The sequence below is a fragment of the Castanea sativa genome, chromosome 9, assembly GCF_040712315.1.
Source record: "Castanea sativa cultivar Marrone di Chiusa Pesio chromosome 9, ASM4071231v1".
Taxonomy (NCBI): domain Eukaryota; kingdom Viridiplantae; phylum Streptophyta; class Magnoliopsida; order Fagales; family Fagaceae; genus Castanea; species Castanea sativa.
The window spans coordinates 24,346,055-24,418,143 of record NC_134021.1 but is presented as its reverse complement, the minus strand read 5'-3'; the positions used below and the strand labels follow the sequence as shown (position 1 = coordinate 24,418,143).

The 72,089-nt window shown below is 33.9% G+C and overlaps 2 protein-coding genes across 3 annotated transcripts; both read right to left on the bottom strand.

The window, feature by feature from the left end:
• Nucleotides 1-18,618: 18,618 nt before the first annotated feature.
• LOC142610197 (kinesin-like protein KIN-7K, chloroplastic) lies at nucleotides 18,619-48,412 on the bottom strand. Of its 2 annotated transcripts, none has more exons than XM_075781945.1 (24): nucleotides 48,095-48,412; nucleotides 47,027-47,291; nucleotides 46,843-46,940; nucleotides 45,997-46,086; nucleotides 42,804-42,856; nucleotides 40,027-40,092; nucleotides 39,880-39,933; nucleotides 39,650-39,709; nucleotides 35,254-35,332; nucleotides 34,585-34,652; nucleotides 32,955-33,017; nucleotides 32,693-32,797; nucleotides 31,426-31,530; nucleotides 31,176-31,283; nucleotides 30,954-31,100; nucleotides 30,381-30,563; nucleotides 29,971-30,129; nucleotides 22,190-22,420; nucleotides 21,023-21,163; nucleotides 20,813-20,938; nucleotides 20,684-20,734; nucleotides 20,365-20,412; nucleotides 20,059-20,262; nucleotides 18,619-19,378 (listed from the first exon to the last, which is right to left on the bottom strand). In XM_075781945.1, the coding sequence occupies exons 2-24, from the start codon at nucleotides 47,272-47,274 to the stop codon at nucleotides 18,815-18,817; spliced, it is 3,051 nt and encodes a 1,016-aa protein (XP_075638060.1). In that variant the 5' UTR covers nucleotides 47,275-47,291; nucleotides 48,095-48,412; the 3' UTR covers nucleotides 18,619-18,814. The 2 variants fall into 2 exon arrangements, with proteins under 2 accessions (XP_075638060.1, XP_075638061.1); XM_075781946.1 differs by having other exon boundaries at nucleotides 47,027-47,303; nucleotides 48,095-48,409.
• A 17,397-nt stretch (nucleotides 48,413-65,809) lies between these two features.
• On the bottom strand, nucleotides 65,810-66,184 carry LOC142608947 (uncharacterized). The gene has a single exon (XM_075780598.1). It carries the CDS (start codon nucleotides 66,182-66,184, stop codon nucleotides 65,810-65,812), a length of 375 nt encoding a protein of 124 aa, XP_075636713.1.
• Between the last annotated feature and the right edge of the window lie 5,905 nt (nucleotides 66,185-72,089).

Below are 72,089 nucleotides of genomic sequence, written 5' to 3'. Positions count from 1 at the left end.
AAAAGTACCGCTCTATTTGTTTTGACATTAATGTTTTCTTTTAATGGTTGCTTTTCTAAAATTATTTTTTGAAATATTATCTCATTTTCTCATGTTTGATAGTGACCTTAAAATGAGATAAATTTGTTTTTAATAATTTCCACATAGCTTCTTAATTATCTTTATTTAATGCATCATGAAATATAGTTTTTTTTTTTTTTTTTTTGCGAAACTACACTATTAGTTTTTGAAGTTTACCTGTATGCGCAATTGATCCCTCAAGTTTGAAGCGAGCACAATTAGTCCCTCAAGTTTTAATACTAAGTTGTATTGATCTTTTTACTAACTGCTGATAACGGTGTTACTTATGTGGCTAATGGAACAATGACTTGACACTTTTTTAATTAAAAAAATTACAAACTAAATTTACATGGGGTAAATTAAAAAAATTACTTTCTAACTAAGAACCCACAACGAGAGAGAAGGTGAGAGAGGGAAGAAGCTAAATCTAGCCACCGCCTGAAATCCCAAGCCCTTGCTGCCGCCGGCAATAGCCCAAGCCGTAGCTGCCGCCGGCGATAGCATAGTCGTACCCATGTTTTAAAAAAAAATTAGTACAGCAAAAATGAAGCCAAACTAAAAAAAGAAAGAAAAAAAAAAAAGAACAAAAATAGTAATATTAGAAATACCCAGAAAGCTAAATCCAAAGAATTTCACCGGAGAATTTGTTGTTCGAGATGTCGATCCATTTTAACAGCGATTTCGCGCCGAGATTTCTTGGTAACTCGCCGGTAAGCCCTTTTCTGAAAATTCTAAGCTCGTACAAATTCGGCGAGTTGGCAATGCTCTCAGGTAAGCTTCCCTCGAATCAGTTCTTGTAAAGGTTGAGACTTTCGAGTTGTAACCCGCACAACTCGTCCGGAATAGTCCCAGTCAACTGGTTCATCGGCGCGTCGAGCAGTCGCAATGCCGTCGAGTTAGACATTCCGGCGGGCAACTTGCTGGACAACGAGTTGTTATAGAGCTCAATCTGGACCACGCTGGTTAACCTGGTGAGCGAGCTCGGAATCAGCCCATGTAAGTCGTTAAGAGCTAGGTCCAAATCAGTGAGCTTCTTGAGCCGACCCAGCGAGTCAGGAATCTCACCCACCAAGTTACAATCCGAAAGCCACAAAATCTGGAGATCCGTCATATTTTTAAAAAACATGGGCAGCTGGCAGCAGCTACGGCTTGGGCTGTTGCCGGCGGCAGCAACAGATAGAAAGTAATTTTTTTAATTTACCAGTGAATATTTTTTCCCACATGTAAATTTAGTTTGTAATTTTTTTAATTAAAAACATGTCACATCATTAAAAAAATGTCAAGTCATTATTCCGTTAGACACATAAGTAACACCGTTATCAGCAGTTAGTAAAAGAACCAATACAACCCAGTATTAAAACTTAAGGGACTAATTGTGCTCGCTTCAAACTTGAGGGACCAATTGCGCACACAGGGTAAACTTCATGGATCAATAGTGTAGTTTCGCCTTTTTTTTTTAGAAAAAATTTAATGGAAAAAAATTTCTAAAAATATGTAATATTTTTAATAGAGTTTTTCATTGATTAAAGATAGTTTTATTTTTTATTTTTATTTTTTCAGATATTACCAAATATTTGAGAAAAAAAAAAATCTTCACAGTAGGCCTCTATCGAATCAAACAAAGCATAATCTTTAATTTATTTATGCAAATGGTAATTATTGATGTGAAAAACGTTTTTTTGTCTAACATACTCCTATATTGTCGATATGATACGTACATTAAGTCACATACCAGTGAGACTGTGATGCACTTCAAGCAGGACCGACTTGATATAGTTTAGGGCCTATATGGCACGAAAAATTTAAGTTAGACATTTTATATTTAAATATTAATTAAATAAATCTATTTAATACTAATTACATCAAAATTAATTTGATGAATTAAATCCATAATGATGAATTAATAGTAACTAAAAAAATATTGATTTCATATATGAACTAAATATCATAACTCAAGTATAAAATTTAACATCTTCTCAAAATAAAAGTATAAAATTTAACAAAAGAGATGAAAATTTATTATTATTTTTTAAAACATGTTTACTTTATCTTGGATATGACGAGAAGCATGGTTAAGTAAAGTTGTAATTTTTTTTTTGAAACATAGATAAAGATTATTTGATGTGTTGGCTATATGCGATATTTTATGGCTAATAGATGATAATTTACAGGGTAGGATATTGGTTTACAAAAATTATAGTCTCAAATGAGGGGAAATTAATCATCATTAATATTAATGATTTAGCACATTTACAAAAGTATTTTTCCCAGAAATTTAGTGTTTTAATTGGATTAGGTTTCTATTAGTGTAGTATTTTAGAGGTCCTGTTAGATACGCGAGGAAGAAAAAAAAAACTAAAATCACAACAATTTTTATTATAAAATATTTATAAACTAATGTGGTTGGTAGAAGATCAATTTGTAAACTTAGTGTAAAATTTGTAGTATTTCTAGTGTCATTGGTGAGAAAAATTGTGCACAACCATTGAAAAAAAATTAAAATCATAAAATTTTGGTTATTTTTAAAATAGGGACAAGGCCTTTTTTTTTTTTTTTTTTTTTTAATGAAGGGTTGTGACCTATTTGTAGTGGGAGCCTTACGCTAAGCCTTGGACCAACTTTGATGTCAGGGTGTATAATGTATTTTATTTATTTAACCAATCATTTTTATTGTTGCACTTTAACCAATCATTTCAAAACTAACAAGAAACTACATCATTTTTACTGTTCCACTTTACACCCAACCAATCACAAATTACTATGTATTTATTTATTTATTTTTACTTTCCTTAAAAGTAACTAAAATTTTAGAACAGAAAAATAATAGACATGTGATATAAATCAATTACTAGAGCATAAAATAGAACACAAAAAGTGAAAAAGCGATTTTTGTATTCTTGTATTGAAAAACAATGAGAATAATAATGAAGCAATATTCTATGGCTTAAATCAATGTACAATGAAATCATTTTCTTTAAGATAATATTTTCTTCCACATAAAGTGAGCGTTATAACAAATTTGTCTCCATGATACAACGAATGTAAGAATTTTACAAGTAGTAACATTAAAGAATTCTTGTGAATTTATGTAACTGTGGAATAATTATATTTATATATAAAAAGAATTTGAATATGGAAGCATTTTTTATAGACAATGGGGTGTGGTTCTTTCATAGATACCTTTAGAGAGTTACCTCAGTTGATTCAAGTTATAAAATTCGTTTCATAATTACTACTAGCTGTTTGAGACAAGTTTTCTTTGAAATTATGCAAATTCATGTAGAAACTAATTCTACCAATGCTCTCTGAAGTAGGCTCTAATGGGCCCCTAGAGCTGATTCCCAAATGCTTCTGCTTGATCTTACTTGTCAAGCTGGTTGAATCAAGTTCCAAAAGACAACTTTCTGTTTACTGAGTGGCACTTCCCAAAGTGCGGTTAGAATGAACCAACACAAGGCTCTCTCAATTTCTTTTACTTATCAAAGTAAATTTACTTCCACATGTTACAATTTATATTATGCATATATCTATATATACAATATTTTCTCACTATGTTAGAATGACCGCGTTTTATAATTTTACTATATAATGGAAGTTGATTGGCTTTTAGTTAACCTCGTAATATTATGTTAAGTAAACTTTTAAATCCTCACAATTTTACATGTCATATGTATTTTTAATTTCCTGGGTAAAACCAATTTCATAATCACAAATATTTAATAATTTAAACATTTTCATGCATAATAAATGGCCTATTAATGACTACCATCTATAGATATAATCATAATAAATGTTTATTAATAACTACATATATAATTATCAAAAATTATATTTTGACAAAAAAATAAAAGAGAGAAAGAGCATATATATTATCTTAAAATTTCTTTTTTATTGTACAAATTATTGACTAGTTTACAAGTCAAAGATGAGTATACTTTACAAATAATATTTAAAAATTGTTGGCCCGAAAAAAAAAAACACAGAAATGGTGCTGATATTTCTTAAATTTCATCAATTAAGGAAATTAATTTCGATATGAACCAAAAATACTTACATAGCAGGCCAATAAGATGTGTTGCATGTAAGTAAAATTCACATCATTGATAAAAAAGAAAAAAGAATATTGTGATTGGTGAAACTTTCTAAAATGGCATATTGGTAATATAGTGGGTGAATGTGATAAGAATCCATGTACAGGAGAAAAAACTCAGTATCATGAAGTTACCAATTAAAGTTATCTTGCAAAGCGTTACACTCATGCAAGTAATAATTTCATAGGAAGGATATAAAGAGACATTAATATAAGTCTCATCAAGAGTCATTATATCTGTACTTACCAAACAAAAAGGGAAGAGGAAAGTGGAAAATTAATCCTCTCTATTTGAGTCACTTTCATAGTTTAGATATTATTTCATGATCACCGCGCACCCTTAATATAATTGATGGTCACTTTACAAGTACAAGGTCCTTGTAGGGTGGGAAAGGGAGCAAGGACCGAGATCCAAGTTCTTATGAGAGAATTTTTCACACATATATATTTAAATATGTTAGAATATCTTGTATAAAATATATATATATATATATATTAATATTATTTCATGAAAAAAGTAATGAATTGGCAATATATACCTCCATAAATCTGTAATATTTAATCTAAATTATGAAATGCATTATATTCATTTTCAATGAAAGATAGAGGATCATGTTACACAAAGAAAAGCTATTACATTTGAATTGTTTGGCAGTACACTCGAACAATATTTGTTCTCTTTCATCAAATTTTTGGGATTAAAAATAGTTGAGGCAGTGTACACAAGGTGTTCTTGGTTCCATACCCCAATCCAAAAAATAAGTAAAAGACCTATGCACACAAATATTCATCCAATCTTTCAAATTAAAGACTTTAAATATACTAGTTAATTAATGTTTCACTGGGGCTAAACTTGATGAATTACCTTTGCAACAAAGGAGCTACCTAGTTCATATTATGAAACTCTAAACATGCACGAGCATTTTTAGTACCCTTCCATTAATTTTTCCTTTGTTTAGACTAAAATCCCGTTTAAAGCATTATTTAATTCACTCATAAGAGGTACTTAAAAGCAAAATCTAGGACCCCACTTTTCAAATTACTGTGTTATTACAATTTAGCTCACTTTCGAGTCCAAATCCTCTTCTAATATTAAAAAATAAAAAAAAGTGAGTCCAAATGCTCTTTAAATAGTACCCTACTAAGACTCCTCTAACCCATTCCCTCAGACTCTTTGAGCACCTTGGTTTTATCATCCTGTCTTATTCATCAACATTCCTTTCCTCTATTCTCATTATTCCTTTCATTCCCTCCCCTCACCATGGATGGCTACTCCAGCTCTGATGAAAGCAGTACTGCTGTCTCGGGCATTACCTATACCTGCCCACACTGTTTCAGAAAATTTGAGTCTGGTCAGGCTTTGGGTGGCCACCAAAATGCTCACAGAGAAACTAATGCCAGAAGGCTCAAACAGTGTGTGCTTGAAAATAACCGAAACCACCCCATTGTACTACCTGCCCCAATGTACTTTCCTGCATGTGCTAATGTACCAGGGCTTAACCAACAAGCACCACTTTTGCCCACTGTTGTGATAGGTGATGGGGTTCACTACCAACTCCAGATAATGGATGGTAATGAATCTCATGTGAAGCCTATTGCCCCTGAGAATCCTCCTCAGGGCGTCATCAGTGACCCTTTTGTGGAATGGTTGCCATATGTGCTGCCTAGAGGACCTCAGGAGGAGGATCCTGAGGAGCATGTCATCAAGGACTATTTTAGGGAATGGGTGCCATTATTTTCTGTTGGGAAAGGTGAAGGTGGAGAAAGCTCAAACATTCATGGAATTGTGTCTGACGCTGGTGGTAGGGTTTCAGGAGGAGGTGAGCATGCTGATGAGGCTAATTCAGAGAAAAGGGAGGATTTGAACTTGGATCTGAAGCTAGGGTTTTAAGTTTTTGGGAAAGTCTCTTGTTATTTGAGTCTTAATTAATCCAACAGAATTCCATATCTAGCAATTATCCATGTATGAATAAGTTGAATGTAGGGTTATCTAAATTTGGTCTAGACTATTGTTGTTTTCATGGAAAATGTTTGTTTGGTAATTTTATATCATTGGCTTAAAAATGTGTGTGTGATGGCTTAATTTTCAACAGAATTAAAAATATATATATATGAAATGGTGATGAGTTTCAATAATAATAGTATTTATACTTTCTTCTTATTCCTTTTTTTTGTTTTTTCATTTTCTTAAAAGGTGGACTAGTTGAGCCCTCTTGAATTTCTTCTTTTGAAAGTTTTTTAAATTTTTTTTTAATAAATGCCATAAAATTTGAACAGCCTATAATGTTTGTTTCATGATGATTATCTTCTATCATTTTATCATTAGATCAAAACGCCAATTGATTTTGGCATAGATGTTATTTGAATCTATATCTCTTATTTGTCAATAAAATACTTTATTAATTGAGTTAAATGAAACCTATTATTTCTATAATAAGTTGATGACTTGATGTTCATGCCACTCAACCCACCAAGACTAGTATAATATTAGAAGTAAGAAAATTATGATGCTAGATTTTATTTAATTCCTAAAACATTACACATGCAATTTCAATATTTCTTACTGATCCAACAAAGAGAAAGGATTATTATGAAAAAATTTAATTTGCAGCAAATTTACCAACTAATGTCATAGGACATTGTAGTAACTTAAAGCTATATATGCATAGACACACTTACTCATAACTTTTATGCTAGTTGTATAATGTTTAGAAGTACATTAATATTGTTATTAGTTGATTACCATGGTAATATTTATAATATGTTTCGCACACATGATTAATGCAGAGCAGAAACAACAATTGGCATAAGAACCAATAGCTGATTGGCATACATGATTAAAGTTGTATTTTGAATAATTTGATTAGCTCCAACGATAGAATAGATTAGACATGAGGATGATAAACTCATTACAAATAATTAAAACCATAAGTTAACACAAGGGATTGGCCAATTGAATACGTCACTTAAAAATAAGGCTACTTAAACATGCCTTTAAAACATTCAAGAAAAATTATTAAATGCATTTATTGACATTGAAAAATAAACATAAAAAATGTTATTGACTATATGTACTCATGTAATTGTATTTAACTTCAAAATATAATTCAAGATGAATTTTAATTTGAGTTAACTCATAATAACAAGTTTTTTAACTGATAATTAGAAAGTTATACTATTGTTGGTGTTGAAAGTTGAATGGGCTTACCCTCATCAAACAAACATTTTATGCAATTCAACAATATTTTTCAACTTATAAAAAAAATTCAATGGTTGGGAGAGGAAGTTTTGTATGTAATATCTTGACACAATATTTAATACATTTGTAGATAATTGAACTCTTTACAATTTATAACAGTCAAATTCATCTTAAGAAATCTGAGAGAACTCATAGGAACAAATTTTGAGGGGAACAAAAACGCACATGATATCTACTAAACCATTTTGCTACACTCATAAAAGTATCAATATATTTGAGGCATCGTTAATGATTAATGGTTAATGGTATAGAGTCAATAATTTTGAGAGCAAATGCTTTTTATATTGAATTTAAGGATAACTGTAAAATACGTGTCATTATGATTGAGACAAAAAGAGTATAAATCACAACAAATTTAGATATACAAAATGATATTTGACAGTTAAATTACTAAAACATCGACCATATATATAAACAAAGTTTAGAGAAAATTCAATTAGATTTTATAATTAAAATCCAATTTTACGACATGTGTCCTAAATTATTTATTTTTAGAAAATTTTACTTCTTAAATTTAGAGTTAAAAATATTCATCCAAGTGAGTTATTGAGTACAAAAACCAAAGAGTTTAGAATTAATGAACCGTAAAAAAAAAATTGCTTCACAATATCAAAAATTAAGAATAAATAATAATAAAAATATGAACAATTTACCTTTTGTACCCAATAATATTCTTACAAGAATGTTTAAAAAGTTAACGCAATATAAGAATGATTATCAATAGTATTTAAATTATATATGTAGGAATTATACTATGCGTCTTAATGTATATATCTTTTAAGTATATCCATATATATACATAGGATTACAAGCTAGTTAAATTTATTTCTAAAAAAAAAAAAGTTAAATTTAATATACATGGGAACTATATATATCTTTTACAAGAAATAATCATAAAGCACACTTCATTATGGTCAGGATAAAGAGAATACAAGTCACGGCAAATTTTGATATACAAAATGATATTTGACAGTTAAATAACTAATGCAATGACCTAAACTTAATTATAAATTTGTGATTTCTAACTAGCCTTTGTTGGCTTTAATTCCGTGCTAAATTTGATTGTAGTTTCTTCAATTATTTTCCTGTATTTATGTGGGTTTATTTGTAAGGGATGAGTGTGAAAGATTGGTGAATAATCAAGCGTTAAAGAAGAATCAGTGCAGTTTGCGATTAGCTTGTGAGAAGCTCGCGAGAAGAGTAACTCGTGAAAGGCCATGTGTAAAGTACATGACTAAAAGCTGAAGAGTCATGCCAAGCTGTCAAATTTGTGAGTACTTCACGAAAAAGACCATCTCACGAGGTAACCGTGAAACTCTCAGTTTGACCCCAAAAAAAAAAAAAAAAGTGATTTACCAAATTCTTTACCCACACTATATATACCCTCATTACCCACGAAATGTAAGTGGTGCTTTTCAGAGAGAAAACCCTAGCAAAAACACTTTAGAGTTAGAGATTGTTATACCCACAATCATCTACACATTTTCTCTATTGGTTTTCCTCTACTCCTACCTCTCAATCTCTGCATTCTTGAGAGGTTTTTAACTCAAACACTTACCTCACCCAATCTGAGTGTTGAGTCAAATTGTGGTGCCTTTGGAAAGAGTTGGAAGGAGCCATTAAGTGGTGGGTGCAATCGGGCTGAATTGCAAGATCAGGAAAGCTAGTGAAGATAAAACTCCAAGAAGTCCATTGGTAGCAGGAGTTTGGAGGGCTCAAGTACATGGGGTAGACTAGGCTTGGAGTGTTTTTTGTTATTCATGTACTCCAACTTATTCACTAGTAAATCAATTTCGATTTGGAGAGTTGTGGAGATGTTTTTTACTGAGTTCTTTGGTTCCCTCTTCGATAACACGTCTTGGTGTTATCTTATATTTGAATCTCCCTTCCCTACTCTTTAAGCTTTTCTTTTATTGTTCATTGTGGTTGAATATGGCTAAGAGTAATGTTACTGGTTTATTGCGCTTATTTACTCTTATTCCGCACTTTAATAAGTTAAAGTAAAAACAATCTAACCGTAATTTTAAAATTGGGATATGAACAAGCGTTAGTGTTTTCACACTAATTGAGCTTTTATTAATAAATGTGGCAACTATACATACTTTTTACACAAGATAATCGTAAAGCACATGTCATTATGGTTGGAACAAAGAGAATACAAGTCACGATAAATTTAGGCATCTGAAATGATATCTGACAATTAAATGAATAATAAATTGACCGTTAAATTAAACGTAGGTGGAACTATACATACTTTCATAGACTCCCAAAATATCTAACCACAATCTATAAATCATTATCTATTATTGCCTATAAAAGAAAATATCTATTATGAGTGATTGGTGTCTTAATCTGATGATAAAAAGCTATCATTAAGAGCAAATACCATAGGTTGAAACTCTCTTAAAAAAAAAGAATATATTAATAGACAAAAATTATAACTAACGACAAATTCAAAGATTCTTCAAAATATCTATTAATTAAAGATTCAGTTAATTGTAAGTTGAGCAAAGAAAAAAATTTAGGCCAAATGCATAAACATGCGTTGGGGCAAGATCAGTTGCAAACTAACCCTAAGCTTTCAATTTTTTTTTTATAAGTCCCTAAGACTTCTATATTTGTAAAATTGATCTTTAGGACTAACTTCTGTTTGTTCTCAGCGACGGAAAAGAATTATGCAGCCATCAATGACATTAATACCAAATGAAACACAAATAATAATAAAATAGAATAAATTTTCTTTACCGAATTTGATATATATACATATATATATATATATATAATAAAATAAAAAAACCGCAATTTTCTTTTATTTTTTTGTTATACGTGTTTTATTTGTCGCCAATTATGGTTGCGGCATATCATTTGATGGTCATGTGATTCTTCTCTATCAAGAAGATCAATCAGAAGGTAATCCTAAAGGTCAAATTCATGAATATGGAAGCCACATGAAGTTATAAGAAAAAGTTGAAAATGTTACAATTGTTTGAGTTGCCAAATTCTAGATGGATGTTATATTTAATATAATACAGGTTAAAATGGGTTGTGTCACATTCGTGTCAACCCAACACTCCCCATTTATTAAGCATGTTAAGTGAGCTGGGTCAAGTCAACTCACTTATTAACAGGTCGGGTTAGGGTTGAAGGATCATAACACGATTATTAAATGGGTCAGTTGAATCGGGCTCGGGTTGAGTCATTTAGTCGAATACCCTACCTCGACACGACTCGAACCTGACATGCTAACCCAAATTGACACCCCTTTTACTACCCTAGCTGACAAATATATTTATAACCGCTAACAATACAATCTCAATTATTTGTGAGATCATGCAAAAACCCCCCAAATAATAGACACGACTGATAGCAAAGAAGAAATTACGCAACGTAAAAGACTAATAACAAAGCAGGCTGATAACAGAGAAAGTGCTAAACAACCAAGCTATTACACTATTGCCATATTTCGCTTGACTTTTAGTGTTGCAATATTGTTGCTGAGCTAATGTGCTATCGGCCACATTAAAGATGCCTTATGCTTTGTGGACCATATAGCGAAGTAGAGGCTTGAAAAAATGATGGATAACTAAAGAGATATAATTAATGCTATATTTTTCTTTATTCTTAAGATATGTTGCATTTAAGTAAAATTCATATCATTGGGTTTTTTTTTTTTTTTTTTTTTAGAGAAATAATTGCACACAAAGGAGAAAGAATGAAATTTTAACACAAAGGCACACTACATGCTCCACTTAAAATTCATATCATTATTTAAAATAAAAATATCGTGATTTATGAATCGATGAAACTTTTTTTTTTTTTAACAGGATAAAAATTCTACTCTAACCTAATTCTACCCTGCACAAAAGAATATATTTAATAGAAATATAATTAAGTTACCGAATAATAATCTTGTATAACGTTACACTCATGCAAGTAATAATTTCATAGTAATTAAAGGATATAAAGAGCCATTAATATAAGTCATCATGGTCATTATAGCTATACTTACCAAATAAAAAGTGAAAAATGAAAAAAAAAAAAAATCCTATTGATTTGTAGATAGTACATTTTATGATTCAAATTAAATATTATAAATTTATGCATGTACAAAGTATCATGTCGTTTAAAATTTTAAATGACATGACACTATATATGTATACTATTAGATCCATGAAATAAAATTTTGGATCATGACATTTATTCTCTCAAGTTTTATTAAAACCAATAGCATCATGTTCCACAAAAGAAGATTATTACATTTGAATTCTTTGTCAGTATACTCAAAAAATATTTGTTCTCTATTATCGAATTTGGGGATTAAAACAATTGACGCATTCCACACAAGGTGTTCTTGGTTCATTCTCCGATCCAAAAATCGGTAAGTAAAATACCAGAGGACAAAAATGTTCATCCAATTTGTCACCTTAAAGTCTTTAAATATATATAGTAGCTAATTAATGTCTCACGTTTCAATGGGTCTAAAGTGGCTGAATTTATTTTTTTTATTTTTTATTTTTTTATGGGAAAAAGTGGCTGAATTGGTAAGACAACAAAGGAGCTAGCTAGTCCATGTTTATGAAACCCTGACTATGAACTCTTTTACTACACTTTAATTAAAATTTTCCTTTGTTTAAATTGAAGTCCCATTTAAGGAGTTTTAATTCACTCAAATGAGGTACTTAAAAACAATATATGTGACCCACTTTTTTCAAATATCAGTGTATAGCTCACTTTCCAGTCCATAAATAGCTCTCTTCTAAGACTCCTCTAACGCATTCCCTATAGACTTTTTGTGCATTTTCCTTGTTTTTATCAACTTGTCTTAGTCATCAATATCCCTTTCCTCTATTCTTGATCCTTTTCCCCCTCTCCATGTATCCATCTACGATCTGAGATTCAATACCATGGATAGCTATACCAGCTCTAATGACCGTACAACTGCCTCTGGCCATTGCCAGCTTCCCTATACGTGCCAATACTGTTTCAAATCATTTGAGTCTGGTCAGGCTTTCGGTGGCCACCAAACTGCTCACAGAGAAGAAATAAGGTTCAACAATGGTATAGTTGAAAGTCGAAACCTCCCCATTGCACCTGTCCCAGAGGAACTTACTATTGAACCAGGACTTTACCAACAAGGACCAGTTGTGTCCACTGATGTGATAGGAGATGGGGTTCTCCCGAGTGCCACCAAGGACCCTTTTGTGGAAGGGATGCCATATGAGAATCCTATAGGGTCTAAGGAGATTGTCACCAAAGACCTTTTTAGGGAATGGGTGCTGCCAATATATGCTATTGGGAAAGGTGAAGGTGGAGAAGGTTCAAATGTTCATGGAATTGTGCTTGACCCTGTCGGTAGGGTTTCAGAGGGAGATGAGGAAGCTGATGAGACTAATTCAGAGAAAAAGGAAGATTTGGACTTGGACTTGAAGCTAGGGAAGTAAAGCTTTTGGGAAGGCCTCTTGTTGTTTGAGCCTTAAGTCTAAGAGATTCCATATCTTTTAGATATCCATATATGAATAAGGTTGGATGCAGGTTCTATCTGTTTGGTCTAGACTAGAGTCGTTTTTCTGAGAATTAATGTTTGTCTAGTAGTTTTATATCATTACTTTAAGAATATATGTGTGGTTGCTTAATTTTCAAAGAAATATAAAATATATGTAATGGTGATTAGTTGAACCAATTAAAACCTCTTGAAATCCTTTTGTTTTAAGTTTTTATTTTTTAAAATAAGTATCATAGAATTTGCATCTATAATGTATGTTGCATCTATAATGTCTGTTGCATAACAATTGTATTTTATTATTAAGTCAAGACATCAATTGGTTTTAGTATAGATGAGATTCAAACTCAGATCTTTTATTTGACTATAATAGACTTTATAAATTAATTCAATTGAAACCTACTTCTATTGTATTAAGTTGATGACTTGATATTCATGTAACTCAACTTGCCAAGACTAGTATCACATTTGAAGCAAAAAAATCATGATGCCAAATTTTATTTAAATCCTAAAACAATAAATATACAGCTTCAATATTTCTTTCAAATCCAACAAAGAAAAAGGACTTCAAATGAAACAACTTAAATTTGCAGCAAATTTACCAACTGATGTCATAGGACATTGTAGTAACCCAAAGCCTTATATGCACAACACACTCGCTCATAACTTTTTATGCTTGCTGTATAATCATTTGTAGCATTCTAAAACTATTATTAGTTGATTCCCATGGTAACAGTACATTTAGTATTTGTTTGGCAGGAATACAATTGGTATAACCAACATTTGCTCGTAAAAAATTAAATGTATTTTGAATAATTTGATTAGTTGCAGGAGTGAAATAGATTTGAAATAGAGGATGACAAACCCATTACAACCAATTAAAACCATAAGTAAACACAAGGATTTGCCAATTAAACACGTCACTTATTAAAGGCCACTTGTTCTCCTCCTTTTTTTTTAAAGCCACTTAAAACATGCCTTTAAAAATATCCAAAAAAATTATATAAAGCATTTACGACATATAAAAAAAAACATGAAGCTAAATTTTTTATTGAGTATGTGCTCATGTGGTTTGTGTTTTATTTTATAATATAATTCTCGGATTAACTCATAATAACATATTCGATCTAATGATAGTTTAGAAATTTATAGTATTTGTCAATGTTTAATGTTTTTTTTTTTTTTTTTTTGAGGTCAATGTTTAATGTTGAATGGAGTGTAAACCCATCACACAAACCTTTAATACAATTCAAAATATATATATATATATATATCTACTATTAAATATATAAAAAGCTTCAATGGTAGGGAGAGGAATTTTGTATGCAATATCTTGACACTAATAATTTGAAGATAATCATAGAGCACATGTCAATTGATGTATTCCTTGCTGTTTAAATCGGTCAAAATCACCTTAAGAGATATCAGAAAACTCATAGGAAAAAACTTTGGAAAAGAAAAAAGTGCATGATATCTACATAAACATTTTGAAACACTGAAAAAAAATCCATATACAATTTGAGGCTTCTTTAATGATTAATGAGAGAAACAATGATTTAGAAAGCACATAATTTTTATAATATTATTTTTAGTGTATAATGAATTTGAAAAATATTTGTAAAGCACATGTCATTATGGTTGGGACAAAGGAAGTGCAAGTCACGACAAATACATATATAAAATGATATCTTATAGTTAAAAATCTAAAATATCAACCGTTAAATTTCATGTGCGTGGCAACTATTAATACTTTTATATGACATAAACGTAAAGCACATGTCATTATGGTTAGAATAGAAAATAAAAGTCACGGCATATTTAGTTATACCATATACAAAATGATATTGGATAGTTAAAACACTCATAAATAGACCATTAAATTTAATGTACATTGTAACTATACATATCTTTTACACCATTTTACAAAATATCTAGCCACGACCTATGACATCATTATTAGTAAAATAAAAAATAAATAAATATAAAAACCTTGAAGGAGCATGTGTTAATGGACAAAGAAATTATAACCAACAACAAATTTAAAAATAACTTGAAAGATTTGTTAATAAAGAACCAGTTAAATTGTAAGTTGAGCAAAGGAAAAATATTAATGGTAAATATACTATTGACAAAAATATCTATACAGAATTTGAGGCTTCTTTAATGATTAGTGATAGAGTCAATGACTGAGAGCACGTGATTTAAAAAGATAAAACATCGTTTGTTAAATGAGGCAAAAATGGGCTTTTGCCCATTTCGTGCAAAAAAATTAGCATTTTGCCCCCTTTTTAAAACTAATTAGAGAAATGCCTCTCTTTTGAAATTCGATTTTCTCAAAATCGAGTTCAAAAAAAAAATTTTAGGAGCCCTATAGTGGCGTTTTAAGGAGCTTATAGTAACGTTTTAAGGACCTATAGTAGCGTTTTGGAACTCCAGCTCCATGAACTCGAGTTTCATGCAAGTTTTTCTCTTTTTTTTTACCTATAACTCAAGTTCATGAAGCTCGAGTACCAAAACGCCACTATAGACTTCTTAAAACGTCACTATAGGCTCCTTAAAACGTCACTATAAGGCTTAACTCGATTTTGAAAAAATCGAGTTTCAAAAGAAGGGGATTTCCCTATTTAGTTTGGAAAATAGGGCAACATGCTAATTTTTTTACACGAAATGGGCTAAAGCCCATATTCGCCTTAAATTTGATGTACATGGCAACTATACATTCCTTTTACACGACAAAATCATAAAATACAATCGGACCAGACAAGTTTAGGTAGCTTGACTGCCTTACTTGTCATTGAAATACAAGCTAGACTTTGCAAACGAATGTACCACAAGATCAAACTACACTCATGCCTCTCACATCAAGTTGACCAACCCGGCCACTAGTTACAAAGCTCGGCCAAAATGGGCTTTTACCCCTTTCACACAAAAATATCTAGTATTTTGCCTTATTTTTCAAACTAATTAGAGAAATGCCCCTATTTTGAAACTTGATTTTCTAAAAATCGAGTTCCAAATGTAAAACTTGATTTTTGGAACATCAAGTTATAGTGAACTTGGACTTAGGGAAAAAAAAATTTGGAACTCAAGTTCCAAATTTTTTTTTTTTTTTTAATTTTCAGTTTACTATAACTCAATTGTCCAAAAATTGAGTTTTAAATTGAAACTCGATTTTTATAAAATCAAGTTTCAAAACAGGGACATTTCCCTAATTAGTTTGAAAAATGAGGCAAAATGCTGGATGTTTTGTGTGAAATGGGCATTTGCCCATTTTGGCCTACAAAACTCCAATAAAATATTGAGAGGGCTCAAGCTTGTGCTTCAATGATGGGTAAGGCGATCAAGATCAAGCTACCTGCACCTTTGCTCTATCTTTTTTTTTTTTTTTTTTCACAAATTCCGATCTTGTTTGCTAATGATCCATCTAGATTCATATAAGGATCCGGAGGTATAAAGTCTAATTTAGTCAGTTCATAACAATCTTTGTAAAGCAAGGGGCAAAGTTTCTACCACAACTTCCCCCTCATGTAGCCATTGGCCTTCCCCAACCCCCCTTTGTCACCTCTAGCTAATAAGCATCTTTTGACGAAGGAAAGGAGGTGATTAGCCGCTATCTAGCGAAGCTGCGAGCCTCTTTGGATTGGATATATATCTTCGAGTTTGTATCCTATTTACAATAGGAACCGTTGACAATTGAATCTCATTTCTTGAGTCTGGAGCCAAAGCTTGACTTTTAAGATAAGGCTGGCTAGGCTTGATTCAAAGACCCTGCAACTCTCTCTCCCGGGTAGAAAGAAGGGATTGAAGTACAGTGCGTTTGTATCTTTTCCTTCAACCCCACAAAATTGTATTGTCATTCCGGTTGGGACAAAGATCTAGAGTACAAGTGAAAACAAATTTAGTTATTTGAAATGATATTTGACAGTTAAAAAAAATAATAAATCGGCTATCAAATTTAATATATGTGGCAACTATGCATCACCCTTAGATAATCTTACAAAATATCCAACCACGATTTATGACATCATTATCAGTTATGGCCAATAAAAGAAAACCAAAACAACACATTATAATAGACAAAGAGATTACACAACTGACGACAAATTTAGAGATAACTCGAAATATTTTTTCATTACAGACCTAGTTAAATTGTAGGTTGAGCAAAGGGAAAAATCTTAACGATAAATATACTTTCTATAACATTTGAAAATTTTCTTTGATCAACGTAGACATCTCCTATCATCTTGAGTTTACTATTTATTATAACATTTAATGTATTGTTAGTGTTTTTTTTCTAATCATAATGTATTATTAGTGTTGAATGTTAAACATTGGACATACACCTACCACACATACCTCATTATAAAGCACATATCATCATACAAATAGGACAATAAACTACATGTCAAACTAAATTTAGAGATAAGAAATGAGAAATAATAGTTAAAAAATAACAAACTTTAACATTCAACGTTATATATGCTACAATTCTATATTTGTTTTTGAGCATCCTACAAAATATCCAGTTGCAACTTGTGACATCTTTACCATTTATGAGTTAGAAGACAAGATACGTTAGTAGTCAGTAGATATATTAATTATGTAATCAAATTGTCAATTGAACACAAGACAAACCCTAACTCCTAATGCACTTACATAATTTGACAATTTTTTCCAGTCAACAGGGCAAATGTGTCATTATCATAACTTTAATTGAAGAATATATTAATTTGTATATAATTTAAAAATGATAAAGTATAGCTACAAAATTGATTGTAACTTAAAACTACAACCTTACTTAATATCATTAAAATTACTGTATATTTTAAAAATCTAACCGTTAAATTGCATATTCTTTATGATTTTAATACACATCAAATTTTGTGCCAATCAAATACTATTTATGATCTATGACCTTATATTTTATGAATAATTTTAAACTACAAAAACTTGCAATTTAAACAATTGATTGATGACATGACTATTGGTCTCTAATTTTTTAGAAATTTTGCAACCATAAAGGATATAAGAAGAAAATGTAATCTAACAGTAGATTTATCAAAATTCACTCAAGTAAAAAGATATAAAGTAAAATTGTAACCTTAAACTACAACCAATTTTATAGCCAAGCTTCGTCCATTTAAAAATATATCAATTTGACATGCCTAATGAGTTGGTGGCGGGTTCCATTCTTCCTCACCCGAAATTTGTCGAGTTAAGTCCTAGTTGAGCACAAACCAAACTCGAACTGAATCATGGACACTCCCAATATTTAGTAAGTTTTTTTCTATTGAGAAATATTTAATAAATTTGAAATTAGCATCATTCATCAATCAATATCTAATAATTATGAAAAATATAAGTGGAAAATTGAAAATGCCTGTCAATATTTTTTTATGTTATGATAATTGGCACCTACTGGCCTACATAATATTTTGTTTCTCGTATGGGTATAGGATTCAATTTTCCTTTCTCTCATTGTTATAACTATCAAATTTCAAAATAAAATAAAAAGTAGGTAAGGCTGCGAGCTCTTTCAATGCAAACTGCCTCTTGTTCCAATTGGGGGATCTGACTACTAAAGATGGATAGGTAAGCTGGGAATAAAGAGGTTGTTTTGGTGTTAATAAAAGTCACTTTTTAAGCTATAGGTTTATAAACCAAACTCGCTCTATAGCATTGGAGCATAGTGTAATTTTATCCTGGGAAAAAAAAAAAACCACATTAGATACAATATAAATGGGGGAAATGGGGAAACCAACGAGGAAAAAGCTCTCATTTGTTATATACACAATCAGAAATTTCCTAACCATGCACAAGCACAACACAATCTCTCTCTCTCTCACTCTCTCTCTCTCTCTCAACACCAATCCCATTGAAAGCCCAAATTTACTATGGGATCATTTTAAATCCCAAAACTGTTACCATCAACTCGCTGAGTCTCTCTTGTGGACAAAGAAACATCAGTTTCAGCACCATTGGATTTTTTCAACTTTGCCACGAGAACCCACATGTTGGCAAGTTCGTTCTCCAGATAAGCTTCTCTTTGCTTTGATTCCTCAACCTTTCTTTGAAGCTCAGCCTCTCTTTGATCTTTTTCTAAAAGAACTGTTTCATATGAATGCTCTCTCTCCCGGCTTATGGCTAGTTCTCTCTTGATATCTGAAACTGACCCACCTTGATCATTGCGCTTAATGTGACTATCTCTACGGCCATTTCTGACTGGAGTACTGGTTCTACGCTGAGTGGGCGAGTTCTTAGATGTGGCTAGCTCTGCAGCTAGTCTCTCATTATGGTTCATTAGCTTGGCAACCTCTTCTGATAATGCCTTGAGCTCAACAGCAGCTGCTGAAGCTAACCCTTTGGCATATGTACTCTCCTCTGCTAGTTTCTGGTTTCGGAGTTCGAGCTGTTCTTTTGATTCTGTTAGTTCTGACACTTTCTGCTTCAGTTCTTCAATCTCAGCTGCCTAATTAATGATTAAAAGCAACGATTCAGTTGAAATTTTGATCTACTTGACAAATGAAACTAATAACAGCCATTAAATGATGATGAACTATTGCTATATAATTTTTCATCAGTGAGAAGAAAATGGTAAAAAAAACAAAAACAAAAACAAAAGAAGAGTCATTGCTAAATAGAAATTTCTAGCTCTAGAAACAAGCTAATTTTGAGTAAATAAGCTTTTCAGCTTGCACCTTTTATGAGTTTCTCTGGATAAACTGTATCTAGTAAAAACAATTTTAATATTAACAGAAGGAAAATAAATATATAATCATTGGAGTTGCAGGTTGCAACTTCAAGGTAAAGCCACATTACATGAAAATATGACCAGGCACAATTTTTCATCCTTTCTTTTTTCTTTTTCTTTTTTGTGGGTGGAGAGGGGAAGAGTGCTGGGAGTTGAGGGGTACATGTTAAGAGAATGGGTGCCTTCCATTTTACTTAGAACCAAATGTGCATTGGAAACCAGTTTGCTGCACAATTAAAAGGAGTTGTGGTAGGTTCAGTTACATATCACAGTAAAATAATTTTGTGGAACGTGGAGTGGGAATAATATTTTAGTAGATGGATATGGTAGAAAGTGGCCAGTTTTCTACATGGCTTTAAGAACTAAGGAAACACTACACAAGTAGAGGACAAAGAAACCTGTGCTTGTCGAAGCAACCCTTCACATGGGTCATTCAATATCGCATTCCCTTTTTCTGAGCCAAGTTCTCCATGGGAGCTCTTTGTTTCACTAAATCGCTGGGAATAACTTACTACAGGACTAAAAGTTCTCAACTCTAGTGCATTGGAGAGCTGCTGCTTTAAGGAGGCAACTGCTTCCTGCAATTCTTCGCATTCGCATATCTGAAAGAAGCTAACATGAAATCAGAACAGGACTTGAGCAATAACATGACTAATGAAACAAATAAAATTTCATATATAATTTGGATCAAGTGGTTTTCATACCTTTTGGTTGAGCTGCTCTTGAATTATACGATTATCTGCAGTTTTAACCTGAAAATAAAAATAACGATACAATGCTTTCATAATTTCAGAAAATGACATCATTGCATAAATCTCATCATTTCAGTTCATGACTTAATTTATTGGCAAGCACTACAATTAGTTTTGCTAATAACCCTGAAACTAAAATATGAGAAAAAAAAGTCATAAAAATCGGAAATCAAGTGACCTATTTGCAAATGGTAGCAAACATGCTCCTAGGATATACTTTAACAAATGATAAAAATATTTTCTTGGATAAAGAACTACAAAATTTCATCACCTCAAGTTCAAAGGACTTCTCATTCAATTGCGCCATCAATTCAGTAACAGACTGCAGCATAAAACAACATACAGCATAAGCTCGGACTTCTGACACAAGGAAAGCAGCCACAAGTAGAGGTATACTTACTTGTGATAATTCCAAATTATCCATCCTATTGTGTACAACATTAAAGGAATCAGCAATTTGCTTTTCCAGCAAAGTTATTTGTTCATTCTTCGCATTGATTTCATCTTTCAACTTTCTCATCTCCAGCTACATTGAAAAGGAACTATAAGATTCAAGTTCTCAGGCACAATAACAGCATTTGAAGACAGATGCAAGGTAAATAGATATTACATGAATCTGATCCTTCTGGGGGTTTCTTGCAGCCTCCTCAGACAGCCGCTTCAAAGCACTTGAATGAAGTGCCACCTCTCCAGACAAAATTTTTTGCTGCTCCCTTAAAAGCTCAATCTGATCAATTGATTTTGTGCTAGTCTGACAAAATATAAAGAAAAATAAAAATTTTAAATTAAAAAAATATATCAAGTACATGCAAGTTTATACCTGTGCAAAGTATCCTTGAAAAAATTGGCAACATCTTAAAAAGCCCCTATATTTAGAACGTACATGCTTCAAATCATAAACTTTGAGGAAAACACAAGCGCAAACACACCCCAAAGCTATCCAAAAAGAGGCTAAAATGGTGTTTACAGGATCTTCATAGGAAAGAATAATCACAAACTCAGAGCAGCATGGAACTTAAGGCTTGACTGGGGACAACGAAAAAAGTTGGAATGGAAATGGAGCATGAAACTTGATTGAGAGACTAACGACAAATCACAAACAATAATTACTGATTGTATATACAAGCAGGATTGAAGGATAAAAAAACAAAAATCCATAATTTCCAATTTTGTACTACCTATTAATTTCAAAACGCAAGCATAGTCTCTTAATTGACTACAATATTTGTCCACTGCCTGTGATGAATGCTTGGGCTAAAGGCCTAGAGCTGGCAACAACACTAGCATGCACTTAAAGGAATATATAAAGAAATTAGAAGTTTCATATAGGCAATAGATTGGCAATGCAGTTATGCAGAATGCTAGAGGCCTATAGCCGGAACAACAAATATTTGGTGAGGAACAGAAAAGAATGGAAAGGGAAGGCAGTTTTGCTAATTATCCAACAGTGAGTATGAAAAGAGAATTTTAGTAGCATTAAGTGTTCTGTTCATTTGACCATCAGAAATGTTTCAGCAACAAAGCCCTCTCTTTCGCCTGGTTTGCAAGTGACCTTTTTTTTTGGAGGGGGAAGGGGGGGGTGTGGGGGTGGGTGAAAGTATCAACCCATATTTAATACTTTATAATAATGAAAGTGCCATGTTCATATTTTTCAAGCCAATATATTGCGGTTAACTATTTTAAAGATAATACAAAATTGAGCACACAGCATGGAGAAAGGTAAGATGTGGCATATGTACAAAATATTTTACATGATGATAATCAATCAATTGCATACCAGAGGTGTCTCTTGTCCCAAGAAATTATCCTCATGAATTTCTCTGTCATCTCTGACCTCAGATAACGGATCCACTGATGGAGAGCTTTCTGTAAGTAGAGAATGGGAAAGTCTGCATTCTGCATGAAAATGATTACTTTCTGCTTGAGGTGTTGAAGGTGTACTCATAGACTTTATTCCACTTGATTTTTCACTTGAGCTTGTCAAAGCCCCCAAGCCACTATCTCGTTTCTGAAAAAAATAAATATGGTAAATTGCAGAAGCTCCAAATTTTGAAAATAAGTAATAAAGCACGAAAAGGAGAGGGGGTTAGAAAGAAAAATCTTATACTATTTGAACATGACCAGCCTAGAAGTTTCATCTGTATTTGATAGTATTAAATTAATGATTATCCAAAAAGCTTAAACTATTAAAAGATGGTGGATTTAATCATTTAACCACATAATTTTAAGACTCTCCCTCATGTATGGACTCAAACTCCCTTTTAATAGGTAGAGTGGAGGAGACAAATATTGAACTTAGGATTTCTTGCTCTGATACTATGCTAAAAGCTTTTGGGAGAATCAGCAATTCAATAGATAGCATGGACCTTAAAGCTTTGCCTTCACATAGATGATTATTAAGCTTCCAGATAATAAGAACATCAAATGAAGTCGAAAATAGATCATCAAAAACTGGCAAAGAGTAAGTTTTATAGCATTTATTGATACAATGTCTTCAACTTATCATAGGAAAAAATTTTGAAGCTCTGCTGTTTTGCTGGAATTAATGTAAACAATATTTAAAATGACACTTTCAAAGCGATACGTAAATTTTCCCGAAATTTTTATGGTTCTTGCTGTCAAGGAGTTCAACAGAGGATTCAAATGAGCTGCATTAACGGACGTGGAAAAACAACTTTCAAAAACAAAACTTATTTAGAGAGAGAGAGAGAGAGTAAATTCCACTTATTCAGAATGATAAATCCAAGGGGACTTGAATACGTAAGAGAAAAGGTAGAAAAACATTCACCACATCATGATCAACTGCGGTGTAAATCATAATCAATTTTTTTCTTTAGAAGCAAATCATTATCAATTTAAAGCATGCATATTATTGTGTAATGTATGACTACATCAATATAACAATTTTTTTTTTCCTAATGAGTAGTTACGCACACCTAGTGGGTCTTGAACCCACAATCTAACCCTCAAACTTGTTCTTAAAAAGAGAAATGATGTCATTTGAGCTAATGATAATTAGTATCAATATATAATAAATAATCTATTGAAGCAGACAATAAAGAGTTCAAGGAAAAACAAGATTAAATTCCAAAATATTCAAGAATTGTAGGATCCGTTTAGGATCCACTTATTTTGCTGAAACTGAAAGTAGTGTAGATAAAGGTAAAAATTAACTGAAATAGTACATTGGAACCCATGAATAATATCAAAAAGTGCAGTGGAACTCATGAATAGTAGCAAAAATAAGCTGAATAGTAAATAAGTTGGCAAAAATAATCTTTGCCAAACGGACACGTAGTTTAGTTCTGCGGTGGGGCCTTCTTGCCACCTTTCATAAGCTGATTTAGTTATTATTAAGTCTAAGTATTGCATTTCTATAGTTAGAAAGTTTTTAGTCCATTTATAATAAAGTTTTACTAAAATAGGGGTAATTTGGAGATTTCATATTTTCTGGAATGGGCTGTAATGGGCTCTACCAAAGGCCCATGAGTTTTATTTTATATTTTAAGTCCTTTGCTATATTTGGTTTAGAAGTTCTTAAGTACTTTTCTTTGTTATTAGTCTTTCTAGGAATAAATATTCTGAAGTTCTAATCCTTCTAGGAAATGATTTATCAATAGCCTATATAAAGGCCTTGTTGTAGTCATTTATTGTGACCGTTGGTGCTTAGGTAGTTATTTAATAATTGGCTTCTCAATCTTGTATATTAGCTTAAGGGTATTATTATAATTATGATATATCCTTCTAATATAAATATATGCTACAGTGAAGAGACTAAATAATTAAGCCCTAAACCAACTTTCAAAATTTTTTTTTTTTTCTCTTTCAATCTTCTCTCTCCTCATCTAACCAGACTAACCTCTACTTTCCAAAGTTTACCACTCAACTGGTATCAGGGCAACCAATACCCTAGAAGTCTAAAAACATTTTAGGGCTCTTTTTTGGATGACAAAGGCATGCTAACATACGCACCAATACAGTCACCCAGGTCCAGCAATTACACGGATCGGCTCATCTCTCTCTCTCTCTCTCTCTCTTAATTATTGTGGTAATTTTTTCAAAAACTTTTGAAGCCTAGAATGTGAGTTTTTTTTTTTTGATAGGTAAGAAAAATTTGTATTAAAAAGAAGCTACTCCATCAAAGAAATGAAGGAAATGAAGGAAATATTTACAAGCAACAAAGGAAAACAAAACAACTTATGTACAAGAAAAAAAGTGAATTTAAAAACAGCGGAATGAATTTCTAAGCTGGGATGCACGGACGCGGCACCGGAGGTGCCGCACCCGCGTCCGACGCGGCGGGACTCGCCGACGCGCGAGGGACGCCGCTGCTCGCGCGTCGGTGCGGCGTCCGGCCGAGTCGGCCACGTGGCATCTTTTTTTCCCCGCCGACTCGCGCCGACGCGGCTTGAATCGCGCCGACGCGGCGCCGATTCAAGCAGATTCGGGCCGATTCGGCCAGAATCGGCCAGAATCGGTCTGTTTCGGCCGTATCGGTCCGTATCGGCCGGCGACCGAAACGGCCGAAACAGACCCGAAACGGCCGAAACAGGCCGAAACAGGCCTCTAATCATGCTGCAACCTCCGAAATCAGCTCTAAATGAGACCCAAAAACCCTAAATCTATCCTTCCTTAATTTTATTTTGAATATTTGTTGCTTCTTTTGTGTTTTCTTTTTGGTTTTGTGTTGTGTTTTGTGTTTCTTGCTTTTTTCTTTCTTTGTTTTGTGAATCAAGGCATAGTAAATTAGTAATATGTTTTTTAAGAATATTTTAATAGTAAAAATATATAGAAAATATAAATAAAAATATTTTTAATAATTTTTTAATTGCCGAGTCCCGCCGCACCCGCACCCACTTTTTTCAAAAATTGCCGAGTCCCGCACCCGCACCCGCACCCGTACCCGTACCCGCACCCGCACCCGTGCTTCATAGTTTCTAAGAAGTAAAACCCCATGCACAAGACCAATCAAACATAGTGGTCGCAAACAAATCTAAAAGCTTATCCCCAGAAAGCACCGAATATTCAAATATGCGATTATTTCTCTCCCTCCAAATAATCCACATCACACAATGTGGTACCAAATTCCAAACATACGAGGAATGCTTCCCCTACCAATTCCTCCAACCGGCTAGCAAGTCAATAACCCTTTTAGGTAGAACCCAAGAAACATCAAAAGATCTAAGGGCAAAGTTCCATAACCCAAAAACCTCACCACAAAATGTGAGTTTTTTTTTTTTTTTTTCAAATATCAACCCCTATTTTTCGATCTGCAATTTTGGGGATCTTTTGCCTATAAAAACACTTACCTCTTACTTGTTGGTTGCCTTAACGTGGGTTTTTGCTATGTTTTATGAATTTTGGGTTCTTGGCCTACTGCAGGAGTCTGTTTTCTGACGAAACATTGCTGGTTTTCACTCTATGAATTAAGCATTGGCTGATTGGTGCACCTAGTAAGTATTCTGGCTTGGGTTTGTGCTTGTGTCACAGCTTTTTGGATTTTTCTCTTCCATGGGATTCAGTCTAGCTGGTTTATCTTCTTGATTTGTTGGATTGTACTCTTGTTTGATTGTATATGATATGGCTCTAGAAGAGTCTATTATGATGCTTGAGGAAAAACAATGCTTGCCTAAGGATGATAGCATGCCTAAATCAATCACCTCATTGAAGTTTTTCTACGTGAAAAATGAAAATTGAAATATTTAACAGATGATCCTCCTAATACAGGGGATCCAACTTATGAGGATTGAACAAGTGAGGATTATGTTGTTATAAGATGATTATGGCATGGTATAGAACCCAATATTGCTTGAAAATCGAAATTTTGTGAATCTTCAAAGAAAATTTGGGATTCTATTGCAAAATCTTTTCACATCAGTGTAATATTTCTCAAGTTTATAAGACACGAGTAAATTTTTCTATTTAGCAGTTTGGAAAATCATTGTCTGCTACAGTAGTCTTAAGAATTTATGGAATCAATTACTACAGTATTGACCCTTTACTACTAATTTTATAATTACAATGGAGGGACAATTTGAACCTCGGACATCTTCGTTTGATACACCAAGGAGTGTCAACCTTGTAGCAACCATCTACTACTAATATGGAGATACATAAACAACATCAGGAGGAATTTATGATTGCTATGTTACTATTTGGTTTAGAAACCTACATGATTTCAAAGATCTTATTCTTGCTAGTGAAACCCTACCTTCAGCTACCAATGTTTATTCTCGTTTATTACACTCATCCTTAGGCCAAGGCTCTATTGACACAACTTTAGAGTCTTCTACTTTAGTTTCTAGTGGTGGGGTCATGGTGGTAGTCGTGGTGGCTTTCATGGAGGTCATGGAGGCTGTAGTTCCCACGGTGGTTCTCATGGTAATGGTTGTAATGGTAGACAACGTGACAGGAAGTATTATCATTGTAGTAGTACCAATCGTTCTGAACCTTATTGTTGGGTCAAATATGGCAAGCTAGATTACATGCATCAGGTGATGTATCGTACGACATTATCGCATTTTATTTCTATTCCAGCTGGACATATGACTCCTAATATTGGTTCTAGCTCACTTCCCAACGTAGCAAGCTCATTCAGAAATTAAGTAATGCTCCCCCTTCTTCCTCCACTATTACATTAACCGAATCAGGTAATGTTACCAATACAGCCCAATCATCTAACAAACACTGTGAACAGTACCATGAAAACTACCTGAGAAATAAAAGAAAAAAAGAAAGAAAGAAGAGAAAGGGAGGAAAAAGAACCCTAAGGCCAACGAGTCTCACTACTCAAAACACTCATTAATTTTATTAATCGACTCTAACATGTTTGAGTACAATAAGACATTTATATAGACCCTACTCTTAACTTCTCCTAGTAGAACTAGGGCTTCTACTTTACTCAAAACTAAAACCCACACTCATAAACTTTTTTTTTTTTTTTTGAGAAACTAAAAACTCATAAACTAAATAAGACTTACTTATTAATAAAAGAAAACCCATGGCTTATAGCTATGGCCCATACCCAACAATTGTAGAATTACAAAATGCTCTTAGACTCTATAAAAAGGTTCGTACCCAATGCACAAAGGTGCCACTTTTGCAAGGTATGGAAGAGCCCATGGTAGGCAGCCTTAACAACACCCACCCCCCCCCCCCCCCCGCCCTTTTCAAAATAAAAAATTAAGCTTCCAAAGAGGATTTCTTTCTCTAACCATGCCGTGGGTGCGCCACCAAGCATAGACAACTCAACACTATGTTAAGTGTGATTATTTCTCTCTCTCACACCATTAACGTGAGGCAAAGCAGGCCTGCATTCAAATTACACTACTCCTTTGCCTTCAAAATAATCCTTTCCAACAAAAATACACATTAATCACTTCTGAAGTATCACCCATTAAACCCCAAAAAAATGTAAAAAGAAAAGATTAAATGTCCGTTTGTTAAGTCCATATCAAATCACACTTTTTCAAAGTACAGCTTTTTTTATATCACTTTTTTTAGGAACAGTTTTTTCAAATAACACCATTTCCAAAAGGCTGAAAAATAAGTTGTACCAAACAAGCACAAAGGCTCACTCACTATAGAACAATTAAGTAACAAGCAATCAATAGACTCACCATTACACTTGCAAATGTGACACCAATCCACGAAGCTGGTATTTCTTGTAATTAGGTTATCCCTAGTTGGAATCCTCCCCAAATCAGTTGTCCAAATGAAGAAAGAAACTTTCTTGGGGACTTCACTGCCCTAATTTACCTCTACAATGGAAATTGTATACAACAAAAGGAATTTAGATTCTAATGATACTTTTGTAAACCTAATTGTACCAACAAATGCCTTAATGACCAATACTGATGACACCTCCATAATAAAAATATTAGATATCATATCTTAAATTTAAGAGATATCTTTTTTTTTGATAAGTAACGATAAAAATATATTAGAGAAGAACACAGCCCCGTACATAGGAAATGTACTAAAGAGGCAAAAACATTAAGAACCCAAATTACAATGATCAAGCAAAATAGGAAGGGAAAGACAAGAAAAAGATGGTAAAACTAAACACCATTCCAGAAGAGTAAAAAAGAAAAAAGACTTAATCTCAAGAATGGACCGATCGCGACCCTCAAAACTTCTAGAATTCCGTTCCCGCCAGATACACCACATCAAACAGTGCGGCACCATCCTCCAAATCACTATATTGTGATGATGCCTGAAATTGCAAGCCCAACAATCCAATAGATCCACTACCCTTTGCGGCATCACCCAACAAATACCAAACAAGCAAAAGACCATACTCCACATCTCAAAAGCTATAGGACAGTGAAGGAGGAGATGATCAACAGATTCCCCACACCTTTTACACATATAACACCACTCAAGGACAACAAAGTGCCTTTTTCCGAAGATTATCAATAGTAAGAATCTTGCCTAGAGCAGCAGTCCAAGAAAAAAAAGCAACTCGGGGGGGAACCTTCGATTGCCATATCATTTTCCAAGGGAAGGGAGTGGCAGTGGGGGGAGGGGAAAGGGAGTGATAATACCCACTCACCACAAAACCACGGCTGCTGGCTAGCTTCCAACAAGGTTTGACATCCAGTCTTTCTACCATAAGATTTGGGTTGCTCAGAGTTCTTTGTTCCCTTGGAAGGGTATTTGAAAATCTAAGGTTCCTAAGTGAGTGGCTTTCTTTTTGTGGACGGCTGCTCATGGTAGGATTCTTACTCTGGATAATCTCATGCTTAGGGGACGTTCTTTGGCAAATCGGTGTTGTTTGTTTCATTGTGATGGGGAATCAATGGACCACTTACTTCTACATTGTCCTGTTACATATACATTTAAGGATTTATATGCTTCAGGTCTTCGGCATGTTTTGGGTCATGCCAGACTCCGTGGCAGGTTTACTTTTGTGCTAGCATCAATAGCTTGGGAATCATACTTCAAATGTTTGGAATTTGATCCCGGGTTGTTTGATGTGGATTTTATGGTTGGAACGGAACCGCCACTCTTTTGAGGACACTGTAAAGACATTGGAAGAGTTATTTGTGCTCTGCTAGCATAGTCTTTTTGATTGGTCTTGTTGCTGGGGGATTGTTCCTCTCTACCTGAGTTTATGCTTTCACTTAGAATTATTTCCTGATTTCTTTCTTGTTGTTATTGATTTTTTTTTTCCCGTTTCCTGTTGTTCATCATCATGAACCTGTATTTTTCCTACTTTTTTCATTAATAATACTTCTTCTGATTACCTATCAAAAATTAAATTAAATTAAGATTCTTTCTACAGATTTTGAGTTACATAATTACAATTATTCTCGCAGCGGGAAGAATGAAAAGAGTGAATGATGAAAAACTCTCACTTCTAATATACATTAGTGGTACAAGAAAGGGGTGAAATTTCGATCAATTCCAAAGTGACTATATCAATCCTCCTCACATGTTTGATTAACAAACATAACTCTAAGCTTATAAGCATTTTTTTTTGGTATGAAAAAACTGAAATGAACCAACCTTGAAAAAAGAAAAAGAAAAATAAACATAGACTTATACAGTACATACCCGTAGCTTTAACCAGTTTAGAAGTCCATGCTTCCGGGTCTTTTTCTCCTCCTTAAGTGAATCATCAGTGGTTTCAGAATTTCCCTCAACAGAAACATACAAGTCAATGTTTTCATCATCTAAAATCAAGTCCCGCCTTTTGTGTGGTAGATATGCAAGCTGTGCAATTTATATAAGTAACCACCATCAGAGCAAATAAAGTTGGGTTTTAAAAAAAAAAAAAATTACTATCAGATCAAATAGAATTGAAAATACAAAATAAATGAACAAGATAGAAAGAATGGCAACTATCAAGCTGAATGCCAAATTGTGAGACGTATTAAGGTTATCAAAGACAGAGGCCTGATACCTATCAGAAAAAGAAGAAAAAATAGGGGGGTTTAAAAACGTTTGGGAGAAGTCAGTCATACCTCCTCTTCCCCAAAAGAATGTCTTCTTCTAGGACCAGGTCGATGAGGAAATCTTGATGATTGCGACGATTTTGTGGAGACCAAAATTAATTTTGTCAACCGTTGAATTCTGCTCAATAAAGCAGCTTTTGCTTCTTCTTCTTGTTCCAATCTTGATTGCAGCTTGACTTGACCATCTTCTAGCTTTATACACCACATCACACCAAAAAGAAATGGTTCAGGTCATTTAAAATGTCCTGTTTAGTGATGGTAAATTTGCCAGTAGAACTAAACAAAACTGTCCACTATCATATTTTTATTTATTCTTGTTCAGGTACATGAATGATGGTGCTTTCTTCAATCATAGAACGTCTACAAAGCGAGACAAATAATGCACGAATGCACGCATCCGTGCACACACATGGACTAACCTCAATTAACATTAAACTACAGATAATGGAGTCAGCAATGTATGCAAATCAAAACTAGCAGTGAGATCAAACATCAAAGTAAAAGATTCAAGTATATAAGGGACAAAGAAAAGGCTCAAGCCCTAGAATTACCCCCCAAATAAACTCCATGGTACAACTCTACCTTTTGTTTTAAGAGAACAAGGTCATCTTGTCCAATATCTTTCAGTTGAGGAACTGTAACAATCCCCCTCTTCAAATGCTCCAATTCTTCCTTTAAAGAACGAATCTCATTTTGGTATTTTTTGATAAGCGATTTCTCATCAATAATCTGCAGGTTAAGATATTAGGTCTTATACTTGCCAAAGAAGAGACACTGAAAAACACATGAATTTATAAAACAAACCTTATTTTGTGCTGCTTGGATTTCAATGTGTTTCGCACGGTGTGCAAACTTCAATGTATTATGTGTCTCTTCTGAACTGCTTGACGAAGGAGTGACAGTACAAATAAGCTGCAATTTCCAGACAACAAATATTAAAATTCTAATTTGCAAGTAGTATTTGTATATTGAGGAAATAAGCGGTCAAATTTATATATTAAACGTATACCCAGATGTATGGATTGTCTATATATATATATATGAGAAGCCTTACAGATACACGTCCATGACCACTTAGTGAAGACTGAAGAAGTCTAGTCAATTTAGAGTCTCTGTATGGTACATGAGTAGCCCTTCCATCTGTTAACTTGGATATAACCTATGACAACCACAAATCATCGAATTTCCAGATAAGGATACACTACATAATTCGGAGGGAAAGTACAAAAAGGACCAATAAAAAAAACTACAAAATTGAACAAAAAAGAAGGAAGTAAAAATAGATATTACAGCAAGAAAAGATATTTCAGACATTATCAGATAAGAATTTACTAAAATAATTTGGTAAGAAAAACAGAAACACGACAAGAATCAAATAAGAAAAGAGAGATTGCATCTTTTGTGTCAATGTGTGTAAATGAGAAAGAGAGGACAAGGGATCAGTTCCATTCTCTATATATCTTTTTAAACAGCATTTGACCCAGGTAAAACTCACCAATCAAGATTATTGTCTGGGTTTGTGGGAGCAAATAAAAAGAGAAATAGACTTGTTTTGTGCAATGGGTTTGCAATCCAAAGCATTAAAATTTGGCATCCAAGATGTATTGCTAAGCTCTTCCTTAAGTGATTCCAATATAAGACTGGAACTGAAGACCTATTTCTTGGTTAATTGTAAAACAAAACAACTTTTAAACGTCTGAAGGAATTAGCTCAATAGCATCTTTGAATAACATTTACTAACATTTATACAGTTTTAAAGGACAACAGAAGCTAAAAAATATTATAATTTTTCCTTATTAATTTCAATACTATTGCAAAATTTAAAAAGTAGGCTGATTGTAAAGGATTTTGCAATTTCACACAGCAGAGTAATTGACATTCTCAAGCGAATCTTTCCTCTTAAAAATATTAAAGTTCCAAGCATTGATAAATTTTTGTGTGGATAAGTAAAAGTAATTATATTAAAGAAACATTATACAATGATACAAAGAGAGCAATTCAAGTATACAGGCTATATACCAAAAAGTTTCCCTAAAAATGAAGAGTACAATGAATCCATAAAGTCCCACAAGCTATATTTTAAGAATTAATCAAATAAGTCTCATATTTTCAGAAATTAGTTATGACCAAAAAATAGTCTATTTTTTCAAGACTATGTTTATGTAAATTCAATTGCAAACTTTCATTATAGTTCATATAGAAGATAATCAAAGAAAAAATATTCAAACCAATATTTATGATAATGATAACAAAATTATAAGCAAATGCATAGCATTCTGAATTCCAATAATGCTTGACCAACACAATGTTTGAAGCCTCACTGTTCCAAGAGTAAGGAGGCTCTTATTAATATAGGATCCTTCTTTTCGTCTCACACCAGTGGTTTCAGCTTTTGAGCTCTCTGAACCTGCCAGATCGATGAGGTTCTGCAGATATAAGTAAATATAAAGAAGTTACATACATTTGCAATACAACACTACAAAATCATTTTTTAGAGTAAAATGTCGAACTAAAGGAGGTTGAATATATTCCTACAGAAACATGAATATGAAATAAGTAGTTTAAGTAATGTTGAATAATTACCAGTTGTGACAGGTTTACAGCTTCCCCTTCATGATTTGCACCACATGGGCTGCTCTCTATTGTCTGTTTACAAGTAGTAAAAGATTTTTTTTATAAATAGAATGAATTGTATTAAATAAAAATAAAGATTCTACTACAAGACAGGATAGCAGTTCAAGTATACAGGCAATTTACTCAACTGCTCCTATGGAGGATTCAGCAATACAATAAATCAAAAAATACAAACATTCGGAGGACAACACTCACTTAGTGACATCCAAGTGGATATTAACAAATATTAAGTTAGAGAGTATAAAAACCAAAACTGAATATGTAAACAAGTGTATGATCACTGGAAAATGAGTTGGTTTGTATGCAAAAAAAATAATATAAAACGGATGCCATGTCTGATGTATAAGAGTATCTCATGCTTCAAATGAGGGAGGTACATCTCTTATGATAATTGTAATAAAAAAATAATAATAAAATAAAAAACCAAAAGTCATATGAGCACCTCCTCACTAGAAGGGTTAAACAAATAACATGCACTAATGAAAAAGTCAGAAGAAAAATCTCAACCACAAAACATATGTTAGTGGCATTGCTATTAAAAGTAAGTATGAATAAGGTGTAGAATCCAAAAGGAGAATAACAAAAACAATCTAATGATACAATGCTACCAGTATATATATATATCTCAGATAAAAGACTGATGGAATAGGAATTTAGAATTATTCAGCTGATCAAGCCAAAAACTGTAGAGGAGGTACTTCAAGAAATCTAAGAAACAAGAATAACCACCATTAGGGGAAACCTGGTGATGTAATTATGATATAAACTGATAATAATAGGATCAAATGAGGAACTTAAAGGGGCTACAAATCAGTAAAGGAAGCAAAGAGGTTAGCTTAGAGGTGATCAAGGATCTCAATCATAACTTGGATAAGAACAATTGAATTTAAACTTTCATAGAAAAATGATATGAATATTGTCTTAAGAGTAAAGTTTTTTTTCCTTTTTGGGTTAGTCTTAAGAGTTTAGTTACCTAAAGAGAGAGCATTACAACTACAAGTCCCCCCGTTTTCCATTTTTGGAGGTACATATGGATAAAGAAAGTGTTCCAGGACCAAATCTCAATAACTAAGAAATAAAAAATAATTAAAAAGCTCATTTTTTACCCAGATAGCAAGGTCAAGGCCTTTCAACTAAGACTAAACACACCATAGAGTACAACTACATCAAAAAATAGATAGCTGCATCATCTAAAGGCCAGTAAATTGGTAGACCATATGCATGATAGACAATTTCACATTTATAATTATAATCATTCCTCTGTTTCTGCTCTCCATGCAAGAGTGTGAGTGAGGGTGTGTGTGGGTTTTTGTGTTGTGATTGAGTTTATGAGTGTGTGTGCATGTTTGAAAAGTTTGTTTGTGTTTTCTGCATCAAGAAAGTGTGAAAATTCAATCTAATATAAAAGCCAAGAAAAAAGTAAGAATGACCTATAAGAAACAGTACTGAAATATTGAAATGCAACAGTCAACTAAAGGACATTATGCTTCCTCTAAGATAGTGAATATATATATATATATATATATAGATAGATAGATAGATAGATAGATAGATAGGTCTTAAGATAGTGAAAAAATACCAGAGTGAATATTGTATGACTCCTGCTGCTGAGTAAATTAAAATTTGTGGAACCCACATGTCTGTGCTCTGCCATTAACAATTTAAATCATATCAAAAATCATGAAAAGAATTTCAAATGGTAACAAAAAAGGGATACAGAGTGGGACAAGACTCAAAATTGACAAGACAGGCAATCTTAAAATTTCAATTTCGCAAACAACTGTAACATAATCATAATATATAATACTATTTTTGTCTTTTGGCAATGGAAGTATTCTAAAGCATGAGTTCACATGTGACAATAATATATTCATTCATTTTTTTGCTACTATAAAATATTCTTTTATAACATATCATAAATAAATTAGGGTCTAATTAACGGGTTGCCCTTAGGGCATTTGTCAATGGACTATTTTAGGAAAGTTTTGATACCACTTTCATGATAAATATAAAAAGCTATCAAAAAAATCAATTACTTATTATTTTCCCATAAAAAGTTACTAATATTTTCTAAACCAAATCTCTCCGAGCATCCGTTAACTTTTCCCAATAAATTATACAGCTCTACTTATCAAAATATATATATTATCCAACTCTAGTTTTAAAGACCCTATTTTCTTTTGACTTTATTGTATTATTAAAAAATAATAAAAATAAAAATAAAAACACCATAACATCACATTTGTACCTTCTCCAGCCGCTATAAGGGAAAGTGCGTGAGCAGGTGATAATACAACTTCTTCTTTTATTCCTTCAACAAAGGTACCCTACAACCAACAAAAAAATAATAATAACACCAGCTCTTAACATTTAGGACACTAAGTTTTAGACAAAACAGCTAGCCATATAAAGAACCCTAAACAATTTTTTTGAATTTCACCCGGGCTCTTAGAGTGTTGGTAAGGCAGGTTTGGTCGTCATCGAAATGGTTTTATTTGCTTAATTGTACCCCATTGCTTAATGTGGTGTCTTTGGAGGGAGAGAAATAGTAGGTGTTTTGAGGATATTGAGAGATCCATACCAGACCTCAAGTCATTTTTCTTTAACACTTTATTGGATTGGTTGGTTGCTATGCAAAACCAATCATTCCCTTCTTATTTTTATTTCGTTGATTTTTGTAATTTTTGTCTTTGAGTTGTTGACCCCTTGTACACTCCCTGTGTACTAGGGTGATCCTTTTTTGATATCAATTAAACTTATTACTTATCAAATAAAAAAAAAAAACAAGGCTCCAGCATATAAAAGAGTTAGAAAGAAGAGCATGTGTTGTATCTTTGATTGTGCAATGAAATTGCCAAACAAAATTATACTGTAGTCCCTCTGATGGTGAAACAGTTGCTATGCTTGGCAGCAAGGTGAGTTAATATAAGAGAAGCAGAGAAGAATTGTTCTTATGCAGATAAAAATTAAAAATAAAAATAAAACTGAATACTAATGTAGGTTAATAAATTTCTAGCTGAAAAATCTTTCTTTGAGTTGATTGCCCAAGTAAAATGCCCAATTAATTATTTTAGAACCCTAGAAATCTATAACTTTCCTGTTGACCAGAGGCAACCTTAAGCTCCAATTAGAAATTACACTTAGCATGAATGCCGTTTCAAAACATTCAATTCCATAATACTCACATGACTAATAAATTGTAGAACTGACAAAATAAGCATATGTACAGGTGACCTAATTCGTATTAGCAACTTCTCAAGAAGAAAATGACCATGTAGCACCCAATTGATCCTAACACCCTAAGCTGAGGTCATCTTAACTAACAGAATTACCATGACCTATTAAAATGTACAATGCACCCCAAGCCAAAAACCTTGTTGGTTCCTGACTTCCTGCTGCAACCAACTTATCCCCAGTGTCACACTTGACTTTGTACAACTATTGGATTTTGTCAATCACTAAGTGACATAGAACACATGTCTGCATCACTAAGAATAACAAACCCATTTTACCACCAAAAAAAAAAAAAACCGAGCTCAGAGTAAGGGAAGCATCTCAAGTAAGCTTTCTATATCTTATAAAGAAATTCTTGCAAATGTAATGTTCCTTTCAACTAAAATAGCAAATTTGACTCTATAGACATCCTATTGAGATTAAAACTGTTAAATTACCGATTGTCCCAAAAGTTTAAGCTATTGCGATATGGTAAATTTAATCACTTAACCACGTATTTCTAACACTCCTCCTCATGTGTGGGCCGAAACTATCTTTTAATAGGTGAGGCGCAACACGTGGAAATTTAAATGGGAGGTAGAGTAGAGGAGACAAGAATCGAACCCAAGATCTCATGCTCTGATACCATATTAAATTGTCCCAAAAGCTTAAGCTATTGGGATATGGTACATTTAATCATTTAACCACATATTTCTAACAAAAACATTTGGCTGTTCTTGAAAGCAGACATGTAAGGAATTGTAAGATTGAATCATCTCTTAAAATGTAATACTTTAACGCGTTGAACCAACACCCAATTGAGGCTGTGTTATGGCAGCAATTTGGCAGGGCTGCATCCATTAGTTTTGAAGAGGTAAAGGGTGCAATGTTTGCAAACAAGGATGGAGAAAAACTTAGGTCTAATTTAGAATATTTAAGTTCTTGATCAGCTGCCATTTTAGCAGGATATTTTGCCAAGATAGCTATTTTCAGCCTATTCAAAGTATCTCACATAGTAGACAAATCATCTAGCTATGCTTCTACTAGTTCAAAATCTTCTTTTCTGCTTTGTAATCTTGAGAAAGAGCCTCAGAATTGAACTAAAATTCTGCGTTTGTCACCACTATCTTGGATGAGAAATTTTGTCAAGCAATTGGTGAAAGAAGATATTGGCAAAGAACTTGTAGTAGGATTGGTTTTGACACAAAATTGACATTGGACAAATTAGGGAATTTGTTTACGTGTGCTTGTGGTGGATTTAGGGTTAAGAATATTTGTGGATCTATGGTTTAGAAACTATTGAAGAAAGGGTTATGAGATTGTGAGAGGAATTCAAAGGTGGTTTGATCAGTTTTTCATTGCTATTTGGTACTTGTATGTGGGGTTTTAGCATTTTGATAGGTAAAATAAATGGCTTAAATGGAGTTGCAAGGATGAAGGAAATGAGAGAATTTTATGGTGTCTAAGGGCTGTAGGAAATACCCATGAACAGTACCACAAGAAAGAGAGGAGAAAGGAAGAACAGAACACATAAAGTACAAAGGCCAACTGCTTCAATGCTCAAAATACTCAAATATTTTCATCAATCAACTCCATCTCCTCTTTGCATACATTGGGCCCAATTATATATAAGGACACTTTCTTGTACTAGTAGTATTAGGATTCTTAGCCTAACTAAAAAATTAAAAACTGAATGAAAGACTTAATTGGACTCAAAGAAAATAAAACCTAAGATATTTAGGATCTCTTAGAATATTCTAGACTCAAATAAACGACCAAAGTACCCTTAATTCGTAAGAATTTCAGAAATTTAAAAAAATTTCCTTGAATATAAAATCGACCATAACTTATTAAATAAAAATCCAAATGACCCTAAGACACATAATAATACCTTTAAACCATACAATTCTCACTTCAATTGGACTTCATGCGTGAGCCCCATAAAATAAGTCTTGAACAAATGAATTTATGAAGTAGTAACAAATTAATCTTCCATTGCTGTACAACTAGTTCGTCTTTGTTAATATTTTTACTAAACTTACACTCCATATTCTCTATTTTAGTCTTACTTAACCTATAGCCTTTACATTCAAAAGCATCCGTCCAAATCTTGGTGTTGACTTGATGTCTAGTTTCATCCACTAAAACTATATTGTCTACAAAAAACATACACCAAGTGAATTCATCTTCAACCAATCTAGTAAACTCATCCATAACCAATGCAAAGAGATATGGACTTAATGTTGATTCAAACTAATTGTGATAGGAAACTCACTTTTGATGCTTCCACTTGTTCACACCCTACTTATATCTCCAGCATAAATATCCTAAATCACCTCAATATACTTTAGATTGAACTCCTTTCTTTTTTATAACTCACCATATAACCTTTCTAGGTATTTATTGTACATTTGTACTGTTTCTCTAGGTTAATAAAATCACATGGAGATTTTATGGGCTTCTCTATTTACCCATGAGAAATTTATGTTAGAAAAGAGCTTTCCTGGTAGGCTGCACTAGCATAAACTAAATTGATTCTTCAGTATTGTTGTTTACCATCTTCAATCACTCCCTCCCAAAGTAAACGACTCATAAGCTTAATTCAACAGTTTTTTGTATATTTTTGAATGTCTCCTTAGTTCTTGTATTTATGAATTAAAGTTATTTTACCCCATTCGCTCGGCATTTTGTTAATATTGAAGATCTTATAAAAAACCACCCTACACCCACTTCACCCAAGTACTTCCAATATCCAATGGGAATTTCATCATGTCCCACAATTTTTTACATTTTCCTCCTCAAAGCATTGTTTACCTCTGTCATCCTAATTCTTCAAACTAACCTGCAGTTTCTATACTCTGTTGGATTGCTCAATTTGCTCCAATTTCTTGTATGGCTTTCATTAAAAACTTTATCAAAACAACTCTTCTATCTCTCTTGATCTCCTCTTCCTTTACTAACACTCTTTGATCTTCATCTTATATACACTTGATTAAATTCAAGTCTCTCGTTTTCCTTTCCCTTAGATTAATGGATGCAAAACAGTTCAGCGGTTTAACACCAAAAGAGAAACAAAGAAAGGATGGCTATGACAAGGGACAACCATACAAGTTTTTATCTATGTACACCTACCACAAGACCCCGGCAAGTGTTAAGGCATCCATGTTGCAACATAAAAGAGTAACATATTATGGTAACAATGTTTTGTCCATACTACTTTATAGCAGTACCTAAAGCTGAAGATGAAAAATATCATGTGGTTTCCATCTCTATTTTACAATGAGAGATGAATTTTATCAAGCATTGTTTTGCTACATTAGTTAAGCAATAGAAGCAATTAAAAAAATGACAATAACCACTTTTACTTGATGAGTGTTATCAGCAAAGGAGACACCATCAAGAAAATGGATTAGAATATGACTAACAAGTACCTGAGCATCCTCTCTAATTCTTAAATTCTGCCCTGCTGGGTTCAACAAGTCGTTAACAACCTGAAATAAAAGAAACCTTAAAGGATAGTGAAGTCACTGGAAAAATAAAAGCAGAATCCAAGCTAAAGTATATCAAACATATGCATCTTAGATAAGTATAATTCAAGCTAGATTTTATGAATAACAAGGACCATTTAATCTAGAAAAAAAAAAATTGTCAAGACACTCACCTCATTATAGATCTCCAAGTACGACACCCGAAGAAGAAACTCTCGGTTTGGAGTCTAGGGCATATATACATGTCAGAATCTTTAGTTTCTGTAATAATAAACTGTATAGGTGGAAGTTACAGAGAGGCTATATCCCCTTCATAGTACCTCTTGGATAATGCTAAAAGCATCCTTCACAGCCAGTGGTATAATTCCAGGGGACCTCTGATCACCCTGCAAGTGGTATATATACCATATTAGCATACAAATAAAATTTGTAAATCGAAACTCATTGCTTCATTTTTCCTTATTAATATATTCTACCACAATACAGCGAATACATGTTAATGCGCAACAAACACAAATTAAAAGGTTTTAACAAAAGGATGGGCAACTTGATCAAGAAAAGCATGTTGTTCACAATTTCTAAATGCATATGCAACATGGACATGCAGAAGTATGGAGTTTGGTATGTATTTGAATTTTTTTTTTTTTTTTGGGATAAGTAAGAAAGATGTATATAGAAAAGGCTACCTTATGCAAAATGAGCACAAAGCAGTCCAAAAAATTACAAGGAAGAGAAAAAAAAAAAAAAACAAAACAAAACAAAACAAAAAAAAACAAAGAACAAAGAACTTAACTACAAACAGGGAGAGAACTAAAGAACAAGGGGAGGGAATCACCAACTAACCTTTGTATATGGATAAAATAGAAATTCTTAGCAAATGGTATTAAAAATTTATAATGGCTAAAATCATGAGGCATGAAATTAGCTAACATTCTTTAGATACGCACATAGAGGTACTAAACACACTTAAATCCAAGGCCTAAAAGCAACATGAGCTCATTATCTAGGAGAATATGAGATCACGGATTTTTCTTTCCTCCAATGTCAACTTTATTTACATACATACTGGAACTTATATCCTTCCAGAGACACATGCCCAAAATTATTGACATTTTTAAATGGGAAACTAAAAAATAATCTTATTTTAGGTGAAAGGTGAGGTTGTGGGTTTAAGACCCATTGCGTATGTGTTTAACTTACCAATCAAAAATAAATAAATAGCCATATAACTTTACTACTTTACTACTTGAGAACAAGAATTATTACTCCAGAAGTCAAATTCAATATTTAGGTTGACCTTGATTGGGTATAATTAATGGCAAAATAAAACTTGTAATACCCTGACATGAAGGCGCCCCAACGACAATGATGCTAGAATCTCATATTGTATCTACTTATCTTTTCAGACAATTTTTTTTTTTTTTATAAGTAATAAGTTTTATTGATATAAAAAAAGGGACACCCTATTACACAGGGAGTGTACAGGGGGTCAACAAAAATTACAAGAATCAAGAAAGGAAGAGAATGATTGGTTTCATAAAGTAGCCAACCAATCTAATAAAGTTCTAAAGAAAAAAGCTTGAGGTCTGGTATGGATCTCTCATTATCTTTAAAACACCTACTATTATTTTCCCTCCAAAGAAACCACATTAAGCAATGGAGAACAATTAACCATATATGACTATTTGAATGACAACCAAGTCTGCCTTGCCAGCAAGCTAGGAGCCCCACAATAGACTGCAGCATAACCCAGCTTACTCCAAATAAACCAAAAACCATAAACCAGAAATCCATAGCAACAGGACAACGAAGAAATAAATGGTCAACCGATTCACCATTACTCTTGCACATATAACACCAATCCAATATCTAAACCTTTCTTTTATGTAAATTGTCAATCGTCAAGCATTTCTCTAAGGCAGCGGTCCAAACAAAAAATGCCACTCGAAAAGGGATCTTCTGTTTCCAAATACTTTTCCATGGACAACAACAATCATTAGAGCCCACTAGAAGACAATAATAATTATTAAACATGAAGCCCTTATTTCTATTCGGTTTCAAACACAGCTTATCCTTACCAAACCCCTTTATTGTAGCGCCATATATGGTATCCATAAAGCTCGACACAGCCTCTAATTCTCAAGCATGAACACCTCTAAAGAAACTGACATCCCAGAAAAGGACTCCATTAGTGGACTTCATAAGCTCCACCACACTTGCTTAAGCTCGACACAGCCTCTAATTCTCGAGCATGAACACCTCGAAAGAAACTAACATCCTAGAAAAGGACTCCATTAGTGGACTTCATAAGCTCCACCACACTTGCTTTATCTCGGCAAAATCTAAACAATTCAGGATAGGTGACTGCAAGAGATGTCTCCCCACACCATCGGTCTTGCCAAAACTTCACCCTTGACCCATCACCAATGTCATACAGAATATAATGTGAAAAACTGGAAGAAATTAAACTGTCCAGTTCACACCATGCATATGGTTATGTTTGGAAGCATCAAGATGATAGCCAATACGTCAATGTGGGGTTGCCAATGTGGAAGAGATCAAGAAAGGGTAATGGCCATTTTTCTTTTTCTTTTTTCCAAAAGAAAATTAGAACTTTGTTGTTTAGCCAATTGTGTGCATGGGTGTCTTTAGAAGTATCAAGGTAATAGCCATAAGTAATTTCTTGTCAGCAATATCATATGATATATAAGAAGAATTAGAAATGTAGGTAATGCTAGAAATGCCTTGCACAGAGAATGATAGAATAGCAATTTCAAAGGTTAATAAAGTAATCACAAGATATTTTGGATTTTCTACACAAACACCACTCTATATGAACATTAATAAATCACAGAGCATTTCAACATGACAAGCTAAAGCTATTGAGGAGTCAACTTTCACTCTTGTGTTATATAGAGAAGGTCGTGAATCAGTTCTACAATAAGAATAACAGTGCACCAAGTCAACATTGTCTAACCTAGCAGCATATCATTGAATAGCACTTGCAATTATCAACACTTTAAGAAATACAAATTTTCAAATGCATTTCAGATATAAAATGTGCTAAGGAAGGAGGGGCACAAATATATCATCTCACATGCATGGTGTGGGTTTTCCCACTGCTTGTCACCCCATAAGCAAAAATTGTACCTGCGATAAAAAAGAGAACATAGTAAACAATTAAACTGTAGTGTATGCTACACAACAGCAACAATGTAGATAACAACAAAAATGCCAACCAGAACAGTATTGATCCATTAGCTTTTAACGCAACTCCTAATAATTTTGATTGGAGTGCTCAACTTGTCACCCTACCTAAACAGACCCCCTAACACCCACGTTAAAACGTTGGCAGGTAGTAGTAGTCCAGCGTTGACAAGGCAAAGCCTTGGGTTCCTAAGCAACAACACAACAGGTACCCAGAAGCAAACAATGTATTGTTCAGCCACATAGGTCCTCAAGCACTGCAGTTTGGATTAGCATGGCTCATTTTTTAAAAAAATAGATGCAAGACAAGACTAATTTAAAAGGAAACTACATAGATCAAGAATCAACAATTATTGGATAAAGTCAGTCTCTAATTTGAATAATTTTCCGAAGACTAGTGGATCCCTCAATGCAACAAAAACTTAAATGGTCAAAGAAACTCAATGTCCGTGCTTTTACCCTTGTATCAAACTATTAGCTTCTAATATTCTACTTCTGACATGTAGAAAACACAGCTACATTCACCAAGGAGCATTAGACAAGCACCAACAATCATCTTGAAATTAGCATGGTCCATAAGCCTTCCTCAGTAAATGAAAACCAATAGGCACACAATAAAGCTTCGTAGGGAAGCAAGAATCCCTGAGTTTTGAAGTGTTGAAGCAGTTCAACTCTTGCATGCTGAGATCCAACTGCGAAAACCTCGGCCTTGAGTTTTGAAGTGTTGAAGCATAAGAACCTTTGAACTTGAACCTTGTACCAATTCTTCAATCACCTTAGAAACATTAAGGATAACAAATTTTTCTTTTCCACCATATCATAAAATTTGTTTGGAATGATAAAAAAAATGCTTGGAAGGCATTTCAAATAATAATCCTTCTCAAATTGATCCATAGCAGTACCATCAATATCTTCCTTGGTCTTGACTTTTCCATGATTAGCCTTATACTCACCTTGCTAACAAGTGCAATGTTTTCCAACAAAGGTGGAAAAAACTTGGGTCTAACTAGGAATATCTGAGTTCTTGATCAGCTGCCATTGTATCATGATATTTTTCCAAAATAACAACTGCCAGCTTATCCAAAGTGTCATGCATGGTAGACAAATCTTTTAGCTTTGCTTCTAGGAACACATCCTTACAAAGCTACAGTCAATTGTTGCAAATTTTTCTAAGCTTAAAACTTTGAACTGAGTTCCGTATTGGTGACCACCATCTTGAATGAGAAATTTCAGCAAGCAGCTGGTGGAGTAAATTCATCAAAGAACTTGTAGTAGGATTTTGGCTCTGATACCAAATTGACGTAGGACAAATTGAGGATTTGTCTATGTGTGTTCGTGGTGGGTTAAGGTTTAGGAGGGTTTGTACATTTAGGGTGTAGAGTTGTAGAAGATAATGTTAAGGGAGGTTTAGGTATCAGGCAGATGGGGCAGTTTAACCATGCTCTATTGGGTAAGCAGCTATGCCATTTTACTACTAAGAACAACACTTTATGGAGGCAGGTTGTGGGAAGCAAATATGTCTATGATTGAGGTGGGTGGTGTTCAAAGGAGGTTAGAGGAGGGTATGGTGTTTGTTTATGGAAGCATATCCGAGCAGGTTGGAATTGGTTTACCAAGTTATTTATTTTTCAGTCAGAAAAGGAACCCATGTTTGCTTTTTGCCTGATAGGTGGTGCAGTACTGGGGTTCTAAAGGATCTCTTTCCTGCTATGTTTAGCATTGCACATGACAAGGGGAATATGATGGCTAATTATTTTTGTTGGCATGATGGTTCCATGTTTTGGGATATCCACCTTATACAACCTTTGCATGATTGGGAGTTGGAGGAGATGATCATGTTTCTGGACCTTCTCTATTCCACTAAGATTAAAAGAGATGTTGAAGACCAGTTGTGTTGGTAGCCAAATAAGAGTGGTCTGTATGATGTAAAATCTTTTTACGGTGCTTTATCTTGGGAGAGAATTTGGAGAGTTAAGGTTCCTCTTTAAGTTTTTTTACTTGGTCCGCTGCATTGGGTAAGATCCTCACGATTGATAATCTTCATAGCCGGAGGGTATGTGTATTTGACTGGTGTTATATGTGCAAGAAAGCTGGTGAGACGGCTGATAATTTATTTCTCCATCGTGAGTATGTTAATGAGCTTTGGTCCCTGGTTCAGTTTATTTCGAGTGCAGTGGGTTATGCCTCGAAGTAACATTGATGTGTTGGCTTGTTGGAAGGGGAGCTTTGGTCATCACGGTACTGGTGCTGTTTGGAGTGCAGTTCCTTTGTATTTATGTGGATGCTTTGAATGGACAAATCAATCTTCCAGGGCTACATCACACATCCTCTTTAACAATAAATCTTACGAAAAACTTAAAATTGCCTCATCCTATTTTGACACGCCATCTCTAGGGATGGAAATTATCATGACCAATACAACTGACAAGGATCTTCAATTTTTCATCTATAATTCATATCACAACTTAGAACCATTTGTTTCAACGGTTTGAAACCGTACTTTTTCAAAGCTTTTCAAAACCCCATTTTCTCTAGGTACAACCTTTTAAAACAATCCATTTTCAAAAGCTAGGAAATAAGTTGTGCCAAACAAGCAATAATATTATTGAGAATGGAGAGCCAACGAAATAAATACAAAAATATGTTTGATTGTTCATTTCATTTAGTTGGAAAAGAACCATGAATGAAAATGATTGAAATATGGCTGTATGTGTGAGTTGCTTATCCAAGGTACCTCAAAATAATCAAAACTACATTTTAAACCGCATCTAGATCAGGCTGATAGCTCACAATGGATTAATCCATATATTGATAAATCATACTTCCAAAGGTATTTCAGTATTTCACAAAGCTAACCCCACATAGTTGTAATATCTTTTGGGTTCTAGACTTCTAGTATTAGTTCAAAACTGTATTTGTGAAGGCCAGTCTGTACAATTGTAAAAAGGCCATGCTCACTCCACGACACTACTGAGAAAACAATAGCAACAATAATGATGATAACATTTAGGATAAAATATTAGAACATTTTTGACAAGCTCAAAATAATGAAAAATTAGTTACAAGGGATTTAAACAATTTACCATTGATGCCTTCCATAGCACCACTAATAACATGCTGTGCAGCAACATCATAGACATGACGAGTCGTGGTTGTAGGGCCAAAGACTCGATCTAGAAGCATGAAATAGAAAAAACCCATGAACTGAGACACAGAATACTATATCAAGGATTAACTTGAATAAGAACTATATAATTATAATTGACCAAAGATAATAATAAGTAATATACACATACAATTATTAAATAAAAAATGTCCCTTAAAGTTGTACTAAATTATTGTACTAAATTAGAGAACATGTTGTACTAAATTATTAAAATACTGATAGGAAAATAAGTATAAAATTATGTTTTTGACTGACTACAAATAATTGTTTTTTTCCAACATATAAACTTGAAACAAAGTCAGCCCAAAAAGCTGCAGTTCTTCAAACTCAAACTGTTGAATCATTATGTAGGAGGTAATATTACAAAGCAAAGTTTAAAATGCTATAGCTGATTAATCCAAAACCAAAAAATCCTAGAATTTTCACAATTACACATTTTATTTAGCTGTTCACCACTATGATTGGAGTAAAAATAAGAAATAGAAAAATTGGAAATGTATTTCACAATTTCATGACATAAGGAGGTTTAAAACGTTTACTTATTCCCACATGCAGCATTGCATTTCTTTGGTATTTTCTTTTGTCTATATAATTTCATCCGCATTGGATGTCTCTGAAGTTAAATATGAGGCAATAAAATTATCAAGGATCATTTAAGTTTTTTCAAATGTCTACACATTAAACCCTAAGAGAATGGAATTTACGTTATCAATTTCACCCACCGGACAAAATCTATAAATAGAAAAAATATGTGATACTTTACCATATGCATAAGCTATTGTTGGGTTATGCTCACTCCGCACAATAGTTTCACCATCTGCATACCATGCAATTTCCTCTCCTTGACGGATTTCCCTTTGACTAGTCCATACACAGACCAAAATCAACTTAAAGCACTCATCAATGAAAATTACCAATAAAATACAGTTTGGAAAAGTGAAATGCACCTTAGTGGACGAAACCGAACTGTAACTGTGACATTTTCTTTGGATCTCTCTCCCTCCACAGGTAAGCTCTCTGAGTAGAAGTACTGAGGCTTACTTCGAGCGGATGAAGATGCAGGAGAGCTCTGACCATCAATAGATGTATCCAGATACTGTTTCGAAGATGACGTAGTTGAAGTTGAAGGAGAATTAGCAGCTTTGGAGCTGCTCAAACCCAATTTTTTCAATTTTGATTTTTGTTTTGAGGCCATTGCCACTTTAGGTCAACCTTTAAACGGAACTCCAAAAAAAAAAAAAATTTGAATTCAATCAGGAACAGGCCCAAATTTCAGTTCTTCCAAATATTATCATTTTTGAAGTTTGAGTTCATCATGTATTATATATATATATATATATATAGCATCAGCTACTTCCTTGTTTGTTTACCAAGAAAATGTAGGATAACAATAGTATAGAATTTATCCATACCCTTTTTATTCAAAGTTTAAGTTTTCAGTGTTTAGAATCAAATAAGAGAAAACATTATATATATATATATATATATATATATATATATATATATATAAAACTCAGAGTTGACCTTTTCCTATGAAGTTGTGACCATTAAAAATTTGAAAACACAAAATTTAAAATTCTTTTTTCCTCAATTTTTTCTCAGCAGCCAAACAGAAAGTAAAGGCAAAATAATTCTGGAATCAAGCAGGAAAACAACAAGAGCCAGAAGGAGAAAAGGTGTCTGAATCAGGAAAAAAAATAAATTCAAACTATAATATCTTCTTTTAAGATATGTTAAAATTACGACCAAAATTGCATTCAACAGAGCTTGATACAAGAAATTCCATAGTTAAGCTTGTAAACAGAGACCTTCTTCTAAGATGTGTTAAAATTACGACCAAAATTGCATTCAACAGAGCTCGATACAAGTAATTCCATAGTTAAGCTTGTAAACAGAGAGTTTGAAACATGCAAGCAACAATAAACAAAAATCCAGAAACCACTTCCTTTTACTTTCTTTCTTTCTCCTCCTACACTTTCTCGGGAACCAAACAGAGAGAGAAAAATGAAGATTACCTTAAATAAATGGAGCGAGCATTACGTAATGGTGTAGAGAGAGTGAGGTATTTATATATGTTATAGAAATAGAATACAGAGATCTTCTTCGAGCTTGGAGAAGCAGATCTAAAAGAGTCAGCAAAGCGAGTGTGCTAATTAGTCAGAAAGAGAGAGATTAGGAAGAAAAGGAGGCAAAATTTTAATTGTTTTTAACTGCGTTCGCTTTTCTTGCTTGCCTTGGAAGCGATGCGATGCTGTGCTGCCCTCTTATCAAAGGGCAAAGCCTAACCGCATTTTCAATCCTACCTTTACTAGAAAGCGCATACATACATTATTTACAGAAAAGTGCACAGCGCATACATAAACAATGACTACTACAAGATGCTGCCTCAAAGCCAAAGGTTGGGAATGTGTAAAAAAATTTCCCACAACGGTCGCTTTTACTTTTACTTTTACTTTTTACTTTTTCTGTTTTTTGAGGCAAATACTAAATACTCTGTACCCAGCTCTTTTTTTGCAACAAATTTCATTTTTATTGCAGCACCACTCATCAGTAGTTTTGTAGTTCAATTGGACACCCATCAGCATCTGTTTACATACAATTTATTCCGGTGCAAATATATTGTAGCATAGTTTTAATAAAAAGTAATAATAAATAAATTCATGTGAAACGAGTATTCATAATCCATTTAAAAACCTCTTATTTTACTGAAACAAGAAATATTTTGCTGAAAGTAAATAATAATAAAATAAAATTAAAAGTTGACTTTTGAAGCAATAGGACTCACTTTAAGAGGAAAAATAAGCTCAAAAGTAAAAGCTAACTTTTTTTCAAATGACAAAATTTAATTACAAAATTAATTGTAACCTAAAATTACAGCCTTATCCAATAAAATAAGCATTAGTACATATTTTAGCATGCTTTCAATAAAAATAAAAAATTTAAAAAAAAAGTTCATGTGAAGCAAGTCCTAAGAGTCTGTTTGGAAAAGGCTTATTCTGAACTTGAAAACATTTTGCTGAAAATATATATAAAAATAAAAAACTAAAAGTTGACTTTTGGAACAATGAGACCCACTTTAGGGGGAAAAAAAAGTTAAAAAGTAAAAGGACAAAACTTAGGTACAGTACTTTAAGTGTTGTTTCTTAGGTTCCTCTCTTAAGATTCAGTCATATGGTTACTTAACTAAAAAATACACTTTCATCCCATGATAATAAATAAAAATAAAAATAAAAATAAAAAGTGGACAAAGTTTAGCTACAAAATTGATTGTAGCTTAAGGCTACAAACTCACTCAATAAAATAAATATTACAACATATTTTGAAAATCTAACCGTTGAATTACATGTTCTTTATACTCTTAATACACATCTTAAATTTCGTGTCAATCATATATTATTTACTATGTGATCTACAAGCTTATATTTTGTGCATAATTTTAAATTACAAAAACTTACAATTTAAAAAATCTATTGATAGCATAGCTATTGATTTTTAATTTTCTTGAAATTTTGCAAGTATAGAGGATATAAGAAAAAAATGTAATCCAATGGTGGATTTGTCAAAATTCGCCTCCAATAAATAGATATTAAGTAAGTTTATAACTTAAGGCTATAACTAATTTTGTAACTAAATTTTGTCCTAAAAAAAATCCACATGGCTAAATCTTAAAAAGAAAACCTAAGAAATAGTACTAAGTTCTGTACTTAAGTCTTGTCCAAAGCAAAATAAGCTAACTTTTTCTCAAATGACAAAATTTAGCTACAAAATTAATTGTAGTTTAAGACTACAACCTTATTTAATAAAATAAGTATTAGTACATATTTTGAAAATCTAACTGACGAATTGCATATTCTTTACGCATTTAATACACATGTCAAATTTTGTATCAATCAGATGTTATTTACTATATAATTTATAAGCTTATTATTTATGCATAATTTTAAATTACTAAAACTTATAATTTAAACAATTTATTAATGACATAATTATTGATTTTTAATTTTATAAAAAATTTGTAAGCGTAGAAGATATAAGAAGAATATATAATCTAATAGTGAATTTATCAAAATTTATTTTCAATAAAAAATATTAAGTAAAATTATAGTCTAAAAATACAACTAATTTTATAGTTAAATTTTTCAAAACAGACACTAGGATTCATATACTGCAGCCAACTATTAATATGTCAGACAGGCCCAAGAAGTGGTGGGTAAAATTTTTCAAAAACAAAAAACTATAAATTTAACTATTTAGATGATGGGTAAAAATTTTCAAAAATAATAAAATAATTGTAAAATTTATTGTGAAAAAAATAAAATTAACGAGCAAGCAGACTGCAGAGTCGTGATACTGAGGGGACAAAGTCACAGGAGTTGCGTGGGATGAGGTAAGACACTAACTAGAGGGGCAAGGCAAATAGGAGTGTGCTACGTGTCCACATTAGGATAGGATGATTTTTTAGGAAAATTCATGGTCAGATTTTAGAAAAAGCAAACGGGAAAGAGACAGCGATGAAAAAAAAAAAAAAAAGTATCCTACGTACGAAGGTCAGATATTTACTTTAACGTCTGGCTGTTGATTTTGGACCCGGTAAAGAAGTTGATAACGGATGATGCGAACGGGTTTTGACGGCTGTCACGCTCTATCTTTATTCTTTTATGTATACGTGGGATCAATCATCATGAATATAGTAGATCCATCATCATCTCAAACGTGTAATCGGGATTGCATTACTATTTTGAACTTTGAAGTGAGTGGGGATGGGGTATTCTTTATTTTAATTGACTACTTTTATTTTAAAAATATAATATATAAGAAATATAATTGTCCTCATGGTTTTTACTATTGGACCGAACTGGTCGATCAGATGGAATTAATCCGTTGTTTTTAATTTTGACCAAACCAGTCGGTTCAACCAAAAACTGGCACCAATCTAGACTAGTAAAATCACTGAAAAATGATCAAAAACAAATTAAAAACCTAATTGAACCAAAAATCGTGGCACAAATCAGTTCTTTGGCTGTATCTGTTTTTAAAACTATGGATTAATTATAAACCAACCATTGATTTGATTTTTTAAAATACAAAATATAAATTATATTCTAGCATAATCTAAATGTATGTGTATGTGAAGTTCCATTTTAGAGACTTGAATTTTGATTATTGTTCTCCCACCCCGTAAGAACTTTGTATTTGTGGAGTAATCATCACTTTAAGGGTGTATAATGGTACTATCGATTTGATTTTTAAAACCCACAAATTGTGAAAAAAAATTCATGTTGAGAATCGCTTGGACCACTGTTAAACTGAGCAATTTCTAAATCAAAATAAGTTTACCAATTCCATTATACAATTACTAGTGTGTAATCATGTGCATATGCACTTATACAATTAAAAACAATCACAAATACACGATTCAAATCATACATTTTTTTGAGAAGATGTTGAAATTATATATAATATTGGCTTACACATATTTTAAACCATGGATTTCCAAAATATGTAATAGCTTCTCATTATTTATTTATATATTGTATTTAGACTTTTCAGTTTTTACACTTAATAATTCATTTTTCACCAAATTAAAAAATTAGATAAACACGTGGCGCAAAATTGAACTCTAATTGAATTTTAATTTAAAATCAAATAGTCCATATATATATATATATATATTAAAGAGAGAGTGTGTAAGAAGATTATGGAATATAAAGAAAGACAGAGGGTGTAAGAAGATTATGGAAACTGGTTAAGAAAATATAACGCTGAAGAAATATAGAAAATTACTTGAAAAAATGGAATAAAACAGAGAACTAGATATAACAAGTTGACTGATATTATTAGATTATATATATTAAAGCTCAAGGGAAAATTATATTAGAATCCAAATTGAATTAGATTTGGATTATTGAGTGTAAAAATCGAATAGTCCATATATATATATATATATATATATATATATATATAAGAAAGTGTGTAAGAAGATTATAGAATATAAAGAGAGAGAGGGTGTAAGAAGATTATGGAAACTGGTTAAGAAAATATAACACTGAAGAAATATAGAAAATTACTTGAAAGCATGGAATAAAACAGAGAACTAGATATAACAAGTTGACTGATATTATTAGATTGAACAAACTTTTTACATAAGTCATAAGGAAAGGATTTCTAAAGGGGGCTAATTTTTGCCTTTACAATGATACAAAGTGACTATTTATAGGCCACACTCAAAACAAACTCAGATACAATTTACAATCAGCTTTGCATGAGATGGTAGGGGTATAGTTTGTGATTGACAGGTGTTGAAGGAAGTAGGGGTCTGGCTGAGACAAAGCTGCTGCTGGATAAGGCTGCTGCAGGGGTAATAAGTGCTCCCGACATGCATGAATAAGGCCAAGCTGCTTCAAGTTGTTTCTGAGGTGATTTATGCACCTCTTCAAAATGAGGGGTTGACCATCAAAATCTTAGGTGATTTAATCAAGCTCCATTAGTGAAGTCATTGTGGAGGTTTGGTACAAATGCTTTGTTTGTTTCAATAACAAATATTTTGTAAAGACAATTTTTTTATTTTTTTTTTAATGTTTGGTAGCATCAGAATAAATGTCAAAGAAAAATTATATTTGGTCAATGAGAAATCCTATTAAAAATATAACTTACTTTTAAAAGATTGTTTTCTCGCAAAAAAATTCTGGAAATAACTCTATATCATACTATGTAAAATAAATGAAATTGAGAGATAATATAAAAACTATTGAAAACAACACTATCTTATTTTTAAGGACGCTATCAAATATAGGAAAATGATATTGTTTATAAAAAAATACTACTAAATATAGGAAAATAATATAATTTTTTGGACAAGATTTAGCTACGAAATTGGTTTTAGCCTAAAGTTACAACATTATTCAATAAAATAAATATTACTACATATTTCAAAAATCTAATCATTGAACTGCATGTTCTTTATGTTCATAATACACATGTCAAATTTTGTGTCAATCAGATATTATTTACCATATGATCTATATGCTTATATTTTATGCATAATTTTACACTACAAAAACTTACAATTTAAACAATTTATTGATGACATAGATATTGATCTTTAATTTTTTAGAAATGTTGCAAGCATGGAGGATGTAAAAAGAAGATATAATCCAACTATGGATTTGTCAAAATTTACCTCCAATAAAAAGATATTGAATAATGTTGTAGCCTTAGGTTACAACCAAATTTGTAACTAAACTTTGTCCTAATTTTTTTCAAAAAATATTACCAAACATAAAATAATGAGATAGTTTTCAAAAAATTATGTTTTGAAAATGACTCGTTTGAAAAACATTTTTCAAAACAAACAAAGAGTTATAGATGCAATGGAGGAGGGTAATGAAGGTGCAGTATGGGAGTGCATGAAGGCATGAAGCAATCAGGGCACCAATATTGTGCACGGCCTATATGGCATTAGTTTATAAAAAGTTATAAGACTCGAGTGGGCATCTTTTTTGTGGTATCTTTAGTATAACCAAAGTTAAATTTTGGCATGACTTTTGGTCTAGCGACCATGCATTGAAAGAGACTGTTAAACTACTGATTATCCCAAAAGTTTAAATTTTTAGGAAATAGTGAGTTTAATTACTTAACCATAATTCTTGCACTCCCCTCACTTGTAGGTGTAAACTTCCCCTTAATAAGTGGGGGCCCAACGAGTGGGAATTTAATATTTTAAATGGGAAGTAGAGTGAAGACAGGAGTTGAACTTAAAATATCCTGCTCTGATACCACTAAAATTTTAAGAGAATCAGTAATTTAACATAATATTAGAGTATAAAATCTTGAATTTGATCCTTGTCTCCTCCATTCTACCTTCCATTTAAATTCCCACATGTTAGGCCTCACCAATTAAAGGTAGTTATGGCCCACTCGTGAGGGAGAGTGTTAAAAGTATGTGATTAAATGATTAAATTTACCATATCTCAATAGTTTAAGTTTTGTAGAGAACTAGTAATTTAATAGAGGCATACCTGAAATTGTTTTGCATTACTTAGGGAAGCTTCTAGCAGTGGATCTTATTAAGTTTTGTAATGGCATTCGTCATTGGGATATGAATTTGTCAATATCTATTTAAGAGTTGGAGTTGGAGTCTTTGTTTGCCTTTATGGATTTACTTTAAACAAACCTAATGAGAGGGAATGGGGATGATATTCTCTGTTGAACGCTAGGTAAGGTAAGGCTTTGAGGTTAGATGTTATTAGCGTTCTTTAATTTCTACTAAGTGCACGTTTGGATTCGACTGAAAAGGAAAGCGTCTGCGTTTTTGTGTGGGTCCCATGCACTGTTCGCAAGACCCGAAAATACTTTTTTTAGCAAAAATCACTTTAAAACTGGGTTCCACGACATTATTCACACATTTAAAAATTATTTTGCTATAGTATTTTCCATTTTCAGCAATAAACGGTATCCAAACAGACCTTAATATGCCATGACTTTTCCTTAAAGAAGTATTTGGAGGACTAGGGTGCCAACTAGAGTCACTTCTTTTCCTAGACCGCGGTGGCTTTAAGGAAAATCCTAACAATTGATAATTTACAGAAGAGGCATGCTATCATGATAGATTGATGTTAAATGGACAAATGTAGTGAGGAGATTGAGGATTGTTTAGTTCTCTATTGTCCTAAAGCTAGAGAGTGGTAGCCTATGGTATTCAGCTTAATTGGAGTTCAATGAGTTATGTGGAAAAGTGTTATGAATATGTTAGCTTGTTGGTAAGATCGGTCTGGTCGTTATCAAAATATAGAAATTTGGAAAGTTATCCCTCATTTTTTTGTGGTTTATTTGGTGGGAACTAAATGCTTGAAGTTTTGAGTGATGTCATGAATGGACTATTCTTTGATTTAAAGTTGCTATTTTTCAAATCTTTGTTTGATTGTATGTCACATTGGGCTCATTTTACTTTTCTTCCCTATTAGATTTGATTGATCTTTTTACTTTAAGAGTTTGATTTTGTTTAACCCATACAATACCGCCTGTGTATTAAGATCCATTTTTCTCTTATTAAATTGGGTTATTTATCCAAAAATAAATAAATGGAATGGAATGGGACCAAAATATTTTGCTTGGATGCCTTAAAAGAAAAGAAAATGAAAAAAAAAAAAACAAAACAAAACTTAAGTGGCCTTGTTTGGGAGTACTACGAAAATAAATAAAAATGAATTATTTTATACTAATCTTACTATTATATCCTCTCTTAAAAGAAAAAAGAAAAAAAAGAGTAAAAACACTAATAAGTAATAACAACAACAATATTATTATTATCGCTTTTGTGTTTATATGTCGAATAAAATAGCAAGAACATTAAAGTATTAAAAACAAATTGACCATGATGAAGGTTTCAAATTATGGATCATTTAGGGTACGTAAGAGAGACAACAAGTTTCAGTTAAAAATTTTATAAGCAGAAAAATATTGAGGTATTGTTAAGGATAGTAAGAAGCAAGTAATAGCATCCCAAGATGTAGCTCATGAATGCCACCATGTCTGCCAACATAAACATGGGCTTGAAAATACGCCACTAATTCAATGTTAGGGCAAAGAAATGAGTTGTAATAAGTGCACGTATCAACTCTAGACCCTTACGAGATAGACCAAGTTAGGCGAGGTAAAGCGATTTTGTCATCTTTATGTACAAAATATGTTTGTCTATACAACTATTGTTTAACCGAGCCGACAGTAGATGACACGAACCTTATGTAAGTTATATTTTATCACAACAACAACAATAATAATTAAACTAATATATTGATAATTAATTGAATTAAACAGGTTTAGGAAAAAATAAGTACAAAGTATTTTTATTATATCTTCATTTATCATTTTTTACATCTATTTATTTTTTTCTAATTTAGTTACCAAACTGGTTTAAGAAGTTCAAAGTAATTTTTTTACTTTTTAAAAAGTTTCAAATATTAAATGTCCTTTCAATTAAAGTAATTCATTGAAAAAACTAAAACTATTTAGATCTTTATTTCCTACAACAATCTAAAACGGAATGTCTCAAGATTTGACTTCACTGCCACAGAATTGAAGTTCCATGCTGCGAGAGGTCACAAAATACTGTCTCTCTCTCGAGTTCTTTATGGGTTTCTAGGTAACCTTTTCAGCATATTGCTCTGTCTACTCTACTCCCACCGAAGGAGAAAGCTGTCCACCAACCACTCATTGTAACTAAAGGATTCCTTTTGTCTCGGATACTTTGCCTTTTGTTTTTTGTTTTTTTGTTTTCTTTCCAATCACTTGGAATCTAATAAACCATGTGTATCAGTGTATAGGCCTAACTAAAAATATGAAATATGAGCCAGAAGCATCTCCGTTCCTTTCTATTCTCTTTTTATTTATTTTTGGGTTTATCCACCTTTCTTACTTATTAATTGGGATGAGATTAATATGATGACCCAATTTTTTTTTCCTCTTATTTTCTAGAATTTTTGCTTCAACGTCCTTTATTAATGAGGTTGCACTTGCATCACTTTTTTTTTTTTTTGTTGTTGTTGAGAAACTGCACTTGCATCACATAATTAGGGGTATTAAAGCAACAGTTTAGAGTTGAAACTTGAAACATCTCTTTCAATTTTAAACATTATAGTATAAATGAAACCCTTTGTAACATACTTGCAACAACAAAAAAATATATATTTAGTCTCAAAATATTAACCCTTTTCCGCACTAATTCATTAGTTGCTGTCACAAAATTAACCATGCTTAACAAACATCCTCACCAATACTTTGACCCATAAAAAAGATTCTCAATATTTCAGTCCCCCAACCCCTCTCAAAATGTATAATATTTGATGAGAGAGAGATATATAGAGAGGTTTCTTCTTGGTCAATGACCTAACATCCATCACCATCACCATCCGTGACCATATATGAAAAGCATGCTATTTAGGTGGCAATCATCGTCCAGCTTCTCCACCAGTAGGTATTTCATACATTCCAGTTATGTTTTTAATAAACATTTCTTATAATAATTTACTAATAAGAATCACATTGCCATATCTCACTCTGCTACTTTTATATGACAAAATACTTGTTTTTTTTTAAGTTATGAGGACACACCCAGCCGCCGCCACCTTTAGCCAGGCATCCGTGACATGCAAAATTCAATTAAAATTTTGATTCGGTCAATTAATTAGTTCTATTTTAATATCTAAGAAATCACAGCTTTTTTTTTTAATAAAGTTTTTAAAAACTCCAAATAAACTAAAATACTAAATAGATTAATGAAAAACACTAATCTAAACACACCGTAAGTCGTTCTTATGGAATTATTATCTTTTGCCAATGAATAGAGTGAATATATACATCATCAGAATTTTTTGGAATAGAACTTGATTTTTTTTTTCAGTTAAAAAAATAAAAAATGATAGCTAGTAGTACAGCCCAATCAAACAGATAGCCTTACATCATCACAGTATTTGCCGACAGAGACTTAAAGTATTGCTTAAACTTTGGTAATTCAAAGTTTATTAGGAGTGGTTGGATAAATTCAAGCATGCGGTAAGCATCATTGCTCATTATGTGTGTGTGAGAGAGAGAGAGAGAGAGAGAGAGAGAGAGAGAGAAGAGGTTGAGTGGTGGGGGTCCTTATTATAACCTTTTAAGTTATATAATAGTGACGTTACAACAAAATGCCAACAACACAGTTATTAGACTTATTACTGAGTTTTTACTTGGCTGAAGATAAATGATTATTTGTTCTAGTGGACCATAGCTAGAAAACTCGTGTACCTCACAAAACAAATGCATAATAATCGGCAATGTTCTGAATATCATTTCCGATCCTTTTTAGTTTGTTTATTGGAAACATTTTGATATGGACTAATTTCAACTTACCATTAGTTAGTGCAGCACGTGACTTGCACGTGCTTGTCGCAGAAAAAGAGTAGTGATTCAGATTAATTCTAGATTTTATTTGTATCGCAAAATAAAGACATAAATTATATATTTTTTTTATACTAGATAGAATTTCTATTTTAGCCTAATCTAAATGTATATGTGTGTGAAGCTCTCTCCTAGAAACTTGAACCCCGGCCCTTGCCCCCCGCACCCCATAAACACTTATACTTGTGGAGTGACTACCTCACCAAGGGTGCGCGGTGGTATTATTTGATTTTTGAAGTACATAAAGATTTATATTAATCAAAAGAGACATTAATTTTAAGAATTTTAATAATTATGTCATAAAAATTTAATCTCATTCGCATAAGAATTTTGATCAATCACAAAGTTATGGTAGCTATTTAACATATAAGTATCTATTTTACTATAATAGTTTTTTAGTACTTGCTTACTAAAGGCAATATATCCACTCATTAAAAATTTCTAAAAATGATAATGAATATCATTATCTTTCAACAATAAATAACTGAGTTTTGATAAGAAAATTTTAAAAAAAAGATAACAAAAGGCACGTGTCATCAAATTTTTCATTAGATAAATTATAAGTTTTCAAAATTTAAACCTAGAAAATGAACGTTCTTTAGATAAATAAATAAAACACCTTATATCATCATTCCAACTTTCCAAAAATTTCTACCATCTAAAACTCAAAATACATAAAGAAAATTGTTGGGATGTCAAAATTTAGCGGGAGTACTTTACACATTACATAATAAAATATTTTAAGAATCATAATATTTCATTAGGGTCTAAATGAGAGAATAAGAATATGACATATTTGCTTTTTTTCAAAATATTAAAGGAAAAGTTGCTTGATTTTAATGTTGAAGGAGGAATTGTAAACTACCCCAAACATAAAGGATGAAAAGTATTTTTTTTCCTAAGTTTTTGTTTTTGTATTTGTGTATAAAACTATGTATTTTTACTTAAAATGATGTGCAGTGAAAAAAAAATATAAAAAGTCAACTCAAGAAAATTGTATGTGAAATAGTGAATTTTGGCTGAACAAAGCTGATTAAACTAACAAAAAATTTCTAAAAACATAACAGAATGGCACATCATTCATAATGCTTTTATAATTTTGTTATATTTTATTTTCACTTGTAAAGAATTGACATCTTAGTAGTTTTGAAAATATTGTGACGACAACAACATGTCTTAACATTTTCACACAAAAAAATGTTATGTCCATAACATTATTTACAATGAATCATAAGTAGTAGGTTGCTACAGGTTTTTATTGGTGGGAAAACAACGTAGTTTTATTAGTAAGTTTAAATTAAAACCAATAACAATTTTTGTGAAAAAAATTGTGGATATAACACTTCTTTTTTCACAATATCTTTATTTTTAGTTGGTTCTAGTATGATATTTTATCATTTTATTTTAACCTATAATCAATTAACACCTCAACAATTGTGAAAATATTGTGCCAATTTGTTGTGTTGATATTTTATTATAATGTGAAGCAGTGCGAATTGGACAAACCAAAAATAATATAGCAAATCTACTGTAGTTTTGTACATTCACCAAAAAAAAAGAAAGGCCAGTGAAACAGTGAAAATTGAACAAATGAAAACTAAAATAGTAAAGTTACTATAGCTTTTTTCACTCACTATTTTTATATATAGAAATATACATTGTACTTACAAAGTAAATTTATATTGTAAACACATAAAAATTGGCAAATGTTTTACACATTTGAAAATTTTGTACAATATATATATATATATATATATATATATATATATATATATATATATATATATATATTTTTGCAAATGTATATAATATTTGCCATTTTTTGTGTGTATACAATGCAAGCTTACATTACAAGTACAAAGTAAACACATAAAGATCTTAAAAAAAAACAAAAAACAAAAACAAGCTCAAACCAAATGGGTGAACTTGAAGAAAAAAAAGAAGAAGGAATGCTCACTAAACACCAAAAGGACAAATCTTAGTTATGGTACCTTAAGTATTGTTCCTTAAGTTCTCCTCTTAAAATTCAGTCATGTAGCTACTTAATTAAAATATATATTTCTATTTCATGAGAAAAAATCTACATAGCAAAATCTTAAGAGTAAAACCTAAAGAATAACACATAAGTACTGTATTTTAGTCTTGCCTAAACCAAAAACACTGTTCAAAATACTATTCATGAGCCTATTGGCTCTTTTTATTATTTATATATAGATTTTTTTTTTTTTGCAAATGTATATAATATTTGCCACTTTTTATGTGTATACAATACAAGCTTACGTTATAAGTATAAAGTAAACATATAAAGATCTTAAAAAAAAAAAAAACAAAAACAAGCTCAAACCAAATGGATGAATTTGAAGTAAAAAAAAAAATGCTCACTAAACCAAAAACACTGTTTATGAGTCTATTGGCTTTTTTTATACATAGATTTCAAGATAGGTCCGATTAATATATGCCCTTAAAACATATATTAAGCATCTATTTTAGAAACGTTTTTATGGAGAATTGAAAAAGATGTCAAAACAGTTAATTACTTTTTCATTTTTTTCATAAAACCCTTTCAAGATTACTTTAAGGTTACAATTTGCGCCCAAATCCAACAGTATAAAAGGAACAGGTCCAAAAAGCCCAATACAATGAAATTTATAGAGAGTGGGCTTGAAATCTAGGTACTATGTATATTGGATAAAGAAGATGTTGGGCTAGATCCCAATTCACATGCAATGAACTATCTATGTAACATAAATTCTTCTCGAACGTAAGCCGATGACGATTTGTATTGCTTTTTCATCTTCTAAAGATAGATTACAATTAAGAGTGGTAGTGTGTACAATGTTTTTTCTCTTTCTTCCCTGATCCCCCTTCTTGAATGCATTTCTTTTCCTTTTATATCATCCTCTTTCTTCCCTCAATCCTTTATGTATGGATCAGATCACCGATCAAGATACTTGTCCCATCCACCGCTCTCTTGAAGTCTTCAAATAATAGCTGTAAGGCTGATCACCACTGTTCAGATGTCATTTCTTCATTAATGCGGCCAGAGAGGTAGGTGTAGAGTCTTTATTGCGGTGATGACAGCTTTCTCTAAGATATTTCTCATTCGTTCTTCCTCTCTATGCCCTTGTGGAACACATCTTCATCCACCAGACATTCTAGAATCTCCTTCTAAACATCATGGCGTATCATATGATCTTCACTTCATTTAGCCAAGGAGATGCCCATCCTCGGACTATTTCCATCAACCTCCTTTGCAACAGTTTGCTTGTGGGCTTTTAAGTTCGGTATCGTTACTACCACTAAACCCTCATTGGACAAGTTAATACCCTCGGATCAGGCCCAAGAACAAGCCCTGGACCCTTTGTCCTCATAATAGCCCCTCAAAACTTCATTTTTCTTCTCCATTCGAGGAGAAAATTGAGGTTTTGACCTAATGCCCCAGCTTTCGCACGCTTCTAAAACTACCACACTCAAAAACGTCATTTCTTTCTTTTAAAATCGTTTCTGACGCCTCGAAATCCACAATGCCCCTATTAATTGCCCTAAGCGACGCATTGTCCCCCATGTCCAACGGTGAGATGTAAATCTAACGGTCTAGATTTTTCCTTTAAATTTTGAGTGGGATAACTACCATTCGGTTCGGTCTCTTATAAAAAACGTCTGGGAAGTTGAATTTTTTCATTTACTCCGAAAATCAACCAGCTCTAAAGAATTCCTTATCTTTTCTACTCCCAAGAAGTTCTTGAAGAGTCGTCTACTCCTTCTCTCATAAGTTTTTACGCTTTTAAGTTCTTTTTCTCCTCGGCTATAGTCCTCGGCCATTAATTGTACCCCCTTTCCTTTCTAAATCTTCACTTATACTTTAACCAAATGGGTAGATTCAAATGTTTAGTAGATACTGAAGCTGGTATGGAGGGTTTCCGAACCAAATACCACATTCCTCAGGAAGTGGGTTTGAGGTACCAGCCCCCATAAGCCATAGCTGATGATAGGAAAGAAGGAGAAGTTGTCATTCCCATAATCGCATTTTTAGAGGGCGGAATGAAACTTCCCATGAAGAACGTAATTCGTGACTACTTGTATAACCATAGATTATGCCCAGACCAATGTATACCTAACATGTTTAGAATCTTAGGTTGTGTTGACGCGCTCAACGAGCAAATGGGTTTGAGACTCACATGGCACGACGTAGTCCATATGTATGAGTGTCACAAACTTAAAGACATGGGGTATTACCTCAAGTCTAGGTCTAACATAGTTAGGCTTATATCGTGTCTTCCTAAATCTAACAAAGGCATGAAGGACGACTACTTAATCGCCTCCGGGGAATGGTAACACAGTCCTCATTGTCCAGTCAAAGAGGGAAAATTAGGTGTGATTCCATAGGGTTTAGGTCCCCTGGCATGAGGTTTAGTTCTTCTAATTTTATCATTTAGATTTACATTGCACTTTACTTTCTCCTTGTTTCACATCTGCTTTTGGTCTAATCATGTTTGGCTTCTCGGATATCTTTGCAGATAAACAACACGTATCGCCTTGTTTGAGCCTATCCAACACCGCAAACCTCAATAGAGTTTTAAAATCTGAGGTATTCGTGAGTGAAGACAGGCAGGTGAGGGCAGCCCATCTCATTTTGGGGTACAAACCGCTATCGACTACCTTCCAAGATATCGACAACGCAATCATCGCGGGTGACCGGAGACGTAAAAGGATAGACGTCTCAAAAACGGGATTCCTTGCCTCCCATGACCTACCGGACGACCCTTCTGTCATCCTCTATGTACGCCCAATAAAAGCAGTCCCCTTGCCTGTACAACCTGAAACAGCAGCCGTCCAAGAAGAATCCACATCCTCGCGCCTATCTCTTGAAGAAGAAATAGACCAATTCTGACTTGAGGAAGCAGAGAAACCTTCAGAGGGCCACATTGTTGACATCTCGGACGAAGAGAACGAATCGGGCGAAGGCTTTGGTTTCAGAGGTTTCATAGTTGCTTGCGTAGATAGCAGTGCCGAGGAAGAAGAAGAAGATATGTCTTTGCAGCCAAGGAAAAGCTTAAGAGCTCTTCTTGCTGAGAGGGGTAAGCAGACCACCACAAAGGGTGTCTCTGGAACTCAACCTCCCGCCAATCTCCCACCCCCTCCTCCTCCTCTAGGCTCCCTTATTCCTATACCCAACCTCAAAAAGAAGAAAAGAGCGGACGAGGTTGAGGAAGAGGAGTTGGCCCAGCAGAAAAAATGGAAACAACAAAAAGCGATAAAGGGCCAAACACGAGCTTCCTCCGTGGAGAGCAGGGAGAGCCATGATTTGGCCGAGATGCACCACACTTAGTCCCAGTGGTCACCTCCGTTGGAGTTGGATGGGGCTCCCATTCCTCATCACTCCACCATAAGGGAATTCCAAAAAGGACACGCCCACTAACTAGCCGAGGCCCTAGAGCAGCCTATCCTATTACTGAAGGACATGGCTGCCTTAAAGGAAATGAAGCAGCCAGAACTGTTCCTATCCCTAAAAAGGGATTTGGCTTTGGTACGTGCCATTTGATTTCCTTATCATTGCAGTTTACTTTCTTCTAACCCTTTTTAAGCATATACACACCTTTATGTTATTCTTCATTATGCATTTGTTCACCATCCTTGTACAGGCCATTCAGGAGGTTTTTGCAGCGGAGAAATGGGTTAAGGATGCTCGGAATGATGCTAAGGTTGAGGCCAACATCAAGATCGAGACTGAAAAAGCTCTTGGCTTGGCTGAGTAGGAGAAAAAAGTGCTTGCTGACAAACTGAAGGAAGAAGGGAAAAAGAGGAGAAGTGCCGAGGCTAGGCTTAAGACAGCCGAGACTCAGGCAGAGGAGCAACCCAAACAGCTTCTCGATAAAGGACAAGAGTTAACCACTGCCCAACAAGACATTCTGGGCTTGAAAGGTGAGTTAGCTCAGGCCAAAGAAGTGCCTCGCACCATCAAAGAGACCGTGGAGGCCGCATCAATGGCTTCTTTTAACAAGGGAGTTGAAGAGACGGAGATTCGGCTGGCCGAAGAACTCGCTGAGGTGTGTAGGGACTATTGCCAGCAGGTATAGGCTGAGGCCCTTAACGTGGCAGGTTTCCCTGCTACCTCCGAATGGAGAAAAGCCGAGAATGTATGGTATCCCCCTGATATCCGTGCAATTGAAGCCATACCTCCTTCTCCAACTGCCTCCGAGTCAGTACCTCCTACACAACCTTCCACCATCCAGGGCTTTCTTCCACCTGCTAAAGCATCTATAGGCTTTGACCAGGTCGCGAACCAGGGCGAGAAGACTGATAAGGGTCTGAGCAAGAAAGCTGGCCAGGGTGATCCTCCACTTAGGGCGAAAGACAAAGGAAAACAAATTATGACCTGGCCCGAGACCAAATCTGCAAATGCTCCTCTTGTCATCAAAGAAGTGGCCCCCCAACTCAAAGAAACTGAGATGAAAGAAAAGGGTTCTGAAGATAAAACAAAGGAGATTGCAGCCAAGTCCAAGGAAAACCTTCTGCCAAAGACCAAGGTGTAGATCCGGACTCCTTCTCCTCCAAGCCCTCGTGTGTGACAACTCTAGCTTATCATAGGGTTATTTTTGCTATTCTGTCTACATTTCTTTTTCACAGTGTAATTATGCAATTTCATTATGACAAATTCAAGGCTTTTATCTTTCATTCCATAAAGATTTCTTTTAGTGGGGATGCTTAACTTTTCATCTTAAAGCAACTTATGTATCCGTCTTAATGCAAACTGCACACATAGTATGAACGATTTGGTGTTCAATTGAATAGGATAGATCTTAATACAAAATTTGATAATATAAGTAATCTGTTAGTGAAATAATCTCTTTTCCAGAAAGGATGAATGAACCCTTACAATAATTGTACCATTAATCTGAATGCACCCATATGTTCATTAGATAACCTATATATTGGGATCATATTCCTTCCAAAATTAAAAAGCAGTATGAAACAAATAAAAAAAAAGTGAATGTGCATAAACCCAGAACGAGAGAAATATAATCTAAGGTTAAGATTCATGCAATATATAGGAGCCAGGCATAATCAAAGTTCATTTTGATCCCTAGAAGAATAAACTGAAGTGTTAATTTTCCTAAAGTAGATGGTCTGAAGACTAGACATAACTAAGGTTCTGTTTAGCACTTAATAAAAATATCAATTTATCCAAGGTATTTTGTCCGAGGAGCCAGGCATGACCAAGTTTCTATTTGATACTATAAAAAAAAAAAAAAAAAAAAACTGAAGTGTTAATTTTTCCAAAATAGATGGTCCGAGGACCAGACGTAACTAAGGCTCTGTTTAACTCTTGATGAAAATATCAATTTATCCAAGGTATGTGGTCCGAGGAGCCAGGCATGACCAAGTTTCTGTTTGATACTTAGAAAAATGAATTAAAGTGTTAATTTTCCCAAAGTAGATGGTCCGAGGACTAGACGTAACTAAGGTTCTGTTTAACACTTAATGAAATATCAATTTATCCAAAGTATGTGGTCTGAGGAGTTAGGCATGACCAAGTTTCTATTTAATGCTTAGAAAAATGAACTGAAGTGAATTTTCCCAAAGTAGATGGTCCGAGGGCTAGACATAACTAAGGTTCCATTTAACTCTTAATGAAAATATCAATTTATCCAAGGTATGTGGTCCGAGGAGCCAGACATGACCAAGTTTCTGTTTGATATTTAAAAAAATGAACTGATCAGCAGAACACAATGTCAATAGAACTAAGATGGCAAAAAAGACCTTCCATAATAGTACCTTCGTAGGTTATTTACATTCTACGGACGTGGTACCACATGTTCATCTAGATTTTCAAGATAATATGCCCCTATACCAGCAACCGAAATAATGCGATAAGGCATTTCCCAGTTAGGCCCCAACTTTCCCCATGCTGGGTTCTCTACAGTACTCAAAACCTTCCTCAATACTAAATCTCCAAGTGCAAGTGGCCGCAGCTTCACATGAGAATCATATCCCTGCTTGAGTTTGTGCTGATAGTAAGCTAACTGTACCATAGCATTTTCTCGCCGTTCTTTCACTAGGTCTAAGCTTTTTTCCAACAAATTATCATTACTATTTGGGACAAATGAGCTCGTCTTCAACGTTAGAAACCCAGTTTCTAAAGGGATTACAGTCTCGGCTCCATAAGTCATAGAGAAGGGTGTCTCTCCAGTGGATCTTCGAGGTGTAGTTTGATACGTCCACAAAACATGTGGCAATTCTTCCACTCACCTCCCCTTAGCATCATCTAGTCTTTTCTTGAGCTCATTGACTATAACTTTATTGACCGCCTCGGCTTGCCCATTCCCTTGCGGATAAGCTGTAGTACAATATCTTTTCGTGATGCCTAGATCACAACAATACCTTCTGAATGCCTTACTATCAAATTGCAGGCCATTATCTGAAATAAGTGTATGAATGAGTCCAAACCTGGCAATAATGTTTTTCCAGATAAACCTTTTCGCGTCCACATACCTAATATTTGACAAGGGCTCAGCTTCAACCCATTTAATGAAGTAATCTGTTCCGACGAGCAACCACCTCCTATTCCTTGCTGCCTTAGGGAAAGACCTTACAATGTCCAAGCCCCATTGAGCAAAAGGCCAAGGACATGACAAAAGATTAAGGACACCTCCTGGTTGATGAATGTTGGGAGCGTATCTCTGACATTGGTCACACTTTTTTGCATAATCTTGTGCTTCTCTCTGCATATTGGGTCACCAATACCCCTGTGTAAGAGCCCTATAAGACAAGGACCTTCCTCCTGTGTAACTTCCACAAATCCCTTTATGGAATTCTTCCAAAAGTAACTCTGTTGCTTCAGGGTGTGTACACAGTAAATACAGTCCTGAAAAAGAGCCTTTGTACAACTTCTGATTCTTGGACAACCAGAACCAAGGTGCCTTTCTGCGTACTTTATCTGCTTCGAACTTCTCCTCGGGCAAGATATCATTTTTAAGGAAAGACACTCTAGGATCCATCCAACTAGGTCCTATTTAATGAATCTGAATGGTATCACCATTCGTTCTAGCGGGTTTACACAAATTTTCAATAAGGATGACCCGAGGTAGGCTTTGTGCCGAGGACGTCGCAAGGGTGGTTAGGGAATCAGCATGGGTATTCATACTCTTGGAGATATGTAATAAGGTAAAAGATTCAAATTTTGATTGTAAATACTTGACCCAGGTTAGGTACCCTTGCATTCTCAGATTTCTAGCCTCTAACTTTCCTTCCACCTGGCCCACCACTAATTGTGAATCAGAGAATATTTGCACTGTTTTTCCACCCATTTTCTAAACCATATCCATTCCCACCAGTAAAGCTTCATATTCTGCCTCATTGTTGGTGGCCAAGAACCCTAGTCTCAAGGCTTTCTCAAAAGTAATTCCCTCAGGGGACACAAAAACTAACCCCACACCAAATCCTCTCTGATTGGTTGCTTCGTCAACATATACTTTCCATATCACAGGTTCCTTGCACGAAATCATGCCAACTGATTTTTCATCCATGTCCAAACTCTTAGCGCTTTCTTCTAATGAAGGTTCAGCAAACTCCACCACCAAATCAACAAGGACTTGACCCTTCATAGAGGTGTAAGGCATATACTTGATATCAAAAGCCCCCCAGGATGGTACCCCATTTGGCAATCCTTCCCGTGTAGTCAGCACTCCGAAGTATAGACTTAAGAGGAAGTTGAGTCAAAACAACAACTGTGTAAGATTGAAAGTAATGGGGAAGCTTACGTGTAGCAAGCACCACTGCCAAGATCGCTTTTTCCAACAATAAATAATGCACCTCGGCTTCATGTAGAGATTTGCTCACATAATAAACTGGCCTCTATACATTATTATCAACTTGTAGCAGAACCAAACTAATGACGTGACTAGCCACAGCAATATATGTGAACAAAACTTCATCAACCTCTGGCCGAGACATAATGGGTGGTCACAAAAGATACTTCTTCAATTGTTGAAAAGCTAAAGCACACTCCTCGGTCCATTCAAATCCCTTCCACTTATTCAACAACTGGAAGAAAGGCCTGCACCTATCTATGAACCGAGAAATAAACCAGTTGAAGGCAGCAGTCATCCCTGTCAATCTCTGAACTTCTTTAGGATTTCAAGGTGGCTGTAAGCTATTAATTGCCTTGATTTGCGCAGGGTTAACTTCAATTCCCCGATGAGTTACCATATAACTCAGAAATTTACCAGATCCCACACCAAAAGAACACTTGGAAGCATTAAGGTGCAACTTGTACCTTCTTAGCATCTGAAAAGTATTATGTTGGTCTTCCACATGCATGGAAACCGTTTTACTTTTCACCACCATGTCATCCACGTACACTTCAATAGTCTTTCCCAACTATGACTCAAACATCCTAGTCATCATCATTTGATAGGTAGCTCCTGTGTTCTTCAAACCAAAAGGTATCACCTTATAATGATAGTTCCCTGTAGGAGTGACAAAGGCCATCTTCTCCTGATCATCCAAAGCTAAGGGAATTCAGTGATAACCTTGAAAAGCATCCAAGAAACTCATCCGAGGATGCCCAACGGTAGCATCCACCAACTGATCTATACGAGACATTGGGAAAAAATCTTTAGGACAAGCCTTATTCAAATCTGTGAAGTCTACGCATACTCTCCACTTCCCATTCTTCTTTTTTACTACCACTGTATGAGCCAACCATTCAGGATAAAACACTTCTTTGATAGCCTCATCCCTTTTGAGCTTGAGCACCTCTTCCTTGACAGCCTCAGAATGCTCTTTAGAGGAACACCGAGGTGGTTGCCTCCTCGGTGCTACAACCGGATTAACATTCAAATGATGACAAATGAAACTCAGATCAATCACGGGGGCCTCATAAGCATTCCACGCAAATACATCCATATTCATTCTAAAAAATGTAACCAGCTCCACTTTCTCCTGAGGCGGCAACTGAACTCCCACTTAAAAGAATTTTTCAAGGTTATCATCTATAAGAACCTTCTGCTAACTCTTCATATGCAGCTTCTTCTACCGTTGCTGCCTTGGGAGTAGTCAGAGACATTGATTGCTATGAGCCCCCCTCAGCCGAGGCCGAGGACTCTGGCACAGGCTGATGCAAAATTGTAGCTACCATACACTGTCTATCCACAGATTAACTCCCAATTATTTCCTCGATCTATTCCCCAGATGGAAACTTCACTTTGACATGTAGAGTTAAGGAAACGGCACCTAGAGCATGCAACCAAGGTCTCGCCACAATGGCTGTGTAGGGAGAATAGGCGTCTACCACAATGAAATCCACTTCTATCACCTCTGGGCCTAATTGTATAGGTAGCCTAATTTGCCCTTTTGGTATGACAGCTTTCCCCTCAAAGCCTATCAGTGGCGAATCATAAGCCATAAGATCCTCAAGCTTTAAGCTTAGCCCCTTGAACAAGTCCGGGTACATAATATCTGCACCACTACCCTGGTCAACCATTACTCTTTTCACGTCATTGCCCCCTATCCTCAGCGTAATAACCAAAGCATCGCCATGCGGTAGGATAGTCTCAATCTCGTCTTCCTCCGAGAAACCTAAAATAGGTGGGACATTCCTTTTAATCCTCTTCGGCTCAGAGCTAGACTCCTCGAAAGGACGAGAATCAGTCCTACCTGGAGCAGCAAAGATAACATTGATCATTCCCAAAGGAGGCCTTGAAGCATTGTTACCCTGATTTACCGAAACTGAATGATTGCCTTGCCCATTGGGCCGATATAAAAACTGCTTTAACCTACCCTCCTTAACCAACTGTTCCAAATGATTCCACAGTGTCCTACAATCTTCAGTGGTATGACCCCTCTCCCGATGATAGTGGCAATAGAGGTTCTGATTACGCCTCATGGGGTCCCCGGCCATCTTGTTGGGCCATTTGAAGTATGGTTCATGCTGGATTTTCTCCAACACCTGATGCACCGGTTCTCGGAATATAGTATTAACCACCTAAGGAGTGGTAGGACCGGATTGCCCAGCAAAATCTCTTCGGGGCCTGATGTTGTTGTATCTGTTCGACTTGAAATCCCTCCTTTCCTGAGGGATAACCTTCGTCATTCCTTACCTTGTTGTTGATCTTCCTCAACCCGCTTGTACTCATCAATGCGATCCATGAGCCGACGTACACTCCTTACAGGCTTTTTGGTCAAAGATTTCCTTAAGTCGTGCTTAGTAGGAAGGCCAACCTTGAAAGTCCTTATTGTTACATTGTCAAAATCACCATCAATCTCATTGAACATTTCCCAGTACCTGTTAAAGTATGTTTTCAAGGTCTCCTATTCTCTCATGGCCATGCATAATAACGAGTCCAGGGGCCGAGGAACTCTACTGCAGGTGATGAAGCGAGACCCAAATGCCCTAGTGAGTTCCATGAAGGAATCAATAGAACCGGCCCTCAAACCATTAAACCACCTCATCGCCACAAGTCCTAGGCTGGAGGGGAAGACTTTGCACATTAAAGTCTCATTCTTAGAATGCACCGCCATCCTCTAATTAAAATGACTCACATGCTTTACGAGATCCATTCGGCCGTTATAAATGGTGAAATTTGGTTGGGTGAAGCGTCGAGGGAGCTTTCCTTTCTCCACCCTGTGTGTGAAGGGCGACTTGGAAATTTGGTGCAGCGCCCTGCTCATAGCATCATTTCCCAAACCTCTAGAGGAATGCTTCTTGCCCTTGTGACCATGACCATGAAGATTATCCGCATCGTAGGAAAAAGATTCATCAAGAGGAGTTCTTGACCTAGACCTATAGCCACTGCCCTAGCTATCCTCAGAAGAAGGGTCAGAAAAAGAGGGAGTTCGCCTTTGCCTCTCGCAGCGCAATTTCTTTTTCAGGTGGTCGATCTCTTGCTGCATGGCTTTAGCATTTTCTTTGTGAGGAATTCTGCTTCCACCTCGTGAACGACTCCTACCAGTGTGCCCTGTATGCACACTGCCCTCTCGATCTTTTTCTTGTTCAAGCTGCAGGAAGTGATCCTCATGCTGGGACCCCATAGACTCTGCATGGTGTGGACCTGAGCTTGTCATAACGTTACAATTCCTCAAACACAAGATTTCCCACAGACGGCGCCAATTTTAAGGTCACAATTTGCGCCCAAACCCAACGGTATAAAGGGAACAGGCCCAAAAAGCCCAATACAATGAAATTTGTAGAGAGTGGGCTTGAAATCTAAGTTCTATGGATATTGAATAACGAATATGCTGGGCTAGATCCCAATTCACATGCAATGAACTATTTATGTAACAGAAATTCTCCTCGGACGTAAACTGAGGACGATTTGTATTGTTTTTTACTCTTCTAAAGATAGATTACAATTAAGGGTGGTGGTGTGTATAGTGTTTTTTCTCTTTCTTCCCCGATCCCCCTTCTTGAATGCCTTTCTTTTCCTTTTATATCATCCTCCTTCTTCCTTCCATCCTCCACGTATGGATCAGATCACCGATCAAGATACCTGCCCCATCTACCGCTCTCTTGAAGTCTTCAAACAATAGCTGTAAGGCTGATCACCACTGTTCAAATGTCATTTCTTCATTAATGTGGCCAGAGAGGTAGGTGCAGAGTCTTTAATGCGATGATAGCAGCTTTCTCTAAGATATTTCTCATTCGTTCTTCCTCTCTGTGCCCTTGTGGAACACATCTTCATCCACCAGACCTTGTAGAATCTCCTTCTAAACATCATGGCGTATCATATGATCTTCACTACATTTAGCCGAGGAGATGTCCCTCCTCGGACTATTTCCATCAGCCTCCTTCGCAACAGTTTGCTTGTAGGCTTTTAAGTTCGGTATCGTTACTACCACTAAACCCTCATCGGACAAGTTAATACCCTCGGATTAGGCCCAAGGCCCAAGAACAAGCCCTGGACCCTTTGTCCTCACAATTACTATTAAACTATATATATATATATATATATATATATATATATATATATATATATATATATGATATTATACCATATCAAATATTATACCATATCAAATTATTTATTCAAAATTAAATAATGTGCATTCTTAACATAATCATTACAAAATATAAAT

What these genes read in the sequence shown, in the direction of transcription:
- LOC142610197 (XM_075781945.1), bottom strand. Translation starts at nt 47,274, where the DNA reads ATGGCCTCAAAACAAAAATCAAAATTGAAAAAATTGGGTTTGAGCAGC. An exon ending in ACTTGGAGATCTATAATGAG is followed by an intron (nt 39,710 to 39,879) that starts GTGAGTGTCTTG and finishes CTTTTATTTCAG; the next exon opens with GTTGTTAACGACTTGTTGAA. An exon ending in TCCAAGCAGCACAAAATAAG is followed by an intron (nt 31,101 to 31,175) that starts GTTTGTTTTATA and finishes CTTAACCTGCAG; the next exon opens with ATTATTGATGAGAAATCGCT.
- LOC142608947 (XM_075780598.1), bottom strand. Translation starts at nt 66,184, where the DNA reads ATGACTTATGGAGCCGAGACTGTAATCCCTTTAGAAACTGGGTTTCTA.